This window comes from Gambusia affinis, linkage group LG02 (assembly GCF_019740435.1).
Source record: "Gambusia affinis linkage group LG02, SWU_Gaff_1.0, whole genome shotgun sequence".
Taxonomy (NCBI): domain Eukaryota; kingdom Metazoa; phylum Chordata; class Actinopteri; order Cyprinodontiformes; family Poeciliidae; genus Gambusia; species Gambusia affinis.
Genome location: NC_057869.1, coordinates 4882802 through 4954890, shown reverse-complemented (window position 1 = coordinate 4954890; position 72089 = coordinate 4882802). Strand labels below are relative to the sequence as shown.

At 35.5% G+C, this 72089-nt stretch overlaps 4 protein-coding genes and 1 long non-coding RNA gene across 11 annotated transcripts in view; 2 read left to right on the top strand and 3 right to left on the bottom strand.

The window, feature by feature from the left end:
- The window catches only part of LOC122844868 (APAF1 interacting protein), a 16506-nt gene extending 8597 nt beyond the window's left edge, over positions 1-7909 (bottom strand). The window contains exons 1-2 of one of the 3 annotated variants that reach the window (XM_044140710.1): positions 7834-7909; positions 2854-2922 (exon numbers count right to left, since the gene is read on the bottom strand). In XM_044140710.1, the coding sequence (XP_043996645.1) occupies positions 2854-2919 (66 nt within the window). In that variant the 5' untranslated portion in view covers positions 2920-2922; positions 7834-7909. The other 2 variants (XM_044140702.1, XM_044140694.1) reach the window with 2 other exon arrangements.
- Positions 7910-18073: 10164 nt separating this feature from the next.
- Positions 18074-21462, top strand: LOC122844038 (mucin-5AC-like). Its single transcript, XM_044139242.1, has 5 exons — positions 18074-18219; positions 19594-20250; positions 20358-20402; positions 20482-20560; positions 20653-21462. The coding sequence occupies exons 1-5, from the start codon at positions 18147-18149 to the stop codon at positions 20825-20827; spliced, it is 1029 nt and encodes a 342-aa protein (XP_043995177.1). The 5' UTR covers positions 18074-18146; the 3' UTR covers positions 20828-21462.
- An 813-nt stretch (positions 21463-22275) lies between these two features.
- LOC122843992 (excitatory amino acid transporter 2-like) lies at positions 22276-46569 on the bottom strand. Of its 4 annotated transcripts, none has more exons than XM_044139216.1 (12): positions 46406-46569; positions 33981-34183; positions 30822-30961; positions 28843-28995; positions 27848-28098; positions 27635-27743; positions 27045-27171; positions 26718-26951; positions 25793-25987; positions 25329-25463; positions 24715-24925; positions 22276-23781 (listed from the first exon to the last, which is right to left on the bottom strand). In XM_044139216.1, the coding sequence occupies exons 3-12, from the start codon at positions 30949-30951 to the stop codon at positions 23710-23712; spliced, it is 1617 nt and encodes a 538-aa protein (XP_043995151.1). In that variant the 5' UTR covers positions 30952-30961; positions 33981-34183; positions 46406-46569; the 3' UTR covers positions 22276-23709. The 4 variants fall into 4 exon arrangements, with proteins under 4 accessions (XP_043995151.1, XP_043995136.1, XP_043995144.1 ...); XM_044139201.1 differs by lacking the exon at positions 46406-46569 and adding an exon at positions 36317-36529; XM_044139209.1 differs by lacking the exon at positions 46406-46569 and adding an exon at positions 34593-35206.
- On the top strand, positions 42862-58343 carry LOC122844049. Its single transcript, XR_006372810.1, has 3 exons — positions 42862-42948; positions 46077-46168; positions 57902-58343. It is a non-coding gene; the product is annotated as an uncharacterized LOC122844049 (long non-coding RNA).
- A 2226-nt stretch (positions 58344-60569) lies between these two features.
- Positions 60570-64504, bottom strand: slc35c1 (solute carrier family 35 member C1). Of its 2 annotated transcripts, none has more exons than XM_044139226.1 (3): positions 64321-64504; positions 63081-63580; positions 60570-62058 (listed from the first exon to the last, which is right to left on the bottom strand). In XM_044139226.1, exons 1-3 carry the CDS (start codon positions 64338-64340, stop codon positions 61478-61480), a joined length of 1101 nt encoding a protein of 366 aa, XP_043995161.1. In that variant the 5' UTR covers positions 64341-64504; the 3' UTR covers positions 60570-61477. The 2 variants fall into 2 exon arrangements, with proteins under 2 accessions (XP_043995161.1, XP_043995168.1); XM_044139233.1 differs by lacking the exon at positions 64321-64504 and adding an exon at positions 63664-63681.
- Between the last annotated feature and the right edge of the window lie 7585 nt (positions 64505-72089).

The following is a 72089-nucleotide window of genomic DNA, read 5'->3' as shown; positions in this document are numbered from 1 at the left end:
TGACTAGTACACTAGAGCACATCTTGGCACACCCAAATCCGCATTTAATTAAATTAATAAAACTTGGCTAACTACAGTAAGTGTTGTCAAATAAAGAATCAACTAAATCATGTTTTCATTGCTGAAAACAGACAATCTTTTTGAGTTTTCTTCTATCAGGTCCAAATTAAATTAGTAAAGTGGTTCACTTTCTTTTAATAAGGAAAACATTCCAAATGTTCTAGAAGTTTTGGACTACAAACATTTATACATTTCTTTCCTACAAAAAAATAAATAAATAAATTAAAAGAAAAAGATCTGACCATTTTATTTCAGTTGTACCTCAAGAGTAAAGCAGATACCTTTTATGACAATGAAGTCCAGATTCTGGACAAAAAGAACAGATAGCTTGAAAGAGAGATAAAGAAATCCATTTTAGTCAAAAGACAACATCCAACACTGAACTGAGGAGGAGGGTTGCAGTTTCAGCTTTCAAGCATCTACAACCCAGTTTTGAATCTCATTCCAACGAAATTATATAAGCAATCCCATCATGATTCAAGTGACCAAGCACACAACCCACTCCAAACAAAAGACCCAAACGAGCCAGGTGAGGAATGAGCAGGCTGTTGATTAAGGGGAATGCTTCAAGGAAGATGGGCCTCCATGTGCTTACAAAACAGCAAGTTGCTCAACTTCAAGCCTCTGGAATTGACCAAAAAAATCACAGACGAGTGTTGGAACGTTTTCAGGAAACCCAAACGAAAGTCTGGATGCAGTCAATTTAAACCTGTTGTAGGAAAAGATTCCATGTTTAAATAATTATTCAGAACGGAAAGAAAAAAAAAGAACTCAATAAAGCTTTTTGTGATTTCAGTTTTTAAAATAGGTTTTATTTTAGTTTTTGTCCTTTGAGAGCTCTTGGTACATGTTACAAAAGGTTTTAACATCCCTGCTCTAGACCTGAGGGGCCATTACCTGTGCTTCCATTGACCATATAATTGTGCAATTTGATAAACCGAAAATAAATTTGTTTAAAATACATGGCCATTTCAAACTCTTGTTTTTTTTATAAAACGTTTTGGTGCTAGGATGAGATGTGTTGAAGCAGACAGACGTCTAAAAGTTGCATAACTCTGGCCCATGAGGACTAAAATTACATTTAGAATTTCTGTTCGAAAACTTCTAGCAATGATAATACACCATGTAACAAAGTTAAAATAAACTCAAACCACTTTTTTGGACACAAGGATGACTCCTCCAGTGGAACCCCATAACAAGCCAAAATCTAATTGAAACAGAATGCCTTTGAGATGTGGTGCAGCTGAAAAATCTGCAGAAACTCTGTGAGATTGTCACTTTAATATGGAAAAAAATCTCTGACATATGTGTCCAACACTCAACTAAATCTATACCAAAAATGTTAATGTAGTTTTAATGGCAAAAGAGAGCCTAACTATGCATTGGCGTAAAAAATCAATAAAAAAAATTGGTAACCTGACTGGATTTGCAAAAAGTAACTAAAAGTAAAACTTTAATCAAATTTGGAGACAGAAATCACAAGGATCTCAATTTGTGCATTTAAGATAATAAAAAAAAGACACACTGATCAGGATGATTAAACTGAACTAAAAATTACTAATATCTTCTTACTATAATCTACATTCACAATATAAAATGTACATGACATAAATTAGTGCAGCTGTCTCATTTTTTTAATTAGCAGTTGATGTAGTAGCAAAACACTTGTAAGTACATCTCTCGACATTTGTGTGTTTGTTCCTATAAAAAATTAACAAATTGACTACACTAAAAAATTACAGACTCATGAGACGGTTAGTGCAGCCAAAGTCAGTAAACCGGTTATTAGCAGGAAATGACTTTTTTTCCCCCCCTCACTACTCTTTGGCATGCACAATTTTAGTGCTGGCTGAGATGTGATTTTTTTCTTCTTTCCTTTTTTTAGGTAAGGTTCTTTAGAAGCTCTTATGTAATTTTGGCACCGTACTTTGAGGCGTTATCATGCTGGCATGAGGCTCTTCTGCCAAGCTTGTGCAGACTGGGAGTCATCTTGTCAGACAGAATTTTGGCATTTTCTCATGCAAACATGCGAACTGTGGTCGGCTTGGCTAGAATTACTTAACTCCTTCATAGACCCCTAATAATAATATACTAAGACTGGTCACATCTGACCAGAAAATGTGTTGTAAAACTCAAATAGACATATTTGTCTGCTTTGGAATCGTGTCTACAGAGGTTGATGGTATATCCCTGACACTGAGTTAGGTGTCAAGTAAACTTGGATTCCCACTCATAATCCTTGTGCCAATCCTGGAACACTTGTATGTTTGCTAGTGTCTAGCTTATTAGAACATAAGGCTTGTTTCTTACAACCCGATTTATTTTGCAGCTTTGAATAGACTATGTTTCAGCATTCTATCATCTTCTGGTATCCTTTTGTTTTTCCAATCACTGTGATCACACTTAGCATTTCCTCTTTTACTTTCCACATGCAGGCAACATACTCATAGTACCAGCAAGGATTTGTTGTTTAAAATTTATTTTACATCTCCAAGCTGTTATTTAAAAATCCCATTTGTTGTCAACTCTGCATTAATATTATTGCCTTTTCTATTCTCATATTTCCACTTTTTCCTTTGTTTTATGCATTGGCGTATTTTTTTAGCTAGTTTATAAAAGAAAATGCTCTATTTGCTCTATTCAGCTATAAAAAAAAGCTGAGACAGCATTCACCTTTTATTTGCTAAAAAGTTGGCACATGATAAAAAATAAACACTTTTGTTCTAAACTCCACTCGTTTCTCTCTTTATAAGCTTCAAAGCCTATTGTGCTTATGAGTAATATTATACTTGCTTGTTTCTCTGCGGCATCTTGATACACATCTGAAGAGCCGTTGCTAGTCCCACACAAGGCCGACATCTCCTGTGAGAAAATATAAAAACCATTAAATGCATTAGATGACAATTCAGTACCTCATTAGAAGACGTCTGTACAATTTTTATGTCAAAAACAGGATTTGCACTCTTGAGTAACAAGGAAACATTCTTCTATTAAACTTAGCTTCCTCATGTCAAGTAATTACACAGTGGAAACATTTCTGTGGAAATAACAAGGAAGAGCTGGGAGGTGGAGATCTGAATTTCTTATAACTTCCTTTTGTTTTCCACTATAAGACAGAAACTGTAGTTTCGTATTAAACTGACAGACAATTGTGCACCACTGTAAAAATCCCAGTTATTTTGAATCAGTCTCAACAGTGAAAACTTGGACTCATTTTTGTTTTCTAAAGAAAATATCTCATATATGATTACTATGGAGGTCTTGTTTCTGCCATCTCTGGTAAAAATAAATAAATAAATAATTATCTTGAAATAATGAGACAGTATCTCGAAATTTCAAGACACTATCAAGATCCAGGATAAAGTGGGCATCCCCTCTTTATCCGCGGTTCCCCTTCAGATATGGCTCCTGCTGCGTCTCTTCAGGCCCCAGTGCTGTGGGTGGTAACAGGTGGTTTCATTCTTGCACACACTTCCGATTTGATTGTTTAAAAAAATACATATGCTTTATTTCTTGTTAAAATATTGACAAAATAATTACTACAAATCTCTTACAACTTAGTTGAAAACTAAAGTTAACTAAAGTTCAAAAAGTGGTCAAAAAGATAATTTTACCAAAACCTTCCGTCATCACACCGTACATGTGCCCAAAACAATAAACCTCCATCAAGCACTGGTGTGTTCTTAATTATTCAAATAAATGGAAGTGTCTAGCAGTTACCCAAGAAATCTAAACAATTCCAAACATATAAACTAATTACACATTTTGGTTCTAAACTAATTTAAATATATTCCAACTATCCAAAGAAGAAATGTGTGTGTGTTCGCGTGCGCACAATAGTATATCAAAATTTGGAGACAATTATTTTTTTATTTTTTAACCAGAGTGGTGGAAACAGGCTTCCATACATCACAAACTTTTCAACCAATAAAGTAAAAGGAAAGTAAAAGTTAACCATATAGCATGTAATGATTTCATGTGTACAACAATTTATGACCTACATAAAAACAACTCAGACAAAACAAAACAGTTCAGCAACTACAATCTATCATGTGGGACAGAACAGTCAAAGTTTATTCAATTGTACATGGCAGTCAGTTTAAAGGGAGTACTCTCATTGTATTCCCATTTATTGTGAATTATTGTGAATTTGTAGTAAATGATTTGAAGGTAAAACTGGGAGATTCTAAATATGTAACTTCTTTGCTCTAACTTGTATGAAGTTATTTACTTTTTATTGCAAATCTGGACTGTAGTTTTGTTTTAAACTGACAGACAATTGTGCACCACTCGATATTTTGAATCAGTCTCAACAGTGAAAACTTGTATTTTAGTGTTTATATTTCTAAAACACGAAAGCAGTGGTACCCAACCTTTTTATTACAGTGGACCGATCAAGACTTGGCTTCTACATAGTCATCTGTGTTTGATTATTATAAATTCATGTATGGTATGTTGGGGGTTTTACTGGATTTTCTTCTAGAACTAGGATGTTCGAGAGTGGAATCGGTTTGTGTGTGGTGTGTTGCTCCTGCCGTGTGGCTGGACACACGAACTGATCAGACCTGATGTACTTTTATTGTGTATGGTCACAGAAGTTTGTTAAATCGGCTGACAATGCTTAAATCGTGCTGTGTGAACCAGACCTAAAACTCACAAGCTCTGCTCCTCTCATCTCGACCACTGCCCTAACGCTCTGACTCTGGTCGCTACGGTAACATCTACATGTCCCTTCAAAGTAAGATACAGATGCGACACAAAAATGAAAAATTAAAAATTAAAATTTCATGGAAATTTTAACTCACGATAACGACTGAGCTTGTTTCTCTGCAACAAGGCAGTCCCATCTGGGAGTGATGAGACAATGACACCCAAAGTGTTGCTTATGTACAGGGTGCTTGGTCTCTACATGGCGAAGCAGTTTGAAGCTTCATTGCCTTATTAACAAGCCAGTCACAGGCTTGGAATATGGGAATTACCTACCAGGATAAATCCATTCTCCTGTCTCTAATCTTGGCCTTTTCCCCTTCACAAAGAAATTTTCCAAAGAAATCTGATCTGTTTCTTACTCGTTTTGCTGCTTGTGGGCTCACTGTTGGCACGCAAGACGTAACTGAGAGAATCCGGTTGAAGGATTTTCAACATAAAAGATCCTCCCGACTCAAATAATACAGAAAACGGAAATATTTAATTATTTCTTGCACGGCCCAGGAGTTGGGGACCACTGCACTACAGGATCCAAATCAGTGACCATGTATGCTTTGTTGTAAGTAGTTGTCTCCGTTATAGTGACTTGATAAAAATACATCCTCACATTGTTCTTGCATCAGAAATGTGTGACTAATGGGAGTTTCGGTCCAACTTGGGTCTCTGTCAAACGTAGGTGGAGCCCTTCAGCTCTAATAAAAAGCCAGTTTTCCTTTCTGAGACTCTATTACTTATATAGTTTTACAACTGAATTGTTTCGGTTCTGACTCTACGTGTCAGAACATACACTCTTTGGTGAGCCATGCTATCATTAAACAAAGTATGCAAATCTTTATAGAGGGTGTAATATGAGGTGAAACTTTAATAAGGAGATCCTAATTTAAGGACTACCAACTGACACATTCCTGAAGAGATCATGGAGCTTAATATAAATGACTGGCATAACTGAATTTGGTCCTTAAAACAAATTAACTTGCAGCAAATAAAAAGTAATTGCATCTAATTAATCCTACCTGCTCAGGAAGGATGATATTAGGAAAACAAAAGCAAATATTGCTGAATATTGTACAATTATTCCACATGTTTCTCACTGTTCTCCTTTCCAGTGACACACACGCAATGCCACAGAAATACCAAAGAGTTCTGATCTTGGGAACTAAGATTCATATCTAGTGTGGGGATATGAGACTATACAAATGGCCAAATATACTAATGAAAAACACTGATTTATTTAATACATGGTGCCTGAAATATTAGTCTGCCAAATATTGCATACAAGTTACCCTTTGTTACAGTAATATTGCAGACACCGGTGTTGCGATAATGACTGCTAATTCATTTTATTGTGCAAATCCACTATAGGATAAATGCCACCTGGTATTTATGGCAAACATAAAATGACTTAAGAGGACTTTGGTTATTGTTGTAAAAAGCTGTAGAGACTAATTATCAAGTTTTGTTGATATTACTGTCTTTGATGTCCAAACATAATATGGAAATTATAGTTAAACTCATTAGAAGTGTTTGGGAAATTGTGATGATGAAAAATAAAAAGAGAAAGAAGGAAAATGTGAGTTAGAGACATTCAACAGGGCTCTGGAATAGTGCTCCATAAATCTGATAATAGCCTGTGCAGATATATTTGAATGGCTCATTTTACTGGATTTTCTAATCAAGGAAGCTTTTGTGAATTCAATTTAAGCTGAACAACTAGAATAAATAAAATGCTAATATAGGCATGGCAAAATGGTAACTGCAACATCTGGTGTTGGCTGAAATAAACGTTCCATTTTAGATGCATAATATAGACGCAATCGTGTATTATTCTAAACTTATGTTAACTCCAATTTGTTACTATAAAGGGAATCTTGCAATGACTGTGGATAAAGGGCCAGCTTTTCTTCATCTTCATTGTTAGTTTTGCATTTGAATTGTTTTTTTTTTTTGTTTGTTTGTTTGTTTGTTTTGTTTTGTTTTCTTTTTGGTAGTTTTTTATATACTCTCTTTTGGTAGTTATTTGATCTGCCCTGGTTCCTGGATCATTCTTAATTAGCCCAGAGACCACTTACTTGTACTTAACTAGAAACCACGAACAGGAGTATCTAGTTAATTTACTTTGGATTAGCTTTTTCTTCTTTTGCCCTTTCTTTTAGTTTTTCTTAAATATTTTATTTGTATTTCCTTTTAATTAAAGAACTTTGTATTGCCTTGTTGCTGAAAATGTGCTATATAAATAAAATTTCGTTTACCTTTAACATGTGTTCCAACTGTTCATTGTTTTGCCACTGCAATGAATTGTTTTTTGTTTGTTTTTGTCTTCTTTATTTTAATTTACTTAATAAACGATAGTGCATATCAACCAAGCCATCATGTAAGCATTACAGATTGAGCAAATATGGCTAATCTTTACCTATTGCTTTATATGTACTGTTAACACACTTTGAATTTGCTTGTTGTAACTGTAATGTATTATATAAATAAACTTGTCTTTCCTGAAGTCCATTAAACTATGGTAACTTAACTTTTAATACACGGAAGTAGACAATTAAACTACAAAGGCTGCATTTTTGCTAAATATATCAGCAGCTAAATTAGAGCAGCTGCAAATGGTACATAACCATGCTTTAGGTGGCTAGGCTAAGGAGTGAAAACAAAGCATTCTTTCTCAATTTAGATATTGCTCTTTCCCTCGAATTATGCTTTTAACTAATTTACGTACAAGAGCCCTGCAATATACCAGCCGCCCCCCACTATATAGCAGACTTTTTTGTCTTTCCACTAAGTTTGATGCTATATAGCGGCTAACAGCCGAGGCTAACATGCTGGTATTAGTATTAGACGTTCGGTTTGCGAAACTTCATTATGACGCAATTCACCACAGCTGCTTAGATTGTGGTAAAAGAAGCTTTAAAAATACATAAACGGAACAAATACTTACCGCAATTTGGATTTTAAATCTACGATTAAATTCACAAAATTTACAAACTGATCATACTGACGTCATTCACGTGCGACATCCAAACTGTAGATGACGCGAGTGGTCTTCCTGTACTACAGATTGCTTACAGGGGACGAGGTGGGATGGTCAATCAGTACAACTGAGGCAATCTAGCGCTCTCTTCCAACACATTCACCCTTTTTTGCGGTGTTCCATACCGTAGACCTGAATATGTAACAAAGGGTGTGTTTTAGAAAACTAAATCCTGCTCCTGATGGATACAACAACGAGCCTATTGCCTGATGTGAAATAAGAGATTAGAGCCAGCTACAGCTCCCATAGGATATCGCTACATCACTCCAGCCTGGTATTGTGATGCCGTATGTGTTCAGGAACAAAACTGTTTTACAAGACTTTCAGATTGTGTTTCTTTAGGAGAGACTTGAAAGTGTATTTGATCTGAAATGTTCACCTTTGGCTCTACTGGATTTTGTGCAGGAGATTAAAAGGGGATGGATATGCACTTCAAAACATGCGATTTTCTTAGTTGTCGTTATAAGTAAATAAATAAAACAACCACTTCATTGGTTCATCACATAAAATAAAAAAAAATATAAAATAAAATAATAAAAATACTGCAATGCTTGTGATTGTAACATGACAAATGTGAAAAGTTCAAGGGGTAAAAAAAAAATACTTTTTGCAAGATTATGTATCAGAATAATGTATCTTAATTTACATCAAATACGGAAGATAAGTATAGTGTTGGCCCCCTTAACTGCTTTATGTTTATGCATCTAGGTTATAGAAAACACAGTCAGGACACACAAAATGTTGCAAATAAGTGTCCATAATAACCTATCTATATGTATTATTTATCTTTTTTGCTATTTGCCAAGCGAATCTGATGGTAAATAGTAGATTGCCAGGGGTGATTTGGCACCTCTTTGTACCAAATTACAAAACAGTGGTTTGGCATAGAACAATATGGTCTAATGAAGCACTCCACCATGTTTTTTCTGGATTGAATAGACCACAATTTTTTTCCACAGTTTTCTTGGCACATCTGTTATAGTTACAATTATATGCTTTCAATCTGTCATGCAAGTCTTTTATTGGCACTGCAAAGATAGATGTCAAGGCACATTTAAAAGCAGTTTAAGTACAGCATGTAACTTTAGTTAAGACAACAGGCATCTAAGAGCTCACTAATCTATTGAATACAGAAATCATTATGACGAAGACAGATATTTACAGGTAATTCAATGCCTCAGAACAGACAAGCTGTCAATTTCAGATTGTTTTTTTGTTTTTCTTTTTTCTGTTTGATTTTACTGAGTCACGCACATGCTGAGCATGAAAGAAATACTATTTATCATCACTGCAGCAGTCAAATGTGAACAGTTTTTGTTTTTGCCTTGGACACAACTCATTTAACCTGACAGCTTAAATATGTACATCTGTATTTTGAAAAATAACTTGGAATTCTTATAAATCATTACAGTGAGATGTTGGAAAATGTTTTGTTGTCTGAAATAAACTAAATCTGAAGGTTTTGGAAAAAAAGAATTGTCACACTTCAGTCAGCATCTCTTGAAAATAAAGTAAAATGATCAAATAAATTCTTCCTAAAGACATGATGTAAATATATATCCATACACTTTTTTTTCTCAATGTCTGAAGATAAATTACACCAAACTTCTCTTGTTATAGGTCAGTTACAATTTCCAAAATATTTTCTATTTGCTAAATGTCACAATAATGAAAGAAGGAATGTCGTGTATTTATTTATTTATTAATGACTTCAAAAGCAGAAGTTTATATACAGAATGATTACTATCTCTATACATAATGAGAGAAAGCCCAGATGATGATATCATGGCTTTGGGAATTTCTGATAGATTAGCTGAGACATTTGAGATAATTGGAGGCACACCTGTGGATTTTGTAAGGGCCACACTTGAAACATGCTGTTTTCAGAATATGTCTCACTTTTGGAGACATATTCTGTAGTCTGATGAAATTAAAGTGGAACTGTCTAACAATAACGATCATAATTACATTTGGAAGAAAAAGAGGGATGCTTGTATTATTTGTGAAGCATGGGAGTGACAGCATGATAATGTGAGGCTGTTATTTTCATAAACTCGATGGAATAATGGGGACAGAAACACTAGTTTGAGAAGCTTGTGGAAGTAAATTAAAAAGGTTTGAAACAAGTTATACAGTTTAAAAGACAGTGATTCAAAACAAATCTGTTTCAACTTCTGAATTTGTAGAAAGCTACAAAGCAATCACTACAAAATGTTCTTGCTGAATATTTCTGGCATTAAGCAAGTAGAAATAATTTTGGTAATTGTAACTGACCTTAAAACAGGAAATGTTAAGTTTGATTTGCCTTCAGTGAGAAAAAAAGGTGCCTATCTCTTTTTATTCAGTGTATGTAAATATCTGGTTTAACTGTATTTTCTGAAATCATTACTGAAGTCACACAGACATCTTCTAAGTAAATACAAGCATGTTTGTTGTACATGTAAAACATATATCCATGCAGCCAAATTCTTTTTATTGCACATTTAAACAGGTTTGTTTCCTGCACACTTGCCTTGACATGCTAACTGTTGGACCTCTTTCTTAAAAGGCTAAAGTGTGCTCTGATCAGGCACTCCTCTTACTGTTTACTTTGTTTCCTGATGACAAGACTCCAACTGTGGTTGCCTGTAGAAATAATAGCTCCAAAAAACATTGCAAGCAGTGAGAACTATCTCAGCGATATTTTTTCTGACAGAAGTCAAATAAGGTCAGGCTGTTGGCAAAATAAGAAACCAGATTTTACCAAGTTACATCAGTGACATAAATGTTGGTCTTTTTGTGTTTTGGTAGCACATGATGATACGATAGGTTTCATACAGTTCACGTTGACTGATGTTTCTACATTTTGTGTGGAGTAAAATGTTATTAACCTCTTACACCCTAAGCGAGCCGAGGTCACATGGCAGCTGGACCCACCGGTGGGTCCGTCGGGTTCTAGAGGTTAATGGCAATCTGAGAGAGAAAAAAACTCATATCGTAAATTATATGTAAATACTTTGACGTGACCAAAGACAAAGCACTGAATAACTAGATTACAAGAAAAGAAAATGCATATTTCATCATATCTGTCATCTTGGTCTAGGATACATGGGAAAGATACTTCAAACTTAAGCAGGAACAAGGAAATTGTAAATGCACAATTCTGAACCTACATGGAACATGTTCTCCATGGAAAATAAAGTTATTCAAGGGAAGTCATGTAGTACAAATTCTACAGACACCCATGCATCTGGAGAATATGAGGAAGAGATTCCAGATTTGACCAAAAAATACAAACACGCAGAACAAGTTTGGAAAATGTCATGAGACAGAAGAGCTTGCCAGTAGGAATACTGTTGTAGGAAAAATGACCACACAAATATGACAAAAAAAAAACAAAAAACATTGAAATGTTAATTGAATCAGAAATGGTCTTAATGTATGAAGTTGATAATAAAAAACAACAAAAGATGCAAAAAAATGCTATAATATATTTTTCAAAGAAAACATCACACAAATCAGACAAAAGTCTGGATATCTGTGTGTGACAGTGTGTATGTCACTTTTCTTGGAAATCCATGCAGCTAATCCATGTCTGGGGATTTGAGGTGGTGCAGCACCAACTTTAAAGGCTGTTGAGCTTTTTCTTTTTGGTTTTAAGTTGTTTTAAGTTATTACATCAGGTAGTCTTATATATAAGAATCGCGAGAAAGACATTTTTTTTCCACTGGCAATGCTCCTTCATCTTTGACTTTTCAAAGATAAACCTTCTCTAATAGAGCTGTCATTTATCTACAGAGCAATGTCTGCAAGCTACCTTTGGAGCCATAAGACATGGTTAAAAAAAATAACTGTCTGCTGTGTGTTTGCCTGATTTAAACCCTGACTGTTCCTGAAGCCAAGAGTTACATCAGTCTTGCTCTCATTGAGCTCTGTTGAATTAAACAAAGTATCGTGCTTTATCAATCTCAACTTGCTTTCCTCAAGTTGCACATTCACACAGAAGGTCTAGATTCTGCATTAAGATTATCTTTAAATGTTTCTTCAGATGTGGTGTTTTTGATTTATTAAAACTAAGGAACTGCAATGCTTGCGAGCAAAAGTTGACACTTCCTTTAACAAGACATAGAGGCTTTGCCAGAATTAATCAAGCTCTACTCTCAGCAGGAGTCAAATCAGGTATTATTTTAAAACAAAATTCATTTCACCATGATTTTTATTGCTTGAATTTGATTTCTGAAACATGGTATCCATCCATCTATCCATTCATCCATCCATCCGATAAAAAAACATTGTAATGCACAGATTTAGCAGTGATCCTTCATGGTGAGGGAAAGCTAAAGCGCTGTGCAGAAGTATTTGCCCTCTCTGGCAGCCTGTGGTGTAGTTGTGGAGCCAGCACCCCGTATAACGAGGCTATAAGTGCCTGACACAGCCATCTGGGATTCACTTCCTAACCTTTCGATCTGTGCCGCATGTCGCCCCCACCTTCCTCTCTCTGCCCATTTTCCGCCTGATTGCTGTCAGTAAAAGTCTTTAAAAAGAATAAATGCTGTTTTATGGAATTTCTTCTGTTTTACCATGTTCCAGATCACCAAACTAATTTTAAATTCAGAAAAAGATAAACAGAGTAAATTTTAAAAAAAGCTAGTGATTATTTCATTATTAAGAGGAAATGTTACTGAAAGCAAGTTTTCTTTTCCTCATTGGCTTTTAAGTCAACTTGTTACAAGAAGTGTTTTCTGAAACTTCTGAGTTTAGTACAATTCATAGTGGCCATTTCTTGAGGAAACAACACATTTTAAAAGAAAAAAAAAAAAAAAAAAAAAAACCTCAGCTACAGCATGATAAAATGTAGAATAGCCTGGACTTGTTTAGACTTTATCTAATATGAGAACTCTAATCTGGTTTACACTACAATCATTCATTCACCTGTTCACACTGCATCTCTCCTAGTTTGATTTATTCTAGACACTATAGTCTGATCAGTGTTTGCCATCAACAAGAGAAGCATTTTTTTCCTTGAGTCTACATTTTTTTTGTTTATATGACACTAATAAAAGACATTTCTTTTTATAAAACACAGTTTATTCTCTGTCAAGATTCTAAGATCATGTGAATGTGCGAATACTAGAACGTGGGCTATTAGACTGGATGTTACTCATCTGGCCCTTAATAAGCATTGGCAGGGTAAAAGCCATACCTTTAAAATTGGAATATTCAGCGTCTGGTGTGCTCATGAATTCCTTATAGCTATAGAGATCTTAAGAGGTCACCAGACCTATATTTATTAGATTTTGGATGGATGAGTCAGAACAAAATCACTAAAAATAAACCATTCCAACATGATGACTTAGAAATCAATTTGAAGGGACGGATTTATATATTTAAAAAATCAACAAAATGAAGACTACCATAATAAGAAAGAAAGGTTTATCACAACCTTGGTATGTAATTCTCACTTAGTCACTAATTAGCCAGTCATTAACATCTCTAAAAGGGGATGCATGGTTAAAGATTATGAAAGATGTTTGTTTTTTTTTTAAATAATGTGCTGAGGACTGATGTGAGGGCTTTTCAGCTGCTGGCACTATTGTCTCACAACAGGAAGTTTCTGAGTTCATCTCTCAACCAGGAACTTTCTGCATAAAGTTCATATTTTTCCCTCTGTGTGAGTGGGTAGTCTGGTTTCCATCTACACTCCAGAAACTGCATTCCACTTATATTGCCAAAGATGAGTAATAAAGACTTAACATTTTATTACAGTGTTTTGTGACATTTACTTTTATAACACTAGAAGTCACAATGACATGATAATTGTGCTCATCAGGAGAACTTTCTCGGGTTTACAGAATGTTCTTTACTTCTAAGCCTCTCACCTTTTATGCATCATCTACAGCTATCAAGTCCATTAACTTTGATTGTTTGTTTTTGCTCTGTTTATGTTTTCTGTTCAAAGAAGTTTCACTTGGCCTGTGTTTTTTTCTCTTTAACGGTGGTACCTTCCTGGAGGGTGGCCAACTATTGTGGCCATTATTTACGGTCGGTGTTTATAGATGAAACACACAGCATGTTTGTCCAGAAAGAGAAATTGCTGTAAAGGCAGCGCTTGATGCAGTCAGCTGGATTTCCTCCGATGTAGCATTCACACTCAGCTTTTCACCATCTGGGAGAATTAGGAAGAGGCAGTGATATTTTAAACATAGTCAAGACACACCATATGGTTGCCAACATAAATCATTAAGGGTAATCCCTGTCATTTGCCTCCCATGTAAACAGATCATTTCCTTTGCTGCCAGGCAGCGCGGGATGATTTGGCAAGTTAAAATTGCATCCAGCAGCTGACACAACTGAGTGAAATGGAAGGACGTGGATCTAATAAAGTGCTCTATTTTATTTTGTGGTTTCTGTTTACACTCGTTCCCTTTCCTCCCACTCTCCTGTAGCTACAGTACTAATGGATTAAACTTTTTGAAAGCACAGAGGTGAAACATTCAAGTATTTTTGTGTATAACCTTATATGTAAAACAGTTATTACAAGCTCTTATTTTTCAGAAATGTTTACAGTGATCCAGGATTTGCATGATACCTCTGATTTTTAATGCAGGTCTCTGACACCCTGGACCCCTAATCTTTCTCCCTCTTTTTCACAGCGATAGCAAATTTGAGTGCTGCAGTTCACAGGTCACTGGGCTCAGTTGCCTCGGGATTTTGGACATTGGAACAATGTTAGCTTCCATAAAACATGAGATAACGGTGAAGCAGAGGATGAGGGAGGACAGCTGCTAATTGGCTTGGAAAGGCCATTGGACATGCCCTTGAAGGGTTCCTGCAAGTGTTTATCAATTCATATAATTCACTATACAAGAACGGGAAAAGGGACTTTTTTCGTCTTATCTTCTATATTCAGTCTGAAACTTTATGATAATGGCTCGAAGAATTCACATGAGAAAATGAAGTGTATGCTAAAATGACGTAGACCCTTAAAAATAAGCTGTTTGGTCAAATGTGCTTGTGGACAGACACTGCTTTTGAGAAACTGGCTTCTTGCTTTCTATCGCTTAAACATGATGAATTTTTAATGAAAAACCTCATAACCCAGGGGGCTATGTGTTTGCTGCTTCATATCCAAGCCTGCTTTTGAAAACTGAAAAAACTGTTCAGGCAAAATTAAATACTGCTTCAAGTCCAAACATCTGAAGTCTGTAGAAAAAGGATTGCGCCATTACCATTTCACCCAAATCTCAGATGAACCTTTGAAGTTTGGGTCTTGAGGTTACATCTCAAACGGATCAACCTTCTGATGTTTTAAATTCTTACAATTCTGACATTTCTTCACACTTTACTTGTTTAAGTAATGCAATGGTCAGTTTCTCTGTCACAATGCCATCTTTTAACTTTAATACTGTAGATCCTCATCGAAGAAATAAAATAAACATATTTAATCTACAAAATATTCACTAAATAAGAACTTATTTTTATTTTATAAATAATAATTAATTAATTAATTTTTTTACCCTTCCAGGGGGTCTTTTGTGGGCTCTAGTGTCCCTTATATGAAAGTAGGCTGACAGGAAAGGAGAAGGGGAAGACATGCAGCAAATATCGTTGGGTCTGGGAGTCGAACCTGCGTCGAGGACTCAAGGCCTCCAAACATGGATCGAGCCATCCCCTATGCCACCATGGCATACCCATAATAATTTCATTTTTTACTGGTGAAAAATTAGCTACACCATCTTAGGGCCACAAGAAAATGTAACTATTGCCCAAACCTAATGAGTTCTTGGGTCCTTCTAGTCTGATAAATACGACAGTGACTCTGTTTCTCTTCTGTTCATGAAGGTCGTCAGATCGTAATGTGTTTACATATTTTATTCTTATTGTATCACAAGTTCAGTTTAAACAATCTTTTGATTCTAATGGTCTTGCAGAAAGCAGGCCTGCGTATGGGTATTTAACAGAAGGTAATTCTTTCCATGTTTGTTTTTTTTCTTTCTTTAATCAATCAATCAATCAAACTTTATTTGTATAGCACATTTCAGCATCAAGGCATTTCAAAGTGCTTTACATCAAATCAAACACAAAAATACAATGCAACATAGAATCAACAATAAAAACACAACATAGTCAGATTCCGTCAATAAATTTGCAATTGATTACATTTTGAATACAAATCTAAACAAGTGGGTTTTTAGTTGAGATTTAAAGGAAGTCAGTGTTTCAGCTGTTTTACAGTTTTCTGGAAGTTTGTTCCAGATTTTTGGTGCATAGATGCTAAATGCTGCTTCTCCTCGTTTGGTTCTGGTTCTGGGGATGCAGAGCAGACCAGAACCAGAAGACCTGAGAGTTCTGGAAGGTTGATACAACAGCAGCAAATCTTTAATGTATTGTGGTGCTAAACCATTCAGTGATTTATAAACTAACAACAGTATTTTAAAGTCTATTCTTTGAGCGACAGGGAGCCAGTGGAGAGACTTTAAAACTGGTGTTATGTGCTCTATCTTCCTGGTTTTAGTGAGAACACGAGCAGCAGCATTCTGGATCAGCTGCAGCTGTTTGATTGATTTGTAACTATTGCCCATATGTTCTTTATAACATATCATTGTTGTGAAATATTTAAATGTGGAACAAAGCTAAAACAAAAGAATTCCATAAGCGCCTCCATTACTCTATTTCCTCATGCTTTACATCATAGGACTTATTTTTTCCTGTGTGACGTAATTTGAAATCTATCTTGTATTACATACTGACTAGACAACCATGAAGTGAGCCTGACTGAGAATCACAGCAGAGTCTAGCCACAGAAAACTTACCATTACACCCATGTAAAGGCGAGTATTGTGCCTGAACCTATTCATTATGTTGTGCATCACAGATATCATGCTGTAAAATTCCATTCTTTCCGGTGGCAGAAACCAGAGCCTGTGCTGGGTGTGGAATGCAAGCTTGGACAAGCACTCACCCACTCATGCTGAGTAATTCATGACGCATGTCGCAACTTCATGTATGAGCCAGATAGCCTGAAGCTGCAGATCTCTGTGACGCTTCAGTTTTGTCAAGTGCAAGCGTATCACAACACCCATTATGTAGTATACAGTACACACAATCTGCAGGGGGATGATAAAGAGCTGAGTTTGTGGCAAAACATTTCAAGCTAAGTAAAAAATCACAGCTTTAAAGGGTTAGAAGCAAGGACAAGGGAAAATGGGGGATTTAATTCCTGTGTTTCCTGTGACATGAGGAGAGAAGATGGAATGATAAGAAAGTGGAATGAGATGGGTGTGTCGTTTGATGTGTCTCCAAAACTGAACAAAATTTATGATGTGCTGAAGTCTTAAACAGTTTCCAGTATGTTTTCCAGTCAATATAGAGAGGGCATGCTCTTTTGTTAAACCAGTTTCACACAGTTTCAAGCGTAGTTCCAATGTATTTCCCACACCCTAATTAAAATGCTACATGAAGTAGAGTACTTATCATCACTCATTAGATCACAAAATCTGCAAATATATTTTCTTATGTCAACCCTAACTTGCAGCTGAATCTTTTAACCAGTTTCTACAGGGACAACAAAGGCAACATGCATCATAATTTTAGCATTAACAGCTTTAATTGTAAGATTAAATTCTTGTTTGCCAAATTATGTAATGGGTTTTTTCATTATATAAGTAAAAAAATTTGGAAGAAGAGATAAGCTTGTTCACAAAAGCTGATTTGCTGGAGAAGAGTGGACAGGCAGAAATCTTGAAGTATGCTGGTGCTTGTATCGTCGCAGCAAACTCCCTTTATAAGAGTCAATGTACTTTTCAACTCTGACATTATGTGATCACCACAGTGCCTTTTGTATGTTCTGTATGTGTTAGTTCATGTTCCTTTTTGTCCTTTGTGTAATTTCAGGGGTTTTTTTCTCTGTAACACTATTGTTTAAAGACAATCCGGGCGTTGAGCCTGTTTTGAGTCCAAAACGTTGGTGAAATATATCACTTTTCATTGGTATTCACAGCTGTTTTAAACTTGGGACTATATACAACATACATCAGAAAAAGTAGCATAATAAATATATTAAGATAAAAATATTCTTTGCATATTCTTTAACGTTATATTAACAAAAGGAAACTGGAATTTTCTATCATGTACAGTTTGTCATGCTCTGCCTAAGGAGGAAGGAAAAAGCGTGAGAAAGTGAATGGAGGAGGAGCTTTCATGAACAGGTGTGTCTACCTTCCTGAATGCTTGTCTGTTATCATTATCTCTGACGTGATACCTTCTGCTAGTATATAAAGGCAGAGGAGTGATTCATCTGCTTCAGATTCACACTTACAAAGTTCAAACTTGCTAACTGTTGACTTCAGCTCTGGGCATCACTGCTATTATGAAGATGAGACATCTTTTTCCAGCGGTTTTTCTTGGACTTCTTACCGTGATGCACTCCTCACCGATTGACTGTAAGATGTATATTTCTTTCTGTAATATTTAATTTTTAGATCAATAATATATTATTAGAATATATTTGATGATATAATTGCAACAATTTATTGAGAAGTTAAAAAAAATAGCTTGAAGAGATTGTCATTTAATTCTGAACATGCTTTAGTATGACAAACCAAATCAAATTATTTTATTCTATAGCATGTAGTCTTTTAACTTTACACTGTGACTCAGCATGTAGCCAGAATTCTCTGTGAATTTTAGCTCTAACTCCTGCACGAGTCATATTTCTTAGCTGCTGCTCAAATCTCAATGCCACCCCAGAGAACACACAGAGGGCTTTGTAAAAAAAATGTCAGCTGCTCCAGGAGGTGCATTTATGTGTTGATCTTGATTACCGTGAAACCAAATACCACCAAATAGTTGTTACACCAGTTTTAGCAACAACTAATCTCAGAGGGGGGATGCAGCTTATCTGAACATGACTGAGAAAAAAGAAAAAGAACTTTATTTAAAGTTAAGGCCCTTAACTTTCATTTATTTTTTTAATGTAACAGACAAGGTTATTGTTGTCAGTGATGGAGAGAGAGTTTCCTACCTTTTCTGCATTAGCATAGGTATTATTATCTAATATCTAAAAGTATTAATGCAATTTCTTTTAAATTTTGCCATCAATTTGTTGATAAAAAAGAAATTAATGTGAAATAATCCTTCAACCTTTTAGCTATGTAAAAATGAGCAATGAAGAGAACAAACAAAGTAAATAAAAAGGTCATAAATGTGAATTCTGACTCCTCACCATCAGTGATCATGAGTCAGGCTATGGTGAGACAATTGTCTATTGCCAAAAAAAAATCTCTGAAATGTTGCAAGAATAAGACATTATCAAGCACAAATTGAAATGTCACTTTTGCAACTAAAGCAAAGAAATCCATATAAATGAGAAGCAAACTTCTATCATCTACAAATGTAAATAGCATGTAATGGCTCACAAATTTATATTTGTAAGGGTGAAACAAATATAAGCATGCTTACCAGTGAGCTTGCTTCATTACTTGTCCTATTACATCCTCTTTAGCATTGATCTTTTCCTAGTAAAAGGGAAATAACTTCATTAGTCATCATTGTTCTGATGAAGTAGGTGTGTCAAATTTTCAAAATGATGCTTTGTCAAAGCGCTAGTCTCTTTTGTTACCCAAACATTAGTCACACAGGTTAATTATTATAATTCCCACCACACCTCTTGTCAAAGAGGAGGGTAAAACAAGATAACTCATGGTTCAAGGTTCTGTTGTAATACATAAAAGAGCTTAGTAATGTTCCTTTCCATTCATGTCAGGACCAGTTTGTAAATATACTAGTTTATCCATAGATTTTTCTCTTTGTTCTAGCTATGACCCAGACTCCTGCCAGGCCAGAGGAGGACGTTCTAGAAGAGGCCATGACTGATGGGTTCCTTGTTGAACACTTTTCTGGCCCCTCATTCACAACTGAGCCACCCAAAATAAACACAACAGTTCAGACATCCCAGCAGCCATCTTTGGAAATCTTATCTGAGGGCAGCGGTTTCTACCCTACTTCTACAACTGAATCACACGAAACGACCACCACCAACTTGCAGACATTCTTTGTTGACCCAACCGAGGGCAGTGGTTTCCTCGGGACATCTACTTCACCAACAACCGAAACACCTGAAATCACTAGAACTATTTCTCCATCTCCACAAGTGACCTTTGAAACCCCAGTTGAGGGAAGTAGCTTCACTGAATTCCCTACAACAGAATCATCTACAACGATTCAACAGACGAGCACAGATTTCCTAGCAGATGGTAATGGGGACAGTTCATTTTTCAGTTTAGATCCCATGACAACATCTCCGAGTGCTTCAACTGAATCAACCCATACCTCCACAGAGGAGTTTGTGGAATTGCCATCCATAGAAGATCCTCTAATGTCACTAGGCAGAAGCTTTAGCAGAGGATTGGGAGCAAATCAAGAGGAGGTCTTTACCGATGGAGTTTCAACAAAACAAGTTCATCACCCCCTTGGTAAATGTTCTGTAAATAATTATGATTATACATAAATTAAATATTTGATAGAACAATATTGTATTGTCCTAGAGAATGCTTAATTCTGAGTTCTTCTGTTTCTAAAGAATCAACAGAAAATGGAGGCATGCACAAAGGACACAACACACCTGGTAAGTTTAGGCATAGTTTTTAATACATATTTGTGGCTCATTAATTCCATTAAAATAACCAATTTTCCCATTTGTTCAGATTGGATGATCATCCTTGGATTTCTAGTTGGTCTGGCTGCACTTGTAGCTCTTTGCGCTGCCATTGCTACCAGAGACAAGTAAGACCTAATTGTTAGAATACCAATCACAATTTTTACTTCGACACTCTTTAAGTGCTGAACTAATGTTTTGTTGACTTCCTAATGTGTAGATGGAATGGTCCACAGCAGACATCTGAGACATCTGAGAAAAAAACTAATGCTTCGAACCAGAAGAGGGAGCTGGAGATGCAGACTTTCCTGCACAAAGAAGAGCCCAAAGAGAATGGAATGGAAACTGAGTACACGGTCATTCCACTGGACGATTTTGCTGACCATCATTCATAAGACTGAGTTTGAGAGACCGACCCTATGCAGACTCAGCTGTTAATCATAAAACTGTTTCTAAAAGAATATAATATTTGAACAAAGGAACAAAACTTGACAGAATATTTTTTTTTATCTGGCAGTCAAAATTGTGCTCCATTTTTCTTTTTTCGTATTTTTTAAAGATGCCTTTCAAAAGCTTTAACGAGACCTGCACTTGAAATGTAAAAAAAAATGGCTGAGATATTTATTGCCATGATCAACTTTTTTTATTACTTGTAAGATAGACAACCGTTCATGTGTGGTGCACAAATATATTTCATTCAACAAGGAAAGATTTTAGAATGTATATTATCTTTTCCTCATTTTTTTAACTTTCTTACAATTGTATTTTTTAAAATGTGTATTTGTCTTAATATTATTTGAGTCTTGAAAGTTGTATTATTGAATAAGTTAACGTGAGTTCTAAATTATATGAAACTGCTTTGCTGCTTTCTTTTTTTCCTTTTTGCAAGCTGGGAGCATTGTACAGGACTCAACCTGCTTACTCCACTGCTCTTCCTTCTCCCACACAGCACTTCAAAGATTGTGAAATGCACTTGCAGAATATTCATTGCATCCCACGTCAAACAGGAAATAAACACAACAGAAACACACCTGTAAATATTTATCTGTGTTTTTATTTAATATTTACACACATGTATTAAAAGATTTACGTACACTATTTTCTGGACAAATCCTTCAGTACAAGTCCATTCAGTTCTGTTTGCATGTAGTCAGCCAATGTTATGAGCAGAAAAAAATTATATAGTCTTCAATATATGCATTGAATAAAATATTTATCAGAAATTTTACATAATAAAAGTAAACAAAAACAAAATGAGTCCAACTCACTAATAATGTTTCAAATCAGAAAACCAATGAAAATTGAAAATTGGTGCATTTCATATATAGCTGATTTTAAAAATATAAATAAAACTATGCACAGTTAGTCTTTCAAGGTGACAAAGCCATACAAATCAGAGGGCTGGATGGTTTTATTCATGTAGGCATAATGTAGCTGCCAACATCAAGTTGAACACACACTCAAAGCCACCTCAGCAGAATCAGAACCTGAAAATTCAGTCTTCATGGGATCAGTCATAAAATTTGCTCTTTTAAAAAATAAAAAGTGAAATAGTTTTAGTACGTCTTTATCATACTCTTTCACAGCCCATCAAAACGTCTATTAGGCCAATAAATAAGTACAGAAATAGCATTGCTCTATTATTACTTAACACTGTTAATAAGAACAGTCTTTTTTAGAAATATTTAGGATAGCAAAAACACTTGTGACAAAAAATGTCAAGTCTATACACTTGATTTGTATATCTCTAAAAGTGAATATATACACAAAGTGCAAGCAGGCACTTTAAACAAGGATGTATAAGCTGCTGCTTATAAAAAGTAATCCATTTGTTTGCTAGGATCAATTAGAGTTTCTTAGCCTGTGATACTCAAAAACATGTGAAAACAACATTCAGTGACCTTGTTGTTACAGTGCTGGATTTATGAAAGTGCTGGCAGCAGAATTTAGTGTGCATTTGCTAAACAGATGTGACCATAGTTAATTAAGTCTAGATCCAATTACAAGCTTGTTATTTATACGTAAATCTGATGAGAAAAATCTACAAAATCTAATACAATCTTGTGAGAAGGCCCAGCCATCCTCAAATGCTGTATTTTCTCTGCAAATGTATCAGGTGAACTTAAGTCCAATAAAAAGCTTAACGTCAGTCCAGAAATATTTTAGTCAAAGTGATCACATTCTGAATGTGACATCTTCAAGGCAAGGTTGTTATATAGCACAGAAAAAAGAACAGTTTGTAATAAAACACACAAAACTATGTCCTACTTAGATTTTCAGAGAAAAACGTTTTTTGTGTGTTTTCTCTTATTGAACCACTAGCTTTCTTTTCCTTTTAATCTTTGCTCTTTTCAGACTCAAAATACACGGAAATAATCAAACATCCTTCCCAGGACACAGGCAAGCAGACACTCATTGGTTCATAAGTAAGAACAGACACATAAAGTAGAAATAGATAAATAAATAAACACAGTAACCGATTTCCTCTCAGCAACACATTCTGTTCTGTTTGTTGCCTCTTTTAGAAGCCACTCCCTGTCTTAAGTCTTAAGCTTCACTTCTTAAGCTTGACCACGTGTCTGAAGGTATAATCCCATAAATCAAACAGTCAGAGGTAATGCAATGCTTAACAGTCCTGTTTAAGTTAATGCCAGCAGAAGCAGGGCTTCATTTTGGTTTATGTTCTTTTTAGCCTTTGGATAAATCAAACAGCAATGAAAGTTACACATTTCTGAATGTCAAATATTTAATGAAGCTCACATTCCACCAGCAAATTTCTTACTTCATTCTGATTCTTTGTTACAATCTTGACTGCCAAGGCAATTTCTACAACATTTTCATGTCTTTGTCCCTTAGGCCATGGAGCAAGTGCTTAAACGCAATAATAAAGAAATCAGTCGTCTTGACAAGAAAGGAAGAATGCAGCAACCCTGAGTAAGATCCTGAGTGTCGTCAGCCAACTATTTGACTCATCCGAAGAATTGCTTGAAGCAGACAAGTTCACTCCAGTCTATGTGCATGCATAGACTTCCAGACGTAAGATCAAATTTAAGATGCAAAAGCACAGCATCCTCCACTGCTTACCCAGGAGAGAAAGGGAGCCCTTTGTTGACTTGCAGAAGAGTTTTCATTCTTTGTCATCTCATTGCACTGTCTGTGTCCTTGCACAAAAAATATATGCTTTTTTTAATGATTTATTTGCTTGTTTATTTTTATTAAATTAGTGTCCTCAGAAAGTTACAGCTGGTCGAATTCAGGGTAAAGTGCTGAATCTGCATTACTTGAAATTCCACGGATCCTCCTCAACAATAGAGAACTCTGGAGTGTTGCCATTTTTGCCGTTTTTGACCTGCAAGCAATTATCAAGAACAGCTAACTATTTGGGCCAAGGCACCATCATTAACAAATACTTAGTGGTTGTCGGAAGAGAAGCCATTCCTTCATTACATTCAAAGCATTAACCGTTGACAGACTTTAGTTTACAAATCCCCCCCAAAAAAGTCAAATATGCCATACCACAAACAAATGGAATGATACAGACGTTCTGTTTACATGTTCCTCTAACTGAGAACACCAAAACAGTTCTCCAAAGTTGGTCATGTATCTTATGGATTCTCTCCCCAACCGAATTACAATACTGATAGTAAAACACAGGCAGTGAAATGTCCACAAAATCTGCTGTTTGTACACAAACAGAACTACAAAAATAAGTCTGAGAGGCATTTATGAATGTAATGCATCGCTTGCGATGACATATGGTGAATCAGCAGTCTTTATGCATACCACTGGCTGCAAAAGAATTTAAAAAGTTGTCTGTTGATTGATGAGTGTAATTTGGTTAGGGTTGCCATAAATACATGTCCAATTAGACAAAGCAAATAAAAATTACACCACAAAAAATAAATAAATAAAAGTAAAATGTAAGCATTCACAAGAAAACACAGTGTTGTTAAAGTTTAAAATATATATATTTTTTGTATTTATGTGACTTCTTGATTAATAAAACAAAAAAGTAGACTTTGCTTTTGCTGAACCTGGTATCACAAAAACTGCTTTTTCGTTCCATTTATGGGTGAACAAATAAATATGGATATATTTATTTTAGAGTTTCACCACTTATAATATATATTTTCATGAATGAAAATATCACAAGTGCTATGACCAAAGACACATACAGGGATCAATTAAAAAAAGAAAAAAAGAAAGCACACCAATAGGACAAACACAAAGCTGAGGGGCTTCTCTACATACAAGTCTCTATGTCCGTTAATGTGAAATGTACCTTGCAGTCGTCTATCAGGATGGAGTTGTGGTGAGCATACATATTCTGGTTGGTGTTGTTTTCAAAAAAAGACTGTGTCTTTGCCATTTCAAAGTCATCCATCCGGCTCTGCTGGGCATCATACATGTCTAGTTCGTCTTTGGAAAGGTGGTAAACAATTCCGGCACCGTAGGAATCCCCGACAACATTAACGGAGGTGCGGAAACGATCGCTGCATGTTGATAAATGATAGAAAGAAAAAATATATGAGCAAATTATCACAACAAACTATAAACATTATTGGTATTCTATTAGACAGATATGGTTCAAATTCTCCAAACTTGTATTACTCGGTTCTAAATATTGAACATTTATTTTTTGATCTTCAATTGGTTTTCTCTTTGTGTCTCTTTTTTGAAGTTTTGATGTCATAAGCATTATTTATCATCATTAAATTGCTATAAAAAAAATCGATCACAATGATTGTGATGTTCAACATAGTGATGTGATTTTCTAAAATTACCTAACTGTTTACATTGCTTATAAAGTCCTAAGTTTTAGAATCAAACTAATGCTAATATGGTCTTCAGCCATTAAGTTTTCAATAATGAAAGCAGTGTTTGTGTACAACTCACAGCAGCCAATCAACAGCGACCAGGAGGCTTATGTCCTGAGTGGGGAGACCCACTGCTGTGAGAATCAGAAGCATGGTCACAAGTCCTGCACTGGGAATACTGGCAGCTCCAACACTGGCCAAGGTGGCTGTCATGCTAAACAGGAGACAAATTAATCTCTTAGCAGGTGAGGCCAAAGGCTGAATGTTTTCATTTTTCCTTGCAGGTTTTGAATGTAAAAGCAGTAGAAATACCATAAATAACAGATTCACAACAAAAGTCTGGACATTCTAGGAATAATTAAATAAGCAAACCAATCCTTGAAGAATTAAAGGTTGCTTGGTTTAAATTATTTAAGATCATTTTAAGCTTAGTGAAGAATAAATGAATATATGACAATTTGAATAATTTGACAATTTTAAAAACTCAAGGAAGATAGAGTAATACAATACAATTGTAACATTTATCTCTAGCCACATTCTCACCTCACAGTGACTATCTGGCCCCAGTCCAGCTCAATCCCATTCATTTGAGCGATAAAGATGGCCGCCACTGCCTCATAGAGCGCCGTACCGTCCATGTTAATGGTGGCCCCCACAGGGAGGACAAAGCGTGTGACCCTTTTGTCAATGCCCAGGTTTTCCTCTAAGCATCGGAATGTGACAGGCAAGGTGCCAGCGCTGGTGAATCAAAAGACAAAAACATTCTCCATGACGACAGTGATAGTTAGGTTTTATACTCCACTTTCATTTATAGCTAAATCTTAAAACAATAACAACTCTTCTAGACTGTCGGTAATTATTATTATTTTTATCAGGTCTAGACATAAACAAAAAACAGTGAGCCGTTACAAAAAAATATGTGAAATTATCAAGATGGCCACATAAAATTGTATAATTCAACTGACTGTTTTGTTTTACAGTGACTTGATCTATATTTCAGCTGTAAATAATTATTGATTCCTGATAGGTTGTTGTTAGATGTTCATGTACTGTATTTCTTAAAGAATAATTGAATTCTGCTAAAATCAGTTTCTGAAAGTAAGAGTTCGAAGAAAAAGCTTGAAATCAAGAAATGTGGTTTGTTGTATCTCTGAACAGGTCATATTCTCTATAATTCCTGTTCATTCTGATAAAATCTCAGTCAAGAGGGAATAAAATGGTTTACATTCCTAAACAATTAGAAGCAAAGTTGAATTTATGTAGATAAAAGTTTATGATACTATTATGTAAAATAAGGCATGCTAAAAAGCCTAATTGGATGCAATTTTACAGAAGCTGTAGGTCCCTATTGTTTTCTTCTCAAATATATAGATTGCTTTCATAGATAACTGTATGATTGTTGTGCAATATTATAGCAAAGACAGAAAGTTCGAACTATAGAACATAAAAAATCAAAAGTCTATTTTACCTAGATGCCGTTCCGAGTGCTGTGACCCAGGCTTGAAATATTCCCATAAAGAAGGTGAAGGGATTCTGTTTTACTATCACAAAATATATTAGCGGAAGGAAAATGCCTCCATGGATGATTAGGCCCACTATCACAGTCACCATGTACAGCCCAAGCTGCCTTGCAACCATCTCCAAGTCAGCAATGGAGATTATTTTTCCACAGATAAGGCAGGCGATACCAATAGGAGAATACCTGAAAAGAGATATAATGTAACATTGTTAAGCAGTTTCCCTTCTTTCCAGAATGAATGCACAAAACACAATAATAGAGAAAACCTCCACTCACCACATAATTGCGCCCACAAGCTTCATAACAATTTCATTCAGAACGTTGAAAAACTCCAACATCAGCTTGGCTTTCTCTCCCATTTTCCCCATTATAACTCCAAAAGCCACAAAGAATCCAATCAGCCCTGTATGCAGAATAATAGTGATGTTAATTTTGCTTGAATGAAAGATTGTTTTTAACACATTTTATCTCTTGCATTATTCATCATAATGAGTTTAACCGTCAGTCTGAAAAGGGTTTGGATTTCAATCTAGATAGATCTTGTTCTTTATGTTTGATTCATACCTCCTAATTAGACTCATACATCTTTAAATTGAGGATGAACAGGTCACATAGAAAGGTAAAGAGATGATCTAAACAACTTGTGATGAAAAGACTAAAGGTTTTTTTCTGGTATGTACTTACAAACCTTATTTAGCTATAAGCTTACACACAGAAATAAAATACATTACAAATATCTGAATTAAAAAGCTGCTTTTTTCTTTTCTTATATAACTAAAAATTTAAGTGAAAAATGCTTTATTTTTCTTTAAGAGCACTGTCAGCCTATTTCAGACATAATGTGGGATTTTTGAATTTGCACCTACCTAGGACATTCATCCCACTCTTGAACTGAAGTGACCTCTTAACTGTGAACTGTGGAGGTGCTCTCGTCCTGTTGGTTGGCACTGGTACTTTGGTGGTTACTGTCTGGATCTGGACAAGAAAGACATTTTAAAAACAGGCAAAAAAAGAAATAAGTGGGAGCAACTGACACATCACGTTATATGGTGAGAGAAAATTTTTTGTGTGACTCCTACCTGCTGGAAACAGGCCTGGACCAGATTCTCTGGGAAAAGATTTCGGATGAGATCTAAGAAAGCATCAACGCTGGATACTTCATCGTTCTTTTTTCCCTGTCCTAGATTAGCTTTCAGTTTGGGATTTCCTGGATGGATGACCAACACTAAGATTACTCCAAGGACAGCTGCAATTACTGTTGTTGACATGTAGTACACCATCGCTCTGGTGCCTAAACGACCACTGGATTTGGCATCCAAACCCGCAAGACCTGTTGGAAAGAAAAAAAAAGTTTCAGAAAAAAGATTCCAGGAATCTTTTTTTCTTCATTTTTTTAACGTTTAAGAGATATTTGTTGAAAAGTTGATACTTGGAAAATGTTTTTCAGCTTTCCTGTTTTTCCAAAGTTACAACTTTTATATCCAATCAAATCCAGGTTTATTTATAAAGCACCATGCAGGACAATAGAAACAACACAGAAAACAAAAATCAGCATCTGATACTAAATCTCTGCTGCTAGGAAAATAATTTGATTTAAATGCTCATATGTTACTATATCATAACATAAAATAAATTAAATTAAAGTTACTATAACATAAAATTACAATGTAATCTTTGTCTGCCATAATTCATAATAGAAGAGACAGCATCAAGAACAATACCCTGAGCTATGTTTAATGTTGCAAATTAAATCATTTTACAGTTCAGGTTTTGTGTTGTGAATGTTTCAAAGAGAAAAGCAGCTTCAAACTGAGAGGAAACAATACCAGCTGTGAAACATACAGATTGCTCATAAGTTCCCTAAGACAGAATTTTTTTTTTATCTTTGTAAGAACTTTTTAGTTTGCCAAACAAACACAAATTTTAAAAATTTAAAATGACACAGACTTTGTGTTTTTCCCTGTTGCAACTCAGCTCCCAGGTAACAGCAAGTACAGTGTGACCTCATTTCAGGACACTTGTTTGCAAATTCAGCAGAACATTTCATGCTGCACAGACACCGAATCTCACCCACCTGTGACCAAACTGGAAACAACAAGAGGCAAAATAAGCATTTTTAGCATCCTCATTAAGATCTCTCCAGGGAAGGCAATGATCATTATAACATCAGGAGGGAGGGGTGATATGTGCCGTAGAAGCATTCCAGCAATGGAACCAAGAAACACACCTGTAAAAGAGAGAAAAAAACTTATTAAGGATAAAGCCTGGTGACTTTATGGACTGGAATAAAACATCTGAACTCTTATGTAAACACATGTTCAGAGGAAATATGTCAACAATCTTTCTGCAAACAGAATCTCATATTATTCACATATTTATTTTAACAATCAGCATAATAGTTGCAGTTTCAAGATATTTCCCTTCCATAGACATTGTGATTGCAGTGCTTTTGTAATAAACAAAGAGCAACAATTTAGAAGATTTTGTGAGTCAATCAGTGACTAATCTAATTTATCTTTTCCTACCTACCCTGCACTGAAATCTACATAAATAAGAATTATTGCAGGAAAACTTATGAAAAGGGTGGCCATTAATCAGTGTATTTCAATGTAATCAGCTCCAGAAAATTCTGAAACGTTCTTGAGATTCCAAAATGCAAAAGATTGAACTCTCTTATATTTGCGCTCTAGTGTGTTCACACTACGTGGGTGGATTTTTCTCTGATGTTTCGAGTTCCTCTCAGAGCCCAAAGACAGGCAGCAGCTGCTGCAATTGTTGAAGCCAGGTGCAGCAGTCGCTCTCCACTGATTGCACATGTAGGTATGATAGGAAACACATGGCTATCACCTGATACTGCCAGTGGCTTTTGATGGTAGATGATGAGCACAATGTTAAATAGCTGCAATTCGATTTTGGCTCTGGAGGAGAGATTCACTCATAATTGATTTAAATTTTTCCCACCATGAAAGTTGATGGAGCTTTTCTCTGTTTTTCAGACACTTCTTCAAAACAACACACAAAAATATGTTCAAGGAGGATGAACTGAATCAAAACCTTTGCTAACAAGTTCAAATCAGATTAAGAAGGTACGTTCCCTAATAGTCAAGCAGATCCCTTGGCAAGGTGGTGTGGGAGGTGTTTTGCTTTTAAATGGCGAGAAAAATGTTTGTTGGCTGGGCACGATCAGAGTTGACCTCTCAGAGGATTGTGTTTTATTTATTATTCACGATAACATAAATATGAAATAATAAAAGTTACTACCAGGAGTCTCTCAGGCACAGCCTGCAGTCATCCTATCCCATTGATTCATTCACTTTATTCATTATTTCAGATATTTTTTCGATGCTCTAAAAAAAACTGTTAGGTTTTTTTGAAGAATAGAACATCAGAGAAAAAACCACCCACACACTGAGAACACATCAGAGCTTAGACGTAATAGAGACTCCCACTTTAGATGGTTGAAGTGGGAGTCAACTTTTCTCTTCTGTGGGCTTAAATGGGGGCATCTGGCACAAACCACGTCCAACCTGTGCACCAATTTTCTTGCTGATGGACAAATGGTGCACACCCAGTGAGTCGGACATATGTTTGACAGTTATTTCATGATCTGAATGTCCCAGTTTAAGAAACACTAAGCCGAAATCCCATGTTGGCACCAAATTCATACACTGCTGCAGACTTCCAGACAGGATAGTTCAGTTCTCTTTGAATATTTGTAGAATATTTTGAATATTTGTAAACATGAACACCAATGATATGTTTCTGCACTTTTGTTTGCTTCCGTGTCATTTACAGGAATGAAATACATAAAAGATGACATAGACTGATCCTCTGCAGACCCTGAAGCCTGCAGGGAACACTCAATCTTCACTGCAGCTTTTTAATCCATCCACTTGCTCCAGTCCCGTTTTTTTGGTGACCCACTTTATGTCAAACCAGCCTATTGTTTGAAATATGCTTCTACCCCCTGTGAGTCCCTGAACAGGATATATGAGAACTGAAGATAAATGGATTGTGTGTAGACTTATGGAAGTAGGGGGACAATGGTCTTACCCAGGATTGTGAGAGTGAGAACCATGTTCTTCATTATCTTCTCACAGATATTGCTGCATGGATTTTCTGCAGTTGCCACGATTGGGTCCATGTGGCTCTCGCTCATCCTGACCTCCACTTGCTTCTGCATTTTGATGGCACTGAAAAATACATAGATAGAAGAGTTTGTGTTTAGGAGTGATAGTTTTAATTATTCTGTGGGTTTTGGTTCAGTTTCAGGAAGCATCTTCTTGGTTTAATCTTGTATCCAATGAGATCTGGTTCCTTTTTTCTCATCCATATGCGAGTTTAGACTCCCAGTTGTCCTATAAATTTCAAGTTGTCTTTAGAGTGCCTGATCTAGTCTCTAAATGCCTTGTTACCAACTGTTCTGTCTCTTGTTAATCAATTCAAGCCACTATAGCCTCTCTCCAGTATTTGTGTGCTATGTTTTTCTTTATTCTTGTCAGATGGTTGTTGTTGACTTCATATTTGCCTTGTCTTAGTTTTTGCTGCTTTGTTCTGCTTAGTAACTGTTCAGTCGTTTTGTTTGCCATTGGCACTACTTTTTTATTTCTCTCAGTAGACTCATAAAAAGCTTTTTGGTCCTCTTCTAAATAATCATGCAACACAAACAGCACTTGTGTAATGTTATTCCCTTGTTATTATTTCTTTTCAGGTCGTAGAAGATAATGGCAGAGGTTGTGTGGTTGGATTTTAGACTTTATCTAAAGCCAATGCTACTCAGACAAATTGTTAGATTAAATTTTCCCTTATTGTATAATTGAAGAAGTGATGAAAATGTTAAACACAACTGAATTAGTTTATATGTGCCATTCGTTTCCTTAATGTGGGCAAACTCTTTAAAAGTTTCCGGAATGCTATCAAATATAGCAACTGTTATTCTCAAAAATAAAATAAAATTATTATAATTCCCTCTGTTTCTGTCATTTGCAATTATTGCTATTAATTTTCCCCTATTGGAGGAAGGCCTACTCCTATATCTCTGTGTTGAACTGTCTCTTTCCTCTTAGATGAAGCCACAAATAGAAGCAATTGCTGCTGTTTACTCTACATATTCTTTTTTACTTTCCCATAGAAAGTTTGTGTGGACTTTTTTCTTATGATTCTAGTCATCACAGCCAGTCTGAGCTGAACACCCAACATACTGAGCCTGGTTTCTTCTTGTTAGTTCTTTCCTCACTCACCACATGCTTAGTCAGGAGGTCAAATCTTTGCAAGGTCAACAATGCAATTGTCTAGGTTTCCTTGGATATATTTTTACCATTAAGTATTCATTGGTTCCCTGAATTTGACTGTAGTATTTATAAGATTGAATGAAGGTGTGTGCAATCACTGCATATGGATTTTGTTTGAATGTGCTGAATTTTTGTGAATTAAATGGGGACTGACTCTGACTCTTAATGACAGGGAATGAAGGTCACCATTTTGCCATGTGAAGTGCCTGGAAATTACATTTCTTTTTAATTGGCACTGAATAAATAAACTTAATACAACTGAATTTAATTAGAAAAGAAGTTACTAATAATTCATCTTTCAGAATAATATGTTTGATGTTTCAATTTGAATAAACAGAATGCTTAGTTTCGGAGATATCCTTGCCCATGGCTATGCTATCTTTGCCTTTGTTTAATCAGCTTTGCATGATGATTAATGCAAATTCGGGAAATTATATGTACTGAAGATATACAATTAATCATGAAAGATATATAGAGATGTGAATAAATAACTGGCTCCGGGATATTTTGTCTTACCAGACTGTTATTGAAAGGTCTTTTGCAGGTCTTAGAACACAAAGTATTCTACAGTCTATACAGAATGCTGAAAATTAAATTCTGGATGCTAATTGCACTTAATATGCTCATCCATCCTAATGTGTACTTCTCTAACTCTCTGACCCTCATTTTGTCCTTAAAGCAACACATAGCTAAGGTTTGTTGTGGTCTAAACTAAAGCCTCTTTGACTAAAGATCAACTCCCCTGAGGAGCCTTTAAATCTCCTAGAGAACACAGACGTACACAGTTATGCAACAGTGAATCCCTGGGGTCACTTGAACCACCTTGACCTCAATGACACCAGCAACATCAACTTCAGCAGCAAAAACTACAATAAAACCACTGTTGTTGTGGCTCACTGAAAGCACTCTTCTGCAAACAACTTATTCAAAAGTTTTTTTGCATGGCACATTTCAGCAACAAAGCAGTTTAAAGTGCTTTACGTCATAAAAACACAACAATCCAAAGTCATAGAAGTCACCACAGCCAATAATTGAGAAAACCAGTAAACATTAGTTTGTCAAGTGCCATCATTACACATCAAAATGTTGGACAGTGCTTCATTGATGATGATTCAGAAGCAACTCTAAACAGGTGGGTTTTTAGTATAGTTTTAAAGAAATTCAGTGTTTCTGCTGTTTTGCACTTTTCTGGAAGTTTGTTCCAGAAAACTGCAAAATGATTATAATTTGGAATAACTGCTTTACAAAGAAACTTAAAGGGAGTGCATAAGGGTCTTGACAACTGCCAAGTCAATCAAGGCTGTCTGATACAGTGTGCTCTGGCAGTAATGAGACTTAAGCGATTTAGTAAGGATAAAATTAGCTCTTCTAGCTCACAAGTGATTGAGTTATGTAACAGAAAATGGGCTTCCTATGAAAAGTCAAGGTGGTAACATCATCTGCCTGAATCTCTTATGCAGAACATTGCTAATTAGACTTCATGAAGCTGCATAACAGACTTCAAGCATTGCATTAATAGAAAATAACATTTCTTCATATTAAAAAGTTAACATGTTAATTAATGATCAGTAGGCTACGTAGTATCTGTTTTCTAAGTGGTTGTCACATAGCAACAATTGGGTTACTATGAAACACAAGCAAAGCATTAGCATGCAGGGCAGATTTGGTAGAGGTAGAAAGTATAGAGGAAATAATATGCACTTTGTCCAGGACACAATGATTGAATAGTATGTTATTTACCAATGCATCACAAAAGACAAGATATCTGCATGAAAAACATTGAAGTATACCATCATTGCAAGAGCACACATGGTTATAACAGGGAATCAAAGTTGCATCACTGATAATGATCCTTCATCTCAACCTTTAGTCGTCATTTGCACAGTAAAGTGGCAATTGCAATTTTAATAATAAAACTTACCAGATGTATGCTATTCAGGACAATGTCTGCACTTGTTGGGAGATTTCACACGACCAATGCAACTATTGGAATCCTTTGCAAAGTCATGGTTCAATCATCAGCAAACCGTCAAAAAGATTTTAGTCCTTTCAGTTGCAATAACAATCTGCTGGTCGCTTCTTGTTGTAAATCCACAATCAAGTCAAAGATGCCTGCCCTTTCAGCTGCAACGACATGTGCAGAGGTAAAGTGGTTAAGTGGAGGTGTGACTGAAAGCTCCCAGACTGGAAGGGTGGAGTCATCCTGCCAAGATTAGCGAAGAACCAAAAAGCCTTGGTAGCATTTTTTTTTCTTATTTGTCTTTATTTTGAATATGTTAGGTTTCTTGTGTTTTTCAGAGTTCCTGCTTAAAAATCCATAATGCACAGATGACCTTTGACACCAATTTGTGCATGTCCAAAAGCTGAATGTGTATCTTATAAGTGATAACAAAAAGCTACGTAAGGTTTGGATTGTACAGAATGTCAAAACTTGAAAAATTGGGGTTTTGCTTGAACATTTCATTGGTAAGAGAAGCACAATGTTCATCTGCATCCTATATTATGTCGATTGTAAAGAGAATGCGTTCTGCACCTAATCTTTGATGTACAACGTCCAAAACCTAAGTGTGAATAAAATTCAGCTTCAGGTAAGACGCCAACCAACTAGAAGCTTAGGATTTCAAATTTATTTCTAAAGACCAACTGAACACATTTTAAAACATAATTCAGAGTTGTTGAAACTCAACAACTTTCCTGTCATTTCAACAGCTATTTTTGAGCAAAATAGACATATATAATTGAATTGGGATAATAGTTTTTTATTATTATTATTGCCATGCAGAGTAAGAGAGCTCTGTAAGATCTAACACTCAACGTTACCAAATTGTGGGATAATTTACCAATTTAAATCTGAGTAGAATAAACTATTTGCAGTACACAAACATTAAAGTCTGGAAGGCTTCTTGTACAGCTCTCAGCTCAGAATCGCTTTAATGGAACCACCTCATTAATATACTCCTTTGTACATGGCAGCAAATAGAGTGACTCAGTGCAACCACTTATTTATGTCAAACATTGCAGAGTCACATCTCCTCAAATCGGCTTTGACACTTAGTCTCTGTGGCTCTGGGTAAATTATTATTTATTTTTGCTATCAAAACTTCAACCTTACGCCACTGACAAAACATTTATTTTTAATTTGTTTATAATTTGTGAGAAAAGCGCTATATGTTATTTGGAACATTAACTGTGTTTTAAATAATGTATGACAGTCTGAATTTTCCTGAAATTTGTGGGGGTCGAAATAATTAACTTTTAAAATCCTTGAGTGCTCTGAAATGTTAGAGGAGTTTTATTGTAGGGCAGTCCTCAGCGCATGCACAGGTAGGGAAAAGCCAATATCGGAGCACATGGCAAAGCATTTGTCCGTGCAGCTCCACCTTTTTCTTCCCACTGCAACAAGCCGTCCTCATGCTGCAACACCTGACAACACAAGGCCATGCTAAGACAGCAGGTGTCTATAATTAACTAATCTGTCCTGAGCCATCCTAATTCCAGCGCACATTTACACCAATATGTTTCAGAAACAGGGAACATGTCTGCAGCTTTGAAATCCTTGAAGTAGACAGAACTTTGAAAATTTCTATGACTGAGGAAGGAAATGTCAATCTGTGCATTAGGCCTCATGGTTATTTCATCTAGTTTCTAAATACACAGCAAGTATTATTTGTCACTTGTCAGTAATAGTTTAGTTCTGAAAAATTTCTAAGGTATTACATGTGACTGTGCATAAAAATTTCCATCCACAGATGATTGATGCAATAAATATAATGTTATACAAATCCATGCAGACAGTGGAAATACTTAAATGCATCCTTACTGCTTTTCAAGGGGTTAAAATGGTAGACAGTAGTGAAGTAATCAAATCTAATTGTTTGATGCATCATCATCAAGAAGGAGCAACAAAAAAAAGAGAAAAAAGCAGTCTTGTTGGTGTTAAGCCTTCAGGAAGTGACATGTGCCCAGTGGCGTATCTAGGCCTGTTTTGCTTTAGCTCCCCTAAAACTGTATCTCAGTACTGAATCAGGTTGCCACCCATCCCGTAAAATACGGAGTCGTCCCATATTTGGTCGTTAAATGAGCGTCTCATATTGAACCCATACATAACTGCTGGACAGAAACGCCTATTATACACACATCAACACTACGTTTAACAACAATGACCAAAATAAAACACAGGAAATATTAAGGTCAGCTAAATTGTGGTGGCGGGAGCAAAAGGACTCCAGAACGCTACGGACCGACGCTGAACGTTACCGTTGCCTAGAGACGGACACTACGCAGCCGCGGTGAGCTGCTATCAACCCGCGTCTTTTTAAAAAGCCCTCGACCCGATTCCATGTCCTTAGAAGCAAAAACGCTTTAAAAAAAAAAACAGACGTGAGTGAAAAGATTATAAGCTGAACAATTTCAGAGGATGGATACTGTGAACATCGAAAGACAAAAAACAAACAAACAACAACAACAACAAAAAGTGTCCGTCGTGGCGCAGTGTGCTGCTGTATATCAGACAGTATGGATCAGGAGAGGAACTGCACTCATTAGAACCTTAAGAATCAGAAATCAGCGTCTCTTCATCTTCAATCATCCCCTGAGGCTGACATGGTACCGAACATTTTGTTATGATTGATTAAGTTTCTCATTGTGAATTTAGTTAACTATTGTGGTTTGATTATTTGCTTAGGATGTCGAGTTTGGATGATATTTATTAAATAATAGCATTAATCAAAATAAGGGGCCATTTAAAGAGCAAATCATACAAATAGATTAACAGTAAATACATAAATATTTTCTACATTACATTATATTTTATGAATAATTGTCCAGTGGCCATTTAACGTATTATTTCACCAATATTTTATTAATATGGTTTACCATTTTGGATAAATTTCCACAACTAGGTCTGTGTCACTCCACAGCTGTTTGTGTCTCATCAATGTTAGCAGATGTTGGCAGGTATGATGTGGTCTAGAGATTCTGTTTCAAACTGAGTTTATACACCTCTGGAAAAAATGTAAACTTTCTCTGATTTTACTCTTTATAGGTATATGTTTGAGTAAAATGAACATTGTTCTTTTGTTCTGTGAATTACTCTTAATTTTGTTTGTGAATATATGTAAATAAGCAGTTAGATTTAGACAACCGCACCAACGAATATCTTCTTATGGGTTTTAGCCCTGCTGAGGGCTAAGCACCCCTAAAAGTCAGATCCTAGAATCGCCCCTAAATGTGCCTGTACACGGTTAAGGATAGGAGAAATTTGCTGCAGTCTAATCTACAGTGTAAAATGCCAGACTTTTGGACCAAGAGGCTTCATAGAGCAGTTGTTAGCGTTGATGTCTTGTAGCAGGAAGGCATTGGGTTTCAATCCTGGCCTGAGGCCATGATGTTTGCATGTACTCCCTGTGCACGGATGGATTCTACCTTTCCTTAAGATCACCAAAGAGTCTTAACACAGCTATCCCAAACCCAGTTATGATGACATTTCCTCTGCTTACGGACAAAACCTCACTTTGCAAAAGGATTTGGGATTTTCTGTACATCACACAGCAGGCAATACATTAAGAGGTAAGAAGCAGCACTTTATCAAAATAAGCACAGGGAGTTCCCAGGGATTTGTCTCAAGTCTCTGCTCTTCATTCTGCTGACTCTCCAGTTTTCTGATACTTCAACAATAAAAGTGAAGAGCAGAGGTGGAACAGTGAGTGAGCTGGTATGGGAATAATGTTTTGTCATTTAATCTAAACACTAAACTTTGAAAAGAAAAATCCTATTTGCGACTCCTGCAGAAAGGATGATCAGCACAAAATTCTGGTCTGATTCACTCAGGATCTCATTTAGACTTTCAGGATTGTAAACTATTTCAGCTCAGCAAATAACAGACTTCTCATGAGACTGCAGTGAGGGAAAATTCCTCAAATCTTACTACCTTTTTAACCTTTTACAGAGCACTCTATTTAGAGGATTCTGATAAGTTACAGTTCACATTAGAATTTAAATGGAACTCCCACCGAGGAAAAGATTGTCATATTTGGTAAGAATAGCTGCAGGATTTATCAGGGTCACCTCCTTGGAAACCAATTCCAACGACCATTATAAGACGAAAGCTCTCAGAATTGTGAGACATTTCTTTTACAGTCTAGGTGTTTAAGGTGTTTAATCTGAAAGAAGACACTCTATACCCAATCAAAAAGTAAGAAAATGACACTGTTTCATGTCTTAGGCAATAAAGTTGCTTAATTCATCTATCCATCCATCCATCCATTAGAAATAGAAACTTCAATGGAAAAGCAATGGCCTGGATTTATATTTTGTAAAAAGCAAAATAATATTATACATGTACAGTAACCTTGACATTTATTGGCAATGCCATTAAATATGTCCAAAGAAAACAGAAAATGTTTTTTCTATCTATTTTCTATTCATACCTTTAACATTAATTATACGCAGAGGTATATTTCAATTACCTCTCTTTGTCATTTTTAAAAAAGAAGAAAAAAAAAACAAAAACAAAAAAACCAGCACACCAGCAGTAAAGCTATGATTAAAGATTGTGCTTTATTTAGAAAACAATTTTGCAAGCTGTGAAATTCAATCATTATCTAAGTAATGGAAAATAGAACGGCACAACTGCAAACCTACCAAGATATGAAACACAATCTAAACTCACAGCTGGAGAAGGAGAGCATTAATCATGTAAAGAGCTTAAAAGATCCATGGTAACTTTTGAGGACCTGCAGAGATCCAAATAAATCAGAGGAATATGTCTACAGACCAATAACTGGTCATGAATTTAACTAGCCTTTAAGGAAAAATAGAAAAACAGAAAGTTATTGTTGACAGATTGTTATAAAAAGTTCTGTTTGCAGTTTGCCACAAGCTGTGTAGAGGACAGAACAAACATGTTGGAGAAGGTGCTCTGATAACACCAATGTTAAACTGGTTTACTTGGAAGAGACAGAGTGGCCAAATAACAACGTTAACATCAACCAAATTGGCCACTGTGAAATAAAGCTGCTTCAGTGTTATGCTGTGTGGACACTTTTCACCACAGCAGTAAAGCAGGTCAGAAATAAAAGGAAACTGTGTTTAAATAAAAGTAAAAGTAAATTAAGTAAAAGATTGTATCTGATTAGCATGAAAGCCTGTTATGAAACAAGCAACAAACATTACAAATGTAGTCTTGATTTAAAGGAACTCAGTGTCTAGGCTTTTTTTTTTACAGGTTTCCATAAGCTGGTTTCGGATTTTTAGTTAATAGAAACTCACTGATAGAAACTGTTTCCTCTCGTTAGGTTCTTGGGATGCATAAAAAGACAACAGGTCTTCAATGTATTGAAGTGCTAAGCCATTAGTGATTTATAATTTAACAGTATTTTGAAGCCTTTTCTCTAAGCTACAGGATACCAGTGTAGGGGCTTTAGAGCTGGCGTGATGTCCTCTGGTTTTAGTAAGAACATGAGCAGCAATGTTTTGGATCAGCTGTCAGATTTAACCTGTGAAGACACTGATGCAGTATTCAATTTGTCTCAAGATAAGGATATGGATGAATTTCTCAAGATCTTTTTGGGACATTAGTCCTTTAATCCTAAAAATATTCTTCTGGGGATAGAAGGTTGACTTTATAACTGCCTTTATGTGTCTCTGAATGCCCATCACTATACTTATTTCTTGCAATATTCTGAGATAGTGGCAGCATGCAGAAATTTAACAAGAAGAGTCCCAGAATTACCTATTGACACAAAGAAGTCAGTGTTCTTTAGGTCAGACTGGGACCAGTGCAGGTCTGTACCAGAGACCTCTACAGTCGCTTTAATAATATTTTATTGACAGTAGCAAATGCTTCACTGAGGTCCAACAGAGCCAACATCCTGGTTCTTCCACAGTTTGTATTTATTGGTAAATCAATGAACACTTTACAAAGGGCAGTCTCTGTTTTGTAGTGAGCATGAAAATCTCATTGAAAGACTTCCAAGCAGTCAGTTTTTGTTAAGAAAGTATTTAACGGTTGAAGCAGATAGATGGATGGAATAATAGATGAAGTTAGTAAAAATAACAAATTACGTTATTTTTTTGTACTACAAATTGTTTTCATGTGATCATCTTTGTCAGTTTTCTAAATTCCAAATAGATTTAGCATTCTGCTCTCTTCATCTGATTGTTTTTGTTGTTAAGAAGCTTCAACAAAAATCAAAGCTAAATTAATTAAAAACACTGTATGAATCTTTTTCATTCATCTGAATCTGTATGAATGAAAAAATAAATCTGAGATGTAGGAAGTAAATTGAAGAAACACACTACAGAGGAACTTTGGTTTATGTTTGATGGAAATCATCCTGACAGCTGTTTTATGTAAATTACTGACCTCAATAGAATGCATGATCTATTTATTCTACAAATCAAAGGAATATTAACTCAAAGAGCTTTGTGTCTTTTATATTCTCAGCAGAATTAATGAAGCAATTAGTGTTTGTCATTTGTCTTCTGCCTTTCCATCTCAGTTGTTTTTTTTTATCCGGCCTTTTTTTAAAAATATCCCCAAAGCAACTGATGTAGAATCTAAATTAGGCATGAAACCAAAATTAGAATGGGTTTTGAAAAATGGGCCCAACACTTTTCACACTATACCAATATTTAATTGGTATAGACAAATGAGCCAAAAAAAATTTCATAAAGTGATAATTGAGTTGACTGCAAATCAGCAAATGGACCATAAACACTGATTTTCTGTGAAGACTTTTAGGGCCACTGCTCAAATGATACATTGTTTTAAATATCTTGAAGATTCAGCTAAACGTTTAACAATTTTAGAGAAATTTGTCCTTCTTCAGATCATTTAACAAAATTTTCAATTTATTTAAGGGCTGTTTGATATAGTATTTATAAATCGCTCATGCATATCCCAGCCCTGCCCATAGTCTGTTAATGTTGTCATGCATTCAAAACAATCAACCATGTTTTGCATGAGCTTGGAGTGAAATCACGGTGCACCACTGATGATTATGCATCAGTGCTGATTTTAACGACATCTGTCTCAGAAGAGCAGGATTTCAAAGCCGGAGCTCATCTCCAGTTCCTGATTAACGAAGATAATTGCTCTTACTTATGCGGAAGATGTACAATTAAAAAAAAAATAAAATATGGACAAGAAGCACTTAACTTGCTCTGCCATCATGCCTCCACTTGAGAATGAAGCAGAAGCAGAAAATGACATTTTCTACTCCGACTCATTTCAGTGCTCTTGTTCCTTGAAACAGAATCTCACTAAACAAAGCTAAATTATGGGGATGTTTTCAAATCATGTTTTATCAAAGTTAGTAAAAAAGAAATGGACACTTATGCATCTCTGCACTTCAAAAAACCTGTTTTTAAATTTGCATGTGTACAGAGACTCTTCATTTCAATATAAAAATTAGGAGCTACAGCAACTCACTACAAAATTATTAGTTATTCTTGACAGTGAGAAAAAAATATTATTTTTTGCTTTTTTGTTGATGCTTTTTAATTTAATTTAAGCAATTATGCATTACAAATTAGAAAGCCAAGGACAAGAACAAAAACAATGGTGTATTTTAAATTATCTTATAGTAAGATTATTATACAAATATGTTTGCCTTCTGATAAGATTGTTGAAGTAACTTCTGGCAGCTTTCAGAACCAAAATTCTTTCACAAATGAATTGGATGCATTTTGACACATGGTGATCAGTGAAGATGTGGGTTCAATTTCATCTTTCTTCTGTTATGTCAACATGCCTCTTGGCAAGGCACTTAACCTAACTAACTAACTCCTCATTTACATATATTCACAAACAAAATCAAGAGTAATTCACAGAACAAAAGAACAACGTTTTACTCAAATATATACCTATAGAGTAAAATCAGACTAACCCATTATTTACCCAAATATTTTGCACACATACATTTTGTACTGAAGTACAAAATACTCTTCAAATAAATAAAGCCAATGCTGTACACAATTTCATTCATAAATAGAAAAGTAATTCTAAATTAATTAAGTACTGCATTGCCCATTGCAAAAAATCACTAAGCATAATATTTTGCATTTCAAATTGTTACCGTATCTGAATAAAGGTGCTGATGATACAAGTCTGACCCCTTATACCTGGTTAAAAACAATAATGGTCTTTACTGTATCCTTTAGAGGCTGGTTCTAGACCAAATTTACCACAGGGGCCAGTGCAGACAGTGTTTTTATGGAGACACTTAAAAAAGAATTAAACAAAAACACAGCAATATTTCATCATTTAATAATGTGAGCCAATGAGCCACTTGTGTCGTCAGAGATTCAAGTTGCAGATCTCTGATTTATTAGATGGAAAGTGTGATCCTATCTCCATACAGCAATTAAAAGAGTAGTACTATAATTTTTAATTCATTAAATACATTTTTGTCAATAATTAGCTTCATATATTTTTAATAATACCTTAAATAGAAAATTGGGAAGAAAAATATCTACCACTGAATATTTAAAAATTTTTAATTTGAAATCAGATTATCCAAACTGGTAAACCATATTAATAAAATATTAGTGAAATAATACATTAAATGACCACTGGACAATTATTCATAAAATATATTAACATTTTGTATAAAAGACACAGATAGTACGTAATGTAATGTAGAAAATATTTATGTATTTACTGTTAATCTATTTGTATGATTTGCTCTTTAAACGGCCACTTATTTTGACTAATGCTATTATTTAATAAATAACATCCAAACTCGACATTCTAAGCCAATAATCAAACCACAATAGTCAACTAAATTCACAATAAGAAACTTAATCAATCATAACAAAATGTTCGGTACCATGTCAGCCTCGGGCGATGATTGAAGATGAAGAGACGCTGATTTCTGATTCTTAAGGTTCTGATGAGTCTGCAGTTCCTCTCCTGATCCATACTGTCTGATATACAGCAGCACACTGCGCCACGACGGACACATTTTCTTGTGTTATTTGTTTTTTTGTCTTTCGATGTTCACAGTTTCCATCCTCTCTGAAATTGTTCAGCTTATAATGCGCGTCTTTTCACTCACGTCTGTTTTTTTTTAAAAAGCGTTTTTGCTTCTAAGGACATGGAATCGGGTCGAGGACTTTTTAAAAAGACGCGGGTTGACAGCTCACCGCGGCTGCGTAGTGTCCGTCTCTAGGCAACGGTGACGTTCAGCGTCGGTCCGTAGCGTTCTGGTGTTCTTTAGCTTCCGCCACCACAATTTAGCTGACCTTAATATTTCCTGTGTTTTATTTTGGTCATTATTTTTAAACTTAGTGTTGATGTGTTTATGATAGGCGTTTCTATCGGACAGTTATGTATCGGTTCAATACGAGACGCTCATTTAACGACCAAATATGGGACGACTCCGTATTTTACGGGATGGGTGGCAACCTGATTCAGGGGTACTGAGATACAGTTTTAGGGGAGCTAAAGCGCCCTAAAACAGGCGTAGATACGCCGCTGCTGTCTACCATATAAAATCACAGCAAAAAGACATCCAAAAGTGTAAAATACATTGCTCTTGAATATATATATAATGCAGAGAAAGGCATTTCATTTAGCTTCTTTAGCTGTAGTAGTAAATCTGGTCAACAGGCATATCTTTTAGCAGTTTTCAAACTTAGAACATGAATAGCATAAGTAGACAGTAACGCTTATTTCTAGTTTTCTGCTATTCACTTGTGCTGCAGTGGAAATTAACTTTTTTTCCCTGCTGCTCTTCTCATTTGAACATTTTCAGCTTAACAATTCATCTTTTTAGCTGTTAGTGTTTATTAGCACTACATCATAGTTAATTAGCTTTTGTTACCTTGCCAATACTTGACAGCAAAATCTCTTCTGAGTACCACTAAAGGCTCAAGTATCATCAGTGGTATTTATCTCACAGTTGGAAAACCATGGCTCTGGACCATGAAGGTAACAAAATTATATAGAACTGTGAAGACTGCTTATACACACAGGCCTGAAGCATCTCCTTGGTGTGACTGAAGAAAAAAATGGTTCACTGGGTTTGCTACTTCAGCACCATAAGCTAATGAAATTAGTTAAACAGCAACGCACAATAGTGGTACTGAATTTCTTTGGACCACAGATTATATAACTTTAATCAAATGAGGTTAGAGATTTTAGACAGCAGTTTAATGTACTCATTGATCAACAACTGACCTTTATAGAAAACAAATGGCTAAAGCAATGGTTGCATAATGTGCACTCCATATAAAAAGTAATAATAATAATCACTTATAATTTTATTAGAACAACCACATATTTTACCTTTTTCTTGCCTGACAGCAGACATATATATTTGCACCATAGTGTGGCTGACAAGGTGATTCTCGTGTGATGTGACTACTTTTGATGCGACTCAGAAGTTCTTGAATAAAAAGGGGAATATTATTTGGAACTGACTTATAGTCAAGATCATTGCACACATTTTACTATTTTTACTTTCTGTCTTGACCACAGTCTTTCTAACAGTAGTTACTGAGCCAGCAATATTTTTTTAGCATAATAATTCATGTTTTTTGGAAAGATTTCTGTTTGTGTTTTTTGTTTTTGTTATTTTTACTAGAACTGGGCAGCAATCAAAGTGTATGTTTTTCCATCTGAAACAAACAAACAAATTAATGAATTAAGAAGTTGAAGTTAAATACAGAATGTTTCACAGCCGTCTATTAAAAGGCTTTTTTCTTGTCCATAACTCCACTGCCATATTTCCATTGTATTTTCAAAATGTGCAATACCCAGAAAAAGTACCATTTTGTCTTAAAATGCAAATTAATGTACTAAATTAAATGCTTCTAATTAAGTATAATTCCCTGTAAAAAAAAAAAAAAAAGCTACACGAGGACCAAAGTCTCTGCCTGCTTTCTGTCCTCTAAATTCCACTTGATTATGGCAGATAGTCTTTTATACTCAGCCTGGGTCTGTTGTAAGCTTTTTCCCATTAAATGTCGTGACCATAAGATCTCTTCGTGGTCACGACATGTTTCCTCAGAATGTTGAATTAATACTAAGACAATAACATGCAATCTGCTGTGAGACACATAACTTTTCATTAATTAACATCATTAACTAAATTTGATTGCAGTGTATTAAAATTGTATTTTAATTGCACTGTGTGTAACTGTATTTCAATTTGGCAAAATTATGGAATTGCACTGGATTGATCCCATTACGCATTTCTGGATAATTGGATTTGAATTGGACCTGTTTTGTCTTCTAATATGCCTTGAGGAGACATTTGTTGTGAACTGGTGCTGTGTTAATAAACTAAATTGAACTGACTAATTAAATAAAGATCATTATGTGGTCTAACTCCCCTTCTTAATTGGAAAAAATGTAATTTTGTGATTAAATCTGGCCTTATTTTTATCTTATTTTTTTATTTCATAGGTTTTTAATTTATAAATTTTACATTTTTAGAAATTATTGTTCATGACAGGGGTAAAATAATATAAGTTGCATCTCAATTCAGTTTTTAGATGACATTTCTATAGAGACAGATTTTTTTTAATCAGGCTTTACAGTGTAGCCTCTTTAAAAATTTGCATGAAAGGCCCTTTTTTTAATTATTTGTAAGAGACATCCCAGAGCCCTCTGCTGGCCAGCTGCCCATAAGACTTATGTTCTCTGACATTAGGCACAGCAAAATAAACTGTCTGATGTAAAATCCATCAAGTTAATTTCCTTGGAATTTACAGTCTAAGCCTTTAGGCAGTTCTTTTGAACTTCATCTTCATGCAGCCTGTTCTTGAGTTGTGGTGGGAGTCGATCGCACACTGCATCATATCTTTACTGATACACATGTGGCCCAAGGCAAGCTGTTTTGCATCGCTTTAAGAGCCTGTCACTTCAAAACAATGCATTAGCTGACATTAGTTCCTGTCTTGAGATGTAATGTCATTAATCTTTTAATTTGACAGTTTATGTATTTCAGCTCATTTCAAGACTTTGCGGACTGATGATTTTTCTTTTTCTTTTTTTTTTTTTTTGTAGAAGTGCTGCGGGTATGCTGACGCGACCTAGATAAAGCCATCATCCCAGGACTGGGAGTGGGAATTCAACCAAGCACCAATCATCACTTTCAGGTATGCTCAGAATGGGGTCACATCACTGACAAAACTGTTTGTAACAATTTCAGTCAGAACTGTATTTTGAAATATTTTGGAGTCATGAATTGTATGAGGAATGTCATTCCTGTAAAATATGTTTTTTTTCTTTTCCCCTAAAAATGTAACTGCAGCCACTATGACTACATCACTACAAATATTCATGTAAAACGTGCATTTTTCTAATTTCCTATAATATCCAGTGAAAGTGCTCACCTGAGGAGTTCTTCTCTTCTTCACTTTATGGGCTTTTCTGGTTTCTTGATGAATTCCCTGCTGTGCCTACAACTTAAGCAGCAATGAGATTTGTGGGGGATTTGAAGATAAATTAACTGTAACGACAGGTTTCTCCTACTCTAAGTTAAAGAAGTCTAAGCAAGCTAAACAAACACTCTAGAAATGCACAACGTACACACAGAGGAGAGAGGATTTAAGATGAGAGCTCTGTGTGCCTCCTCCCAGGTGTGGGTGGGATGTTCTCCTAGTTAAAGAACTTCAAACCATTTTGCATCATGGAATCCTGTTAAATCAAGGACTTCTGCAAAACACAAACTCTCAAGACCATGATTGACTCAAATAGAAAACCTTTTATCCTTTTTACAACTATTTCTCGATGTAAATCAACAACTTTTACGCAATTGCTCAAGGTAACTTTTAAAATTTTATGAGCAGTGCTGAATATTTTATAGAACATTTATATAACCGTGTGATAAACATTCAGATCTTTAATTAACGGTCATTATAGGTCCCTACTGTTGCAACTTGTCTTGAAAGAGGAGGAATCTGTGCACTCACTGTTTAATTGGCTGGCTGGCTTTACAGGTGTCCTGCATAAAGCCTCGTTGATCACAGCAGGTGTCTGCGTCGCAGGAGTAGGAGCTAACTTTAGCAAATCCTCTCAGTGTGTTTCTCAATGACAGCACATGTTGGACAGTCTGCAGAGAAACTCACAGATGCAGAGTGTCCCATGTGCACATAGCACAGACTCACACGCTATCTACTGTGGCAGGTGAATTTTCACCTGGCACGTTGTGTGCTGCCAAGCACGTGTACATGTGCAGAGCTTAAACCTGGAGGCAAAGGGGGATTTTCCTTTTTCAATGCATTCTTGTTGATGAGCTACTTGAATGCAATAAACTGCTGAATAAATGTGATATTCAAAGTGAATTATGCAGATTCAAAAGCCAGATAAGAGAGCAAATTTGTTAAAAATGGCAGTTGACTTTGCAGACCGAGTTTTTATGCTTCTTGAAAAATGTTTATCTCTAGAGACTCAGAGGTAAGAGGCCTGGGGCTGGCAAAGATGCAATGATTTGTTAAGAAGGACTTTAGCACTTAGAGATCTTCTCTATAACATCCAGACAAGGACTTGGTTCCCCTTCAGCAAAAGATAAATTGGGTTAGAGGCTGACTGCAGATAACTTTTGGTTTTATGATACAGTAGAGTCAGAAAAACATACACCCCCTGGATATAAATAAAAATAAATTCTTCATAGAGTTTTTCCCTCCAAAGGTGAAAATGTTATCAGTTAATATATATCTTAGGTGCTGTTAGGTAAAGAGCATGAAGACTGCAAACAACTTTGTTGCCTAAAGATGCCTAAAAATCAGCAGCTGTTGTGTACAGTATTGACTTTAGCAACTGTGATAGACTTGCGACCTGTAAAGGTGTACTCTAGCCTCTCGCCCAATGACTGCTGGAGATAACCCCTTCTGTCCCCCTCCCCCTCCTGCAGCCCTGAAAGGATAAGCGGGTTTAGATAACAGATGAATGGCAGGATGGCCATAGCTGGTATCAGCATTCTAATTTGCCAAAGCATCATTGCCTCTTGGATTCTTTGTGACAGACTGACACCAAGGAATGCACAATTGTGAAGGAAAAGGGAGACTAATCTATGGTTTATTTAATTTTTATAACTAAATGTCTGATAATTGTGGCTTGCATATGTATGCAGCTACTTGATTAAATTCTCTGCAAAAGTACTTGATTAGATTTAGGTCTAGACCAATCTAACACAAGAATACTCTTTGTTGTATGTTTTGGTTTATTTCCCTTCTGAAAGATGAAACTCCTCTCCAGTCTGAAGCCTGTTTCAGCTTTTAACAGGCAGCACTGACTGCTATTTAGTTCTCCGTATCTTCCTATTGAGCCTGAGCAGCTTCTCCCTTCATCTGACCAGAGCACCTCATTTCACATTTTACCTCTGCCCCCTCCTTGTGATAAACTGTAGAAGAAGGTTCTTTAGATTTTCTTGAAAAATAAAATAAAATCTTGACATTCTTTAATGGAGAACAAATTAGTAAAATGCATAATTATTAATTGCATTGTCAAGAAATCCCTCTACCTAATCACTGCAGCTTCTCCAGAATCATTATGAGCCTTGAGCATATATGTATATATGTATGTATGTATATATATATTACACAGCACTTGCTTTTCTCCCATGGAATTTATTTGGTTCTTCTGGTAGAAGACAAGTGGCACAGTATTGATGTTTGGAATTTCACTGGGACACGGGCCTTCAGGACTGGACAGTTTGCTAATAGCACAGTGTGTGTTGTCAACAATCTCTATGGTATGTGCCCTGCCTTAAGAAAACACTCCTTTGACAATAAGCAACACAACTCTTTCAGCGTGTCCTGCCAGGTTTCCGGTTGTTTGTTGTTTCTGTAAATTCCACGTTGCACTGTGAAATAGTTTGTATTTTTCAGAGATGGAAGGGTGTTATGTGATCACAGAACTTCGTCATATACTATAACATAAAATATATGAGTAAGGGTTTGCATTGAGTAAAACCTAAAGGAGGAAATATGTAAAATGACAAAAAGTAAAAGAAAGATTGATTTGTTTTTTAAGTTTTTGAGAACCCATCTTTTTCACATTGAGAAAATTACTTTGATTCTCTACAATATTACAAAGTACATTAGAAATGTATATAGACAATTCCTGTGAGACTGGCATGTATCACGTCCCAAACAAATATCAGCTAGAATGCCTGTTTTGCTCAAATTGCAATCTAAAAAAAAAAACAATAAAAATTTGTAAGGTTATTTTTGTTTTCTGTTAAGAATTGCAAATGACTAAATCTTTTTATGTTTTCACTGTTTTAAGTTTTATTTCTCTCCAATTTTGTAAACATCATGTCTGAATGCCAGCAGATCAATTTTGTTCACTACAAAACCAAAAATTTTGTATAAGTAAAATAAAATTAAACATGCTTAATTTCAAAATTTAACTCCATTTAGGGTTTCTATTTAAAAGCTAGATTCAATACTTTGAATGCCATCCTTTAAGAATCACAGTAGAAGTTATGATATGCTGTAAACTTCTGAAAATTTTGAAATACCAAAATTATTTATGTATATTTTGCATGTTTGACAGTGTGTACAAAAAGAAAAAGAAAGATCTTCATTAAGATCTTCTCTTAGTAATTAGTATTTCTTGATATGTTCTCTGTTTTTACCCTGAGGCGCTAAAGACTTTTCAGTTGATAAATGCATGTCTGAGATTGCATTCCTATGACAACATTCACATGAGCAGGATGAAGGAGCTGCTTGTCTTTGTCTGCCACACACTGAGCTGCCTCCAGTCCTCGATGCTGTACGATGCTGTACGAGCAGAGCCTCACTGCAGGCTGGGAACCAGTATGTGGACCCCTCTGAGGCCCCCTGCTGGTTCAACACTGTGCCTCCACAAGACTCGTGGGCGCTCGCAGTGTGATCAGGAGGTGAGCGGATATAAATGGCTGCATGCCACGGCCACTGAGATTATGAAAGGTTGATCCTGCTAAAAGCTTCTAATTTGTCACAGACTGCATGGCATTAGCAACCAGAGGAGCATAGAAGGGGAAAGTAAAGATGAAGTAACAACCAAAATGATCTTGCATTTTAAAGTGAGGCTATTAAAGTTTGGTAAATTAGCTGTCGCTCAAACCAAGGGCAGAAAGAGTGGATTCTAAAATCTGTTTTCATGACTAGATTACAACAAATTTCTCCACAGTGCACCTCCTAATCTCAGTCATCATTATTTAAGGTCAAAAAGAAAACTTTAAGCTCTTTTAAACTTGCTTTTAAATCTATAAATATTGCCAAAGTAATTTTGAATTTGAAGAAAAATAATATATGTTGGGAAAACATCTCAGATGAAATGTGTGTAAATGAGTTTGAGGACATTTTATTACAGCTTTTGTAAACAAATGACAAAACATTGTTTATACACATCATGTCATTTATTGAGCTATTAATATTTTTACATATTGCATGACAAAAAATATTTTTGTATTATGCACATCTGACAATGAAACAAGACATACAAGGTCTTGTAACGTTTAATAACAATTAAATATGTTTCCTATTTCTTTTAAAATTTTGAAAGTTTTAGTAAGTTTAAATTTAGAAAGCAGTGAGAAACACAAACACAGGAAATCTTTAATGTTTGTAGACAAAACATCTCTAAGGTCATACCTGATGTCCAGCCTGTTTCTGTGGTTTGTGTTCAGCTGAACCAGAGCTGAGAAACAGCACTTAAAGAGATAGGCTATATTAATTGTAGGAGCTTATCTAGGAATTGAAGGATACTTGCTCATCAGAATCCAAGAGGCTTGTCTCCATGAATTCCAGGGTTCGGTCAAATGATGTACCCATCAGCTGATTCTCTTTATTGCTTTGCAATGTGACAAATTCTCCTAAAGGAATCGCACTTTGGTCTCATCCCAGAAACATCTACCATACAAGGATTGCACCATTCCCTGCTACTCATATGTGAAAAAACGGGTGTCATTTAGAATTACAGGATGTTGTCACAACTACTGTAAGTATTTTGTGCCCAGGCAAATGCATGTGACAGCCTAAAACTGGATCACTTTTGGGTCAGAACCTACCAGCTGAGAAACATTGTTGATAGGAAAACCCTTGGGGCCAAAGGATACAGAGAGATTCACTATTAGATGCTATCTTGTCATCATGAACCAAATGTCTCTAAATTAAAGTCACATTTTTGACTGTTTGCTACAAAGCGTTTGGACAGTTTTGTGAACAAATTGTGCTTTTAACACAGTATTAGCAGGAAATTTAATTTCAATCACATCTGGTTAATTAAAGAAATAAACAAAATTTTCAATGGACTTTAATACTTGTTATTCCGTGCTGTTTGATGACATATATCGGTTTAATGTACTAATGTAAACCTACCAAGATATGGCTAAACCGGCAGATTGGGGGATGGCCATGTTTTTATGGCCACAACTTAATGTGGTTTTTGGTTTTAGCATAAACAAAAGTACATAGAAAGATAGAAATCTTCTTGTGCCTATGTGTTAAATCCACTGTACTTGTTATTTGGAAGGCAGCCTCATTTGCACTGTACAGTATGGACGAGCAGAGCAGGGCGGTGTTGTTTTCAGGTTAACTCAGATTTCACCACAGACTCTTGTAGCAAGCTCAGCAAAGGCTGTTTTCTGTATTCAAGCTCCCTGGCACTGCTTTCAGTTCTTCCTTGTCTCCTTGAGAAGATGAAGGTTGATCCGAGGCTTGTTATTGGAGAAACACTGCATCTTTATGAGGGCCACAGTGTTGTCCGCACAGAACTTAATGTGGCCAGTGATGTAGTCTGTGATGCTGTCGTTGTCCTCCCCATGATGAGCACTGAGCTCTGTATGTTAGATGATTCAGAACTTATTGATGGTGTACCAATGGGATATAAGTTATGTGCATGATTTGCTTCATAGATCGCAAACTGAAAGAAAGAGGAGAGTCTGATAAATCTGTCATCGACTGTCCATCTCAGATCACTTCCCTGAGCAGCATGCTGCACAGACAGATAAGAATAAAAGTGAAACAGCCCAGGGGTGAGTGTACATTATGTATGGGGAGGCAGAACAGGGTCATCTGCATTATTTATAAAAAGTATCAAAAGGCAATACCTACAGAATATCATGAAGATGAATATGTGAAACTGAGAAAAGGTGGCAATAAACACATGACTTTCCCTCAGTCTGCCAGTTTAGCCATATCTTCGTAGGTTTGCAGTTTGCAGCTGTTTGTTTACTAAAGTTCTCCAACAAACATCATATGTCTTCAAAGACAAACTTCATTAATACTGATATTGAATTACACAAGTGGACTCTGTCTCCCTCCGCAGGTGAAAATTTCAAAGGCAACTGGGGGAATGCAATGTGGGACTTAAATAAAATAGAATCAAATTTGAATCAAATTAAAATCATATTATTTCCCTTATACTTAATGAGTAGTCATCACTTTGTTTTAATCACATAATACATTTATTTTGCAGAATGTAACAAAATGTGAAAAGGTTCCAGGTGTTAACTCTTCAGCAAGGAAGCCAACATATTGACCAAAGCTGTCATGACTGTTTGAAGTGAACACAATGCAGCACAACATTTCTGAACTGCTTTGTTGGAGGACACAGATGAGTTCCACCAAACCGATCAGTAACCTTGGAGTTAAATTCTCAGAATGTAAAGTTCTGGCTCCTACATGAGCCTGTGAGATCCACAAGATCAAAGAAATGTTTTTGATTTTTGAGAAAGTCAGACATTTCAGGTTTCAAAGTAAGAATGGTTTTAAAAATATGTGTAATCTCTTGCTGCATTCTGTGATCCCTATAGTGACTACTACTGTTTCATCCTTGTTGTACTGCAGCAGAAAAAAAGCAGAAATACATGAGCCTCCTGTTTTAGAAGCAGTTTTAATGAGATCTATGAGGTAGTGCAGTTTTCTTTGGTTGTAAGAAGTTATAATGGTTCTTACTCTACTCGTTGCAGTAAGCTGTGCATGATTCCTGACTGACAGGAAATGAGTTGAATTTTTGTCTCGACAGTCATGGCTCAGGGACCAAGGGAGTTCTCTTAATCCCTCTGAAGGAAAAGCAATGCTAAAACAAATCTTTAGCAAAATCTGCAAAAGTGAACATACCTATCAGTCAGATAAACAGTGTACACATGCTAGCTAATTATGGCAACTCAGGAAATACATTTGCTAAGATCAGCATATGAAGAAAACAATAGAGCCAATATATTTTAATATATTTTAAAATTAATGCTGTGCAGTTTTTTAGTCTGTTCACAACAGCCATCCATTGGCTCATATTCCAGAACAATGTGACCCAGAGCTTCTTCTATATAGTTTACCAACTAAAACAACTATAATTACCTTCCACTTAGTAAATGCACATTTCCATTAAAAGTCATGTTTATCACAGCTGCAATGTCAGTTTTGAGGGGCGCATGCTGGACCACTAATGTGACATGCTGTGCTAAACAGTAGATAATGGCCAAAAAGATTACAAGGGATCATAACCAAGCAGACATTTTAACAACCACGATGATTAACGTCACACTGACATTCATGCTGATATGTAAAGAACATGCAAAGATTAGCAAAAAGTCCAGAACGTTCTCCCACGTAATATCAGTAAGTTGTCACTGAACACAGTGATTTAATCTGAAAGGCTTTGGCTTTTCAACATTTTCTAAAGCAAAATTATTTGTTGATCTGAAATGTTTTCATTATCAGACAAAGGATACAAGAGTAGATACTAAATACAGTTTAATGGGGAGGGTCATTAACAATACAACAGTGTGTGATGCATTTTGGGCATGTTTCTGTGTTCTACATTGCTATGGATATTCAAAGTATCAGTATTTCTTTAATGTTTGTATTATGCTACAGTTAAATTCTTGTTGCCTCATTTTACAATGACCAGCAAGCAGAAATGTAAAAAACAAAAATTCAAATGCCACAAAAATGATTAAAAGAATATCTGTCAAAAATGTTCAGCATCACAGGTGTGTTCTCTAGTAAGATACGTTCCGAAATCTTTACAGCAAAAATTGATTTAAGGACTGAAATTGAATATGCATTACAGAATGATCTCTCTAACCCACTCTATACTGGCTTTACACAATGCACTGGTAACAATTCAATGAAATATTATATAGAGTCAGTAAAAAATAGAATACATAGTTACTTAGAATCTAAAGAAACAATTGAGCTATTCTTAGGTAAAGCAACACAACCAAACCTTTTAATCTAGCAAATTGACACTGACAACATTTAATCAAATGGGCAATTTTAATTTATACGTTTGTCTGCTTGAAATATAATCCAGCAACTCTACAACGAAATATAGGCATACATAATTTACACTTAACAGGACTTCATTGGTAAACCAAGTTCAAACCATTCTCTGCATTTCAGGATGACATAAAATCTGCAACAGGTTTCTGTTTCTTTTATATTATTCTATGACTCATGAATGGATGAGATTATACGTCTCAGTTAAACACAAAAATGTAATTGAAAAGACTCGCAATAAAAGAGACACATTGAGAAATAAAATGCTTTGGGAGAGTTAAAAAATATCAAAGCAGCTTCAATAAAATACCTCTCTCATTTCTGATGAATTTAGCGGATGACATAGGAAGAAAAAACAACAAAGTTTGGAAAACACAGAGTACTTAAGATCATATTTCAGTTTAATTAAACAAACAGGAGTTTGATTTAATTTAGAAGACAATTAGTCTCTTCTAATCTTCTCAGGGATTTATCTGACACATCCTGAAATGGTTTGTTGCTTCACAGAAAGATTAGAAAAGGATTAGAATAAATGTATGAAATGTGAAACAGATTTGTCTTGCAATTTCTAACTAATCACAATGCTAGTTACAAAGTATAAGAAGATATCTTTTACTCATTTCAGATAGTGAAACACAGGAATTATATACATTCACTACACATACAGGGAGTCATTTGTTTACTTCTTGTAATATTGATTATCAGTGATCACATCATATGCATTAACACAAATATTAAATATTTAAAACTCATGATGTCCCACTCTATTCAAAAATTGAATTAAAATACTTGCAAAGATTTCCTGAGCCGTTATGGGGTCTGTCTGGGATCTGCACAAAACTTGACACCTTGCCTAAGGAGGATAATCCATAAAAGAACCAGTGTGGTAGGAAAATTGACACCAACAACAGGGACGTTGTTTAACAATGACTGAGGTTATAATAAATGCATCAAGAGATCTACACATTGTCACATTCCTCAAGTCAAACTCTACCGAACCAGAGAGAATGATGTCTATTTCCTTACAAATTTTCATAACAGACATGAGTTAGTATTTGTGTCCATGAAAAACTGTAGAAATTGTTTTGTCATCAATGTATTTTACATGTCAGTCAGCAATGTAGTAAATACAGTATCAAATTTTAATGTTTTTTGTGAATAAAATCACATAACATCAAATATGATTCATAGTTTGTCCAGTTAAATACTAAAACAGAGTCTTATCTTTTATAGAGATACACAGCCTTTTACATATGCCATACATACCCATGATAAAGATCATGGGTATCTAAGATATATAAGATGTATGAAAAGCATTTAACTATTTAATGTTTTCTTGTAGTTGCATAATCTCACACCAAAATGTTTAGGACACTGAAACCTAATTAGCCATCATATATGGGTTTTTCTGTTTTTGTCCTGTCTTTGTGTATTTAGATAGTTATCATTAAGGACATATTGTAGTCAGGTAATTTCTTTATGTTGTGTTCTTTCAGACTTTCTTGTGTTATAATCGTTTGGTTCAAACTCTTGTTAGTGTCAGTTTTTTTGCTTCATTTAGCTAGATTATCATGTATTATTCTCACTGTGATTATTTCTGTGCTTATTAGTCACCTCCCTGAGTGTCTCTGCTTATGTTCTTGATCAGGTGGACTGTATTCCACTCATTTTTCACACCTGGTTCTCACACTACTCATTAACCTTCTCAATAGTTATTGCCAGTCAGTTTCTTCATCTCCTTCCAAAATTCTCTTGTTCTCCATTTTCTGCTTACTTTATGTGTGTTCCTGTCCTTTTGTTATTCAAATCAGTCTATCTATTGCCGGCTGTTCAGTTGCTATACATCTTTTTTCTATTTTTAAATAAAATTTCTTCTACATAATCACTGTTTTCATGTCTGCACTCGGGTCCAACTCTTGCATCAAAATTCCTATAAGATAACTCTAAGACAAGTATTGCATCTCAATAAAAATATTATTGAAATGTTTATTTATTTCAGTAACACACTTCACTAAGTGAGACAAATGGTATGACATAGTGCTTAACACTTGTTGTCTCTGGCCACTAAGTGCTGAGTAATAGGTTCCTTCAAAAGAGCACTTAGCTTAGCTTAGAAAAACATTAATGAGTTTCCTAATTGTTATTTAGACTCTGTCTGGATTGGCTGGATACAAATGAGACTGGTTTGGTGTCAAATCAGGTGAAATATAATCTTAAAACCACATTAGGTTTAATGTTAACTGTGATGCTGTGGCCTGTTTTTTTTTAAACAGGCCACAGCATCACACCCAGCTCAGCATCTAAAATTACATAGCATCATAACCCCTTTGAAATACTAGGATATTTTAAGTTTAAATCTGCTGGCCTCTTTCAGTATGATTGGCCCTTTCAGTAGGATAATATTAAAGCATGTGGAAAAACACAACTCACTTGATTTTGTCCCAATACTTGTCTTTGAGTTAACAAATGGCTTCTGTTACTATCTCAGTTCCCAGACCAAAGTCTTTCGGAAAAGCTATAGGCTGAGCTAAAGTTCATACTTAAGGACCCTGGAGAGATGAGATGAAGCGTGATGAGTGAAGAATGAAGAAATCTTCAAAGATCTTGCTCTCTACAATGTTGTAAAAAAAAAAAAAAGACTAAAAACTGTACTACCTACAAAAGGGGGCTGCACATGTTATGGTATTAATGTCAGGAGTTTCAAACCTGTGGTGCTGGGGATTTTATACACAGCAAATAAATTACTCAAATTGCATAATTTATTTTAATTGTGAGATCATACTACTGCAAGGAATTATTTTCTTTAAAAGGTTTGCTACACATTTCAGAAGATAAAATTAGTGTAAAAGAAACTATAGGCTGTTTATTTTTGGTAATCCAAGTGCTGTCTGAATTGTAAGTATTACAAAATGTTTTTATAGGATGGTTCATAAACAAGAAGGGGATTGTTTTCTTTTCATTTACTCCTGGTGATGGGTCCTAAATCTTTAAACAAAAAGTAAATAAATCTGAAATGTAACAATAACATATTATCTAAAGTGGCTCTCATTCATTGGCATCTTCTGGAAAACCTTCCCTTAGATTTAGATCTCATGGGTCTCATTAGCATCAGTTTTACATGCAGCAACTTGCTTCTGCCTAAAGCTTGGATAAAAACCTCTTTCAAGTGACTGATAATGGCTTTACAGAGGCATTGTTCTTTTGTAGGCAAAACAAAGCTTCAATAAATTTGAACTCTGAGCTTGAATTTATCAAGTGATGAATGCTTATTATGATTGCGAACTGGTTTGTATGAGTACATCATGTTTTATATTGTAGAGCTTGCACAATACATAATGTTTCAGGGTGTTTTTTACGCCTTCCTTTGCTGCCCTCAAGTGGTCAAAATTCACCTAATGTTGGTTTAAGATACCTCTAAAGTACCTCTAACAAGACTGATGACATTAAACTACAGAAAATAATACAGCTAATAAAAACACTCAGTGTGAGGATGTCATTACATGGTGGGGAAAGGTTTTTTTGCACAGCAGAGAAATAGTGTAGTCTTAGCTGAAAATCTCACAGCAGTAATTAGCTCTCTTACCAATGAAGTGACAACCGTATTTTTTCCATCATCAGGAGCTGACAGATGTAAAGAAACATGAGTGACGACATTTGATAGCAGCCTCCTTTGAACTGTCAATCATGACGGAAGATTTTGCCTCATCCTGTCAAACTGTACCTGCCTAAACCAGAGATGAGGGAGACAGCTGAGGAGCAGGGTGTTATGGATTCCAGATTATGACTCAGTTATAAAACTTTCATCAGGGTCACAAGGACAAACTATCTCTTAAGATGAGTTCTCAACTTCAGCCACCAACATTGTTCTTTTATTCCAGTTCATATAATTACCCATAGTGCTCTGTGGAGTACTTTTACTCCTCCTGTTGCTCAGAGAAATATTCTATTTGCAGCCTAGAGACTTTACTTATTCACCCTCTAGCATTCATGACCTTCCTCGCCTCCATCCAGACATTATTGTCAGAAGGGCTTCTGCTCAGGATTCCCTCTCGTACCTACACATTTACATTTTCTCCCTTCCATTTCCAACCATTGAATTATGGAATCCCCCAAAAGCTCAAATCTCTTGCATTATTTAATGCAGCTGTATATTTTTATTGAACAACTTATAACACTCTACTACTCTGCTCCCCTTTTTTGTGATCTGATCTCAGTTGAGGCCTGTTGACTCTAATAAAACATGACCGTTTATCACCCCTGATTAACCAGATTAACTCTATGCAAATGCCTTCTGGTACATATTTATTTTTCACAGTACTGCTGAACATTTCCATGCAGCAAGCTATGAATAGAACATTACTTTGTTTAATAATTTCAGAATCTAATTTTTGAAAAATTCTGCTGTCTACAGTGAGAAGTTTCATACTGACCAAGTATTAGTTCTTGTCTTGTAGAGGAATGTTTACAACTGCTTGTACAACTGTACATAAAGTAACTTTCTATCATTTATTAAATAACTGCTGGTTTTCTTAAAGGTAATGTGATTTTATGAATTACATCTACTAGCAGGAGGCAACTCGAATTCCATAATTATTTCTCCAACTTATGATAGTAAATGATCAACTGTGGATTAATTTTTGTATTTGAAAGCTATTTATACAAACCCAATAGGGCAATAAAGTCAAAGGATGTCACAAAAGCAGAGGAAAAGACTGTTGGCTGCAAAAACAAAACCAATTTAGTCAAAATATAAAGGGAACATTAAAATCTGTCAAAATAGTTTGTAGTATTAAAATGAAAAATGTTGGATGAAATACTAAATAAAAACAAAGGAAAATCGGTGAGTCTAGCAATAAATAAAGGCCCAGACATCTAACACTGGTCACTAATAAAAAGACTGTTTCCATGGCAAAGAAAAAGTCCAATTTATTCTTTGTCATACGAAAAGATTTGAACCCACAAACTGCACTCAGTATACAACATATAAATTATTATAATGTGCCATAAAGAAGTGAACATTTTGCAGCAGAGTTACCTCAATCTTATTGAGCAACAATAATAGGAGTCTAACTGTGGTCCCAAACTAATTATTGTTGACTTACTTTCAGTAACATGACATATACTTAATTTTGATGCCATGTATTTTAGTCAGCCATAATTCAAAACTTTAAGGGGAATGTATTATATCCAATATTAGAATAAAAATTTGCATACATTTATTCAATCCACACTTCATGTAATAACGCTGCTAAGGTGCTGATTTACATCACTACTCTCCATTATTAACCACAATTTTGTTATCATGTCCTCATTACACTGGAATATGACTATTTTCTTTTGAACTTATATCTCAACTAGTAGCAAACCATTCAGAGAAGTCAAGAACTGAAAGGTCAAATTATACTATGCAAAAAAACAATTTAAATGCAAATGCAGTAATGGAGCAGGTGACATACAAAATAAAACACATTTTACTGCACAATGACCAGCTATCACAACATAAACTCTTGTTTCTGTGACTTTATGAGGTAATTGTTCACATGCTGTGGGAACAATCATCACATCTTGAATATGGACAATGACTTGTGAGTTCACCTGGACAACAGGCTGGACTAGAGACACAACACTGAAGCTGTACACAGGAAGAGAAGACTGTGCTTATGGAGGAAGCTTAGATTCCTCAGTTTCAAGCAAGGTGCTGTGAAGTGCAATGTCCTCTGTCATCATCTGTTGGGGTAGCAGCATCAAAGGCAGTGACTTAAAAAGGATGAACAAAATGAGAAAGAAGGCTGGCTATAAGTCATACATAAAACATAATTTTTGGATTATTTCTGAATTGACAGGCATGAAGCTTCTTATTTTTAACTTTTGGCAATTGGTCTCTGGACAGAACTGCAAAAGAATCCAAAAACAAACAAAAAAAATACAACTTTATTATTAGAATTTCTGGTTGTTTGGTTTCTTCTTCAGTCATTCTAAGGTATTTTGTTGTACTGCATCTTTACATGTCTTTTCTATTAAGGTTATTAATACAGTCTTTTTGACACTAGACACATCATTTAGTTCCTGAGAAGAGCTGTGGACAAAGTTCACAAATGTTCTCTGTCAGAATTTTAACAGGGTTTAATCATTACTTAGGAAAGAAGAGGTAAATTCTGGATTTTTACCTGTCCAACAAATGTCTTTCAGACTTATAAAACAAACTATTGCAATGGTAACGATTGTTTATCCTATGAATTACTGTGATAAAAGATCAATCTTTAAACCAAAACTAACAGAAGAAACATACAAAGCCTTTGTAGTTTTATTTGACAAGTGTCAAAATATGTTACATTTATACAGATTTATACAGTATTCGAATAGAGTAGATTAAAAACAATCAAAGGACTTACAAATAAAGTACAAAATTTCCTCTAAAGAAATTTCTAGTTCATATAGTCCTGAACTACAAGGCTGCAATAATTTAAAAGAAAAAAGAAAAAAAAGAAATTGCTTTTAAAATGAACGCCTCATGATATAAAATAAATATTATATACCAAAAATCAAAAGGTGGTGCAGTTAAACAGCACCCCAGTCAATTATTGTTCTTTTTTAAGACCAGTTTGTTTACAACCAACTGATTAAACTGAAAAGCCAATTTGAATTTTAAACTGTCCCAACTCAAAAAGCATGCAGCAGTGAATTATCAATTTATATTGCAGCTATATGGGAGCTTTTCTTTATAGATGAAATATGCATTGGTCCACTTTGAGCAGGCTATTTGTTAGCTTGTCCATTTTAGCTTTTACCTTGAACTAATAAATACCTTTTATATGTTGTTCATTCTACCTGTAACAAAACTTTCTGCAAATCCCCAGATTAAACATAACAGTGACTATAACTTTTGCTAACTTTTTCTTTGTAAAAAGCCTGCACTCACAGTTGAGTTATAGAAAAGTTCCACAATGTGTAAAAAATGTGCAGTAAATGTCCTGACAATATCACAATCCTTATTATTAAAATCACCCTCATGCAGAGTGATTTTTCCTTCCCTTTGTGTACTAAACTATAAAAAATAAAATAAAATCAGAGTATAAAACTGTAATAGAAAGCTGACAGAAAACTAGTCTCTTAAACAGAATTAATTTAAATTACAATCATTCCAAATTCAAGAGTATTTCACATTCATAATTTACTTGTACAAACCAAGTGTGGTTAAACTCCAGGGTTCTCTTTCTCCCCAGAAAGCAGTTTTTCCTTAGCAGAGTCCTGAGGCCCTCTGTGTGTAGATTTCTGCATTTCTCTACTTTTGACCCATGTGTAAGCTGAAGAGCCACCAAGAACCATCATGTTACTGGTCCACCAAAGCAGGCTCTTACTGGATGAGTTATACACCACTGCTAAAACAGTCTGTGTACAAGCCTTTGCTGTTCCTGAGACGTTATGAGTGAGAGGGCTGGTAAATTTGATCTGGAGGCCTGTGACGTAGCCGATGGCAAAACCAAACACTCCTCCTAGTGTCATCATCCCCCAAAAGCGGAGATTGGTCAGTCCACTAAAGCTGGCCACTTTTCCCAGTTCCCCAAACACAAGGATGAACGGAAGGAAGAGGACACATGCATTGATGTTGTTGTAAAAGGACAGTTTCCAGATGCTTCCATCCACAGCAGGCATCACCTTCTTGGTGTAAATGGCATTGAGAGACACAAAGGCACTCGCCAGCACCCCAAAAAACACACCCGACCAAGACAGGGATCCAGCCAGGCCTTCCTGGTCCACACCCAGCCAGAATCCACCTGAAAGGCAAAAGTGTAAAGTACTGAGAAATCACAACTGACCTAGAGTTAAACATTTATGCCAAAACTGTCTGAAAATCAAGGTTTTTATTAATGGGAGTGTTTTTCTTGACTTTTCGCTGAAGGTGCCCAGCTGTTCTTTATTGCATATTATTAGTCAGTCATCTAATCTCAAAAATGATGCAAGAATAAACACATAAAAAAATGTGATTGGAAAGTAAGGGTAGTCCATGAAATAGTGATTTGTGAATACCTCCTGGCTCAAAACTAAATGTTTTGGTTTAAAGAAAATTAACATGAACTTGTTTTAGGCTTCATTTGAAGTCTGAAAACAAGCCATATGCATTATTTTGATTATTTGTCATTTACAGTAATTCATAAAAGACAAAAAGAATCATATTTTCATCAAACACAACCTCTGATGATTTTGTAGTGGTCTCTTAATTTCTGTCTTGTTATAAGTAAAAAAAGAAATCTGGCTGTGGAACGAGAATTTTTTCATTGATATTAAGGAATTACTTAATACTAAAACAAGCTCGTATATCTTGCTCAAAAGTTAGTTTTGTTTTATTTCAAGTGTACTAATTTGCAGCAGAAACCAGACCAAAATAACTTGGTAAGATTTCGTGTTCTGGCAGTGTAGTCATGTTGGCATTTAAAATAACTGCATGTAATCAAGATTATTTTAGTTTTTTTGTTTCATATGTCCAGGTCCTCCTAACTGGTTCAGTAACCAATCAGATGGGAACCTTCCACGAGCACCCCTAGGCAACCTTATAAGCAGCAGTTATAGAAAATGGATGAATCTATCTAAGGAAACATGTTTGTTATTTTACGTGGATTTTACGTGGTCAAATAAATAAAACAAAAAACGGTACATTTGTTCTTTTTCTGTTGGTGTACGAGACAAATCCAGAGATTTAAAAACTGTAATCAACTGTCACTACTCAATGTTAGAAAAACAGAAAACACCAGTGCAATATGCAGTTAAATAATAATCAGCAGAAAACACGTTGACCAACCTAGAATGATCCCACAGCAGATTAGAGCTTGAAAAGATGTGGTTTGCTTCAGGATAATAAATGACAACAGCACGTTAAAAACAGTGCTGAGGGATCGTCCGATTGTGTAAAAAGCCACTCCGACGTATTTTAAGCACAAGTTGTTGAAGGTGATCATTCCGATGAAGACAATGGACAGCGGCAGGACTTCACGCGACGTTTTCACGTCGAATCTGACCGACGGGAAGTCGACGACTCCGGGGCACATCTTGGCGAAAAGCTGCATAAGCCAGCACAGCCCCACGGTCACCACACACTGGTAGAAAGTGATAAACAGTGGCGCATCCAGCTCTCGGTTGTCCAGTAGGTAGTTATTGAGGAAAACCATTGTTATTGAAATGAACCAGTAAAGTGCGACCACAACTGCTATCCTGAAAGCTCGAAGAATGAAAGAGTCTTGGTTCATCGTTTCCGAGCCGGACAGAGCCATCCTCAAAATGCTGGAGCGCTTAAGCTGCATCCTGTTCATGATTGGAGACGAAACAACACCAGTTACTATCAAAAATTCAGCATTTGCCGAGCTAATGTGTAACTACAGACAGATCAGGATGGAAACATGAGAGTTGTATCTTCCCACCCGGCATCATCAATCTAACTTCCGGTCACAGACTTTTCAACATAAAAGTGCAAGCAAATGTGTATGTTTAAATATTAAAGTATTTAATTTCTATCCAAGCGTTTAACTTTTTTCATATTTAAAACCCAATTAACAATAAAACAGATAAATAAATAAGTACATAAATACGATAATTAGACAAACTTAGTATGATTAACATACTTTACTGAAGACAACAAGAAAGCTTACAAAGTCAGTGCCAAAAGTCTTCATCACATATTAATAAATATTCTGTTACCTAAAATTATTTTTAGGCGTCTGTAAACTTTCCACAATATTTACATGTAGCATAGCCCTCGTCAAACTTTCTGAACCGGATTATTCAGTAACCGCAGCCACTACTTCCTCATGTGAATGATGTTTTTATATTCAATGTCTTTTAAAGTGTGTCACAGATTAATTATATCAATATGCGCCAGTTTAACAAATCATCTTCGCCTATTCCCCAAGTAATGAAAGTTCTATTTGTAGTTAATAGTTTTTCGTACACGAGTTAAACGAAACAATAACTAAAATAAAAAGAAAAATAGAATATATATCCATGTATCAATAACCTTAAAATGCTTTCACAAAATGCTTTCATACCTGTTTCGAATACAAGACATCTTCTTCGGTCGTCATCCGCAGTACTCCTTTTGCTGCAGCGCCGCCGTTTTCTCATCCAATGTTTGTAGAGTGCCACAAGAATGATGTTTTTCAAGAAACACAGCTGTCACTATACCAAATTTAACTGCGCATATCAGACCTCCGGGGACTGTAACATGGGGTAGATCGGAAGTGTGACTGCGCATGTGCGAATGACTTACCGATTTGGAAGGATCAGCTAAATTAAGTTTATCCGTTGATGTTGGAATCTTAGTTTTAATTCAATGAAAAAAAATACAAAATAAATCAACTTTTTATATAATATTTGAATTATAATAATTTTTTTTAGAACAATTTTCTAATGGACACGCTTTCGTTCATTGTTTACATCCATTACAGATTTAAAACGGGTAACTTATTGCAGTATTTGTAAGGGGTGCATAGAGCCTTTTGAATGTGAAGCTTTTAGTGACCCACTATTCTATTCTATTCTATTCTATTTTTACTAATCTTATCCAAAACTGATTTATTAAGCACCACATTTTGAACAATAGGCATGTTTATTTCTGCTTGTGACAAGCAATATGACATGCACATTCTCTCTCACTCTCTGCTTCTTCCTGTTTTGCTCTCTTATTTCTCAAGCTCTCGCTTATTCTGTATGCAGTCACAAGTATCAGCCAGTAGGTGGTAGCAAATTGTCATCAATATTTTTTTAAATCATGATTGTTTACATGGATATGCAGCCTAGCCTTTCTGGAATTAATTTTTAAGATTAGTTTACTCAGTCTTCATTCTAGCCATTTAACAAGGGCATCGCAGTACTTGTCTGTAATGAATGGTTATGTAAATTAATACATAAGCAAACATAGTTTTTAATTTAAAACAAGTTACCCATTGCACTTAGCTGATAGCAACAACCTTCATAATAACAATTAGAGAAGTTTCTATTTGAATCTTAGGTTGTCTATTTTGATGTTTGAACAGGAGGCAGAGATGATTATCTTTCTGCTGAAAGACTAGAGGTTCAGCCTCTTACTCTCCATGCATTAAATATATTTAGTCAAGACAACTTGCACTGTTTTAAAACATTTTTAGCCATATAAAATAAGTATTATACAATTTCTTTCTTTGAGAAAATATCTCTAATGCAATTCACTCCAGATGTTGACTACAACTCAAGTTATCATAATGCTTATGGATATGGACTTCTTTATACACTTTCAGAAAAATATTACATTCTTTGAGAAAAAGCCTTTAATGAGAATGACAGCTTCATCATGTCTCGTTTGGGGAAGCTACTCCTCTGCATGTAAAAAGTGGGATTTTGAGATTTTCTTCCTCTAAGACTTGCTTGAATTCTTGAAGTTTCTTCAGGATCCTTTACACACATTTTGATCTTGATTTTTTTTCTTTAGATTTTCATCTGGATACAAATTAGGTGGTTGTGTTGGACATTCTGGCAGTGTTAGTTTCTTTCCTTCAAACTAATTAAGAGTTTGTTAAGAGGCTTTGTGTTTGGATTATTTTCTTGCTTTGAAATTGAAACAGACTTTATCTTTAGATTCTTATCAAAAGTGTCTGTATATTTCTCCATTCTTCGCTCCTACTGTTATAGAAAGTCTGCTGGTGTTAAGACTCACTGTAATGTTCCCACTTGTAATTTTCACCTTTGGCATAGTGTTTTTGGTGATTAGCAGAATCACTTTTCTTCAAACTCAGTGTGCTCAATGCACCTGACCAATCTACATATATTTTCCTGGTATTTCATTGACTTGTCCAAGTGTTCTGCAGTTATCTCTAAACAAGCTTCAGTGTTGTTTTTGCTTCACCAGACGAGTATCGGCCAAAGCTTTGGCCAAGAATAATCAAAACAATAATTATGTTGAAATAATGTTCTTCCCACTTCCAGATTAGAGAAAGAAAGCGATAGATAGGCGGGCAAATGGATGGACAGACAGATAAATGCTTTATTTATTTCACTGACCAAACTTTATGTCAAACTTCATGACTTCCAGCTGTCACTGATCTCTTCCACAGATCCAAGATTGTTCAGTTGCTGGAAAATTGTTGAGTTTTTGTTTTTTTCTAGTTTCATACCTTCTGCTACAATGCACAGCAAGTAACTTGGTTGATGGACTGATGTTTGCTGCTGAGACAGTAAGCTATACTTATGGATCTGTAGATGCGCTCAGCAAGGGTAAGACACCATGTCTCTCAAAGAACATAGGGGTGGTATTTTATAATTCAGCATATGCAACACTCACATCAGTGGGTGTTCAACCCTTCACTGTTCATCTTTGTTATAAGGTTTTAGAAGGGGAAAGAGCTTCTTTTCTGTTGTCAATCACAAAACCCAGCCATGTGCCTTACTGACCTGGGCCAGGTGGTGCTAAGTCAACTCTTTCTGTCATTGAAGAAGATAAGAAATATGCTGACTTCTCAGAAATAAAGGTGAGCAGAAACTGTATGTTGATTGGGTAGGAGGAAAAAAAAACTTAACCAGAATAGAACTATATATTTGGAACTATTTTAAATGTGATGTAACAACCATCAGTCTTTTAAAGTTACTTTTATGTTCACACATCAAACTCACTAATTATCAATATCAAATACATTTCTTTGAACAACTTTTTTATTTCCAATCACATTTGCACTCTTGAAGCAAGAAAAACAGATTTTATTTTCAGCACATAATTATTGGAAAAATAAACTGTAAATCTAGTAGTATACTGGAATTATAGGACATAATAAATTAATCTGAATAGGTAGTAAAACTAACAAACTATACATAGGATGTAATAATTAATGAGAAACTACAGATTACATGAAGACTGAAAGCCAGTTCTCTTACAATTATTTTCCACATTGGACAAAAATGATGGGGGTTGAACACAGCACAGACATGGAAAAAACAAAGTTTGTTGTATTTCAATTGCAACTGTTATTTAAAACTGGAATACCATTTTGAATCACAAAGTGGTGTTTGATCCACATCAGAGTTCGCTTGAGTGTTGTCACACCTGCATGAAAGGTTCGGTCCAATAGGGTAGGGTCTGTGTACAGAGGACAAAATGTATCAGGTCTGAATACACGCTTATATTTGCTCAGGGTAAGTTTGTCTGATCTTTTAATCTGTTTGATGATCTAAATAAATCTGTAAGGGTTCAAATGTTTTTGTTCCCGGCCTGTATACAACAACCAAAAAGCTTACCAAGGATTGTCTTATCTAGAGACGTATCTTTAGGTAGCATTTATTGCATTATAGAAGTATATAGATACCTATTAAATTTGATATCATAATAGTCTTTTACACTAAAGCCAAATCTACCTTCCTAGATATTTATTTTAAAGAAGCGACAAATGCAAGCTTGCTCCAGCAGTCAAACTTCAGAAAACCATTTAATCTCTTCTGGTTTGTATAAGCTATAAAACGTTCTTCCTGAATCAGTATATCTATGCTACACCGCTGCTGTCGTCTACCGGCACACTACCTATTTTTCTTTGGTCCCTCAACCATTCCAGAATTTGCCTGTGTTCGTAGTTGTTCTCATCACTCTTTAATGCTGAGAGACATGTACAGGAAGTTTGACACATATGCACCACTCCGTAGCATGTGGAGTTAGTACATGGAGAGGTGGAAATGTAGCTTTGATTCTATGCTGCATTGTGCTTCTGTGCTTGATTTGATGTAAAACACTTTGAAATGCCTTGCTGCTGAAATGTGCTACACAAATAAAATTTGACTGATTGATTGATTAGATATCACAGTCAAAGTGTATCCGTCAGTTAAAATCCACATGTAAGCACTAGGTTGTCAGAACAAGCAGTTCAAGAAAGAATCACAGTTGCTCTATCAGTTTTAGCTTATTTAGTAATTCCTGAGTGCTTGTTCTGTAAAGGGTAGAGATTAGGAAAAATTGACTTTTTGACTATGTATCATGTTATATCATTCCCTCATCAAAAACGTACACAGAATGTTAATTTTAATTATTCATGCATGCTTGAAGAATCCTTGAATTCCCGTGGAAGCCATTCAGGTGTGCCTGAATGTCAACCCATACAAAACGCCACATAGTTACAAAAGCTCCACCTTGGAGCTACAGTCTCCAACTAAACTGCGACCCACACAGCTCCACCAGACACTAGTGGCAGCAGCAGTTAGCAAACATCTGGTAAAACTAAAATGTCACTCCTTTAAAGAGTTTGGAATGTAAATAAGTTGTGGTCAATAATCTGTAAATCCTTCAATCGAACCAGTGTGGATTTATAACAAACAAGACAGGATGGTAGTTGCTACAACTCTACTGAACCTCACTTCAAACATTCTGAGTTATCTCTTAAAGGTGTGTGTTAAAGAAAAGTTGTATGCACTTTAAAGTGCAGAGTTAATGTGTGTGTGAATGAGTGAATGCAATTTGTAATGTCAAGTCCTGGCATAGTCATAAACAACTGGTCTATAAAGTCATCTTCTTTTTTCATATAAGTATATGTGGAAGCTGGCGGGATCATGAGGATCTCTTCTGAGTGCATCTAAAGCATATCTGAAAGGTCTTTAATTGGTGGAACACTTCTTTAGTAAAGCTCATAAAACAACCAGGCCTTTTAAGACTTTTAGAGTCCAGTCAGGATGCCATCTTCTTTAATATATAAGACTATAAAATATGAATGAGTTATCTACCTCCAAATTAAAGCGGAAAATTTTTAACTTTGCTACATAAAATGCACCTATAGAATAACTTAAAATGTTCTATTTTTTCTTGTCTGACTGACATGGTTGCGCAGTAGGTTACAGAATGCAAACTTTTGTCCTCGGAGACCAAGGTGACTCATGTGGCTCATCATTCCTAGGGGAACCGCAGAGGAAATGTGGAGCAGCATTATAACAGTTGTACTGTCATTTCAGATGAGCCAGCTTCCCTTGTGTCCCAGAGCACACCAGGCACTGGTGAAACTCCCCACACAGGTCATTATTTAAATACTGTTGTTCTACACAAAGACTGATATTTGATGCATTATTTATGTAGAATATAATTCCAACCCTAATTTTAATATCTGAACCCTGTCCTTAAAAATGTTGTCTTTCATCCTGGAACTACAGAGCTTGTTCTTGTTGTTTTTCTGTCACTTGTCATCTGCTTTATGGTTTACCTTCTTGCACTTGTGAAATTTCTGAGAGATTTTCCTGTTTTTTAATGTACTTTACTGGTTCAGTTCTGCTGTCTGATTCAACCCAAATTTAATTGTCAACCTACCAGATCATCACACAGATTGATCCTTTTTGCTAAGTGTTATGAGTTTACACCACACATGTGAATATATTAAGCTAGGGGACGGCATTGGCTGAGATAATGCTGCCAATAACAACACTCTCCCCCTGCTATTAACTTTTTATGTTTTTGTATTCTTTTTTTGTGTATCAGCTCTACTCAAACTCCCAGTTGGTCGTATAGCAGATGGCCACTCATACTTAGCCAGGTTCTGGTTCTGATGGGCATTTCTTCCTGTAAAAAGAGAGGTTTTCCTCCCATCTATCATGCATGCATCTTTAGCATGAAAGAGTGCTGAAAATTCAATGACACAATAGGATTGTCTACTGTTGCTACATGCTCATCCAGGAGGAGTACATGCTGCAATCAGGGACTCAATGTAACCTGCTGGGTTTCTTTTAGTAGATAACTTTGTAAACTGACTTGAATAATGAACCAAATTTGATGCACTGTTTAATAAGTTGGATTAATTGGACTTTATGTGTAATTGATTTTATTTATTTTTTTGTAAAGTGCCTCGAGAAGACATCTGTTGTGAATTGGTGGTACACAAATGAGTTGTAATTCCTTTTTCTTATATTTGGAATGCATAGGTGTTACTTTGACTCTTGCTTCAATTCCAGTAAAGATTTGCAGCTCAGTAAAAACTGAGAAAAAAATGGCAACACTCTGTAGAACGCCAGTGGGTTAAAAAAATCTTCTTCAGTGTTAAAAAGTTTCAGGTGTCTACCTAGTCTCTAAAAGTCCCTGAAACCAATCTGATGGGATCTGATGGCATCTGTTGGAAAGTAGCCCAGTCTACAAAGACAATCTAAAGGGATCAAATGATTTAATGCTAACCTCCCCTTAGTCACCCAAGGATTCTTAGAGGTTCTGCTCTGAATAGTCTTTTCCCTCTTCTTTTCTAGCGAGAACTGGTATGTTATTTATGGGTTCTCATAGTGTTATTGCTGTCTGTATATTGCTCAAAACAAACAAGTCGAGTAGCATTGATTAGTCTAAACTAATTATTTCTGGTGACTTGAGTAAAACTATTTCAGTCTCAAGAGGAGTGAGCACAACAAAAAACAAACATGCAACTGTTTCACAAAGGTCAACAGTAGACTGGTGCATAGAGAGACTCTATGCACTTAGGCCTTTTCAGCATTGCTAATAAAGCCTAAGTGGTTATGTGCTGCACATTTTTGTTTCCGCTCCCATGCTCTGCTGCACAGGGTCTTGGTTAATGATCACTTTTGTTTGAAACTGTTTTCACACCAGGCTAGAATCAGCAGTTGAATGAGCTACTGGAGCAAAATCAATATCAATATGCTTTATGATGTTAAATAATTTCAGTCTTGTTTTGATTTCTGCACAGGCTCTTCTTTAATTTTCCTTTTATCAATTCTTCTTACTCTTATGTTTTCTGTGTCGCATCTTTCAAAACATAATGATGACGAGTCATTATTGCAGGCCTAATTTAACCACTTTTAAGAATAATGTCAGTCACTTAACTTTGATCTCTTGTATGTTTTTGTTCAGCACATTTCTATATTTAGTTTTAGGTAATTCAGCCTTTCGAGTCTAGTATGGAAAATGATAAGTGAACATTTCATTTCTCCGCCTGTCTAACTTGATTAAAAATACTATAAGATAGATTTTTCATATTTAAACTTCATAAAAAACAAAGTCTTCACACTTTTCCAATCTTTATTATTATGTAAGCCAGTCCTAACTGAATAGTGATGAGATCGCATCAGTATTTTTTGTTTGTGAAGATAAAGGGAAAGGTAATTTTGTTTATACAGCACATTTTCAGCAACAAGGCAATGCAAAGTGCTTGTGATAACTATCAGAAAAAAACTTAACTGTCCAAAATCATTAAGTGTCTAAAAATATGTTTCGAATAAAAACAAGTCCAATTGTACATTAATCAATATAAATTTAATTCAAATATGCCCCATTCATTCCAGTACAATAGAATCCTGTCCACATTAAATTAATAGAATCTAGTCCAAATTAAATTATATTCATTCATCCATCCAATGTGTTCTACTTATCATCGATTAGCTCGTAAGGATAAAAAGTCCAGGAGAAAATCACAGATATCCCTCCACCAATTGAACAATAAATATACGTAAACATCTCCATCAATGGTTCCATCCAGAAAAGAGATTAAAACAATCAAATAATCCCTGATTCAGGAGCACTGTCTGTGGGAGAGAAAAAACTATAGGATTTAGTAACACACTCCATATGTGACATGATCGTATCCTTCAAACTCTGTCACCCATAAAATAAGCCATTACTCTTACAAGATAAATAATTATTTAATTGGTATAGAAGCATTGGTATGTGCACACTGTAACAGTGTGATGGGAAGGTGGAGGCTGGCTGCTAAAAAAAGAAACCGTACTTTCCATTCTCTGGTAGCCCAGGAGTGCTTTTTTTTTATTCTGCTGACACAGTGAAATATTAATGTGGAATAAATTCCCATCTAATTAGGGCGTCTGAATTAAT

Excerpts from the sequence above, each read along its gene's own strand:
- LOC122844038 (XM_044139242.1), top strand. The coding sequence starts at position 18,147 with ATGAAGATGAGACATCTTTTTCCAGCGGTTTTTCTTGGACTTCTTACC. Across the intron at positions 18,220-19,593 it reads GCACTCCTCACCGATTGACT|CTATGACCCAGACTCCTGCC; the intron begins GTAAGATGTATA and ends TCTTTGTTCTAG. Across the intron at positions 20,403-20,481 it reads CAAAGGACACAACACACCTG|ATTGGATGATCATCCTTGGA; the intron begins GTAAGTTTAGGC and ends CCATTTGTTCAG.
- LOC122843992 (XM_044139216.1), bottom strand. The coding sequence starts at position 30,951 with ATGCAGAAGCAAGTGGAGGTCAGGATGAGCGAGAGCCACATGGACCCA. Across the intron at positions 28,996-30,821 it reads TCTCACTCTCACAATCCTGG|GTGTGTTTCTTGGTTCCATT; the intron begins GTAAGACCATTG and ends TCTCTTTTACAG. Across the intron at positions 25,464-25,792 it reads GGCCAGATAGTCACTGTGAG|CATGACAGCCACCTTGGCCA; the intron begins GTGAGAATGTGG and ends TCTCCTGTTTAG.
- slc35c1 (XM_044139226.1), bottom strand. The coding sequence starts at position 64,340 with ATGTCTTGTATTCGAAACAG. Across the intron at positions 63,581-64,320 it reads ATGTCTTGTATTCGAAACAG|GATGCAGCTTAAGCGCTCCA; the intron begins GTATGAAAGCAT and ends AATCATGAACAG. Across the intron at positions 62,059-63,080 it reads CTGCTGTGGGATCATTCTAG|GTGGATTCTGGCTGGGTGTG; the intron begins GTTGGTCAACGT and ends TTTGCCTTTCAG.